Source organism: Pholcus phalangioides, unplaced genomic scaffold (assembly GCF_987345545.1).
Source record: "Pholcus phalangioides strain wild (caught in Gottingen) unplaced genomic scaffold, Ppha-v1.0 ptg000007l_1, whole genome shotgun sequence".
Taxonomy (NCBI): Eukaryota; Metazoa; Arthropoda; class Arachnida; order Araneae; family Pholcidae; genus Pholcus; species Pholcus phalangioides.
In genome coordinates, this window is record NW_028301600.1 from 16,338,378 (window position 1) to 16,410,466 (window position 72,089).

The 72,089-nt window shown below is 35.5% G+C and overlaps 1 protein-coding gene across 1 annotated transcript; it reads right to left on the bottom strand.

Moving 5' to 3' along the window:
- Positions 1–11,575: 11,575 nt before the first annotated feature.
- Positions 11,576–55,944, bottom strand: Sil1 (Sil1 nucleotide exchange factor). The gene is made up of 8 exons (XM_089232730.1): positions 55,786–55,944; positions 45,251–45,533; positions 41,189–41,403; positions 35,768–35,893; positions 23,185–23,306; positions 17,001–17,262; positions 14,898–14,956; positions 11,576–12,623 (listed from the first exon to the last, which is right to left on the bottom strand). The coding sequence occupies exons 2-8, from the start codon at positions 45,492–45,494 to the stop codon at positions 12,287–12,289; spliced, it is 1,365 nt and encodes a 454-aa protein (XP_089088856.1). The 5' UTR covers positions 45,495–45,533; positions 55,786–55,944; the 3' UTR covers positions 11,576–12,286.
- Positions 55,945–72,089: the final 16,145 nt, after the last annotated feature.

Genomic DNA, 72,089 nt, shown 5'->3' on the forward strand with positions numbered 1-72,089 from the left:
CAAGCTTCATAAAGAGGTCACTTGATTGCAGAGACACTGATAGAAACTCCATAAACTGGCTTGGAATGCTTGGTATTACCTCCACTGCACTCTTTGCGGATTCTTTTGTGGCGGTACGCTAACTTCTGTCACTGCTAACCTACGTCATTGCTTCAGGGGATGTTCTGCTTGTAGTGACATACAAGTTGCTGCCAACCTTTGTCACAACCAATCCACGGTTGTTGCATGGTTCCTGTCATTTGTGTATCCTCGGATTGTGAAATGTGCGCTGTGTATAAAAAGACTTAGCTATGTTATGTCGTCGCTGCTTCACTTCGTTCACTCATTATAACCATTAATTCTCAAATGTAAATTTATATTCTGTCTGCTCGCAGCCTTAGTGCTGTGTAACATATCTTAAATTCTAACGTAATCATGTTTAACTGTTAATTGTTGCAATAAACCTGTTACTTGTTACAGCTGTCTCATCCGTCTTTCCGTGGATGCCTTAATCTGTTGAGAGATAAACACGCTTAATCCTATCCGATATCGTCTGTAAGGATCGTATTTTTGGGAGCACCTATCTACTTGAGATATCTGTCCATCCCCCCGTTCCCCGACAATGAGAAACTTTACTGAATGTTGTTTTATCAAGCGATCGATTCATCAACTTTTTCTTGGGCAAACAGAACCAGACTTTATATGTTTACCTCACCACGCACAAGACCGCTTCCAAACGACACATATTGTCGATTTTGGAACACTTAGAAGTTAAGAAATATAAATGTAGCTTTGTTCATCTTAGATAAGTTTCATGATCTATTCTTTTGCTTCCAGAGAAATTTGTCTTTTATGAGGCATTTTCCTTACCTCCAAAGTTACAAGAAAAACAATCTTAAAAAATGAAAAATGGCTCCAGAAACAAGAAAAATTCACACTGTCCAGCTTTTTTTGAGCTTCGAATGAATTTCTTTTGGGGAGCAGCATTATAAACCCTTTCTTTTCTTATAAAATTAACTCAGTCATAAGAGTTACGTCGATAAACATCCCATACAGTGCTGTCTTAACGCATGGGTCTACCCACACATCTCAAGAGAAGGGGGAGCTCAGAAAAATGAATAGTTGTTGCATTTTTTGAGAATTCACCAGGTAGAGCCTCAGAAAAATCACTTGGCCCGGGGGCCCACGATGCTCTTAAGATTGCCCTGGTTATACAATGTAATTCCAATTTGCATTTCATTTAGAGGGAAAAAACCAATCGTCCGATTTTTTTAAACGCAACTCTACTTCATTTATAAATTATAGTAATTTATGGGTTAAATTATGAAGAAAACATTAAACACTCTAAAACGTAAGAAATAATTTGCGTATTTTTTTAAGACAGCATGATTAAGGCTTCAAGGAAGGGGTGAAGTTGGAGCTCAAGTGATTTTCGCATTTCAAGACAGTTAATGAGTATGTGGAACTGTATTCAATAATCTCAGGAATGTGTAAAAAGTAATTTTTTTCAGTATGACCAGGAAATAACCAAGAAAACAACAGCCAGGATAGATAGAAAAATCAAAATGCAAGCAAAAAAACATTTTAGTTCGTCACACTTCAATGTGAGTGTATCACTTGCGAAAAATTACCTAAACATGATCTGTCCATTTTAATAAAATCAAATCTAAACCAAATCTTTCCATTAATAAAACAATGTGATGGCATTACCACCAAATAGGATAAATTTTCTCAGACATGGGAAAAATAAAAACTTTCCATGTTTTCGGTCGTTTATATGTTTGCTTAAATGTATACCAACACATTCATGTGATATTTGAGAGAGCAAGGTGGTCTTTGTAGTTAAGGGAGGCTGCAATGTCTCCACTCACAGCGCAGCATACTATTAGTACATGCTCAAACAGGAATGTTGTGTAGTTGCTTGCTATGCAAGAGAATCCAGGTTAGATTCTCATAGAAGAGACTCAACTTTTCTTATTGTTTGTATCAGCATTACAACCAGAAATTTTTTTCCCAATTAGTCTAATCCCATTTTAATGAATACCGTTATAACAAAAATCTCGTTTTAACGAAAACTTTACTAATCCTCCAGATAAGTTTACATAGGAACTCTTTAATATAACGAAATTTTGTTATAACAAAAGGAATTCTCTGGTCTCTAGTTCATTATAATGGGATTAGACTGTATATTTTGTGTTCTTATCTTTACATTTGTTTTACCTCTCACTATCATTTTACCATATTCATCTTATGAAAGAACTGACAAAAAAAATAATTCTTCCTCTCGCACGCCTGAGGTAGCAACTCTGAATTGGGATAATCTCTATGTTCACTGCTTTCAGAAAACTAGCCGTTACCCACGACTTTGCTCGCATGGATTTAGTAATTTGAAAATTACTTGCCAATGATTCGTTCCAATAAGATTTAAATCCCTCATGATCCCCTTGGGAGTCTCCATTATAAAATACAATACTGACCAAATTTCATATTTATAGCTTCCAGTGGTTTGGGCTCAGCGATGATTGCCCCACGTAACTTTTGAATCCCCTTAAAGTATGAATTTTAAAAAATCCCTCCTTAGTGTTTTCATATTAAAAAATAAAACTACTGACCAAATTTCATATAGCTTCAGTCGTATCGGCTTGGCGATGATAAATCAGTCAGGACATCTTATTATAGATTGGTAAACTGCCAAAGGGTTGAAAAAACATTGAATTCGATTGTGACAGCTCAATAAAACGAAACCTAAGACAGACTCTGCATGAGATGAAAACTGGTCTTGAACGGAATCAAAAGATAGTCCCATTTGGTGATTTGTGCTTTGATTTGCACTTTTTATAAAATGGAATGTTATTTCAGTTCCTTGACGTTCCATTTTGTAAAGGTTCGACTGTATGAAACTAAAGCCAATATTATACTCCTCTGTTTACTCATACGTACTCTGAAAAAAGCATTGCTCCCCCAACTTGAGCCCGCCTATAGGACCCTATACTAAACCCATAGCCTCTATTGCTTCCCTCATCAAGGAGCAATATTACCCTCTTTGGGAAAAACAGCTCCAAAAACACACATCTTGACTGAATTTCATAGTTTTTTGTTTTCTTTCAAAAGACAAGTGCTCTATATAGCAGTGTAAATAAAATTGAGTATGATTTAAGTTGCATGGTAAATACTAATATGCATATTTTTAGTAAAGTGTTTTTGACATGTAAATTAAAAAAATACATACATTCACAACACAATTCATAGATCTTTATTAAAAACATTTTCACATCAAACACGGTCAACAAATGCCCTGTGAGATATATAACAAATGGGTCTTCGTTAGCTCTCTGTAAGGTCTTCCACACAGTAAAACCCTATTGTTTTATACAAACATATGGTATAGTGAAATCAAAAACTGTCATGCTCTTGTGTCACATTTTTTTAAGAAATTTTCTTTAAAAAAAAGAAAAAACACTTCATCCTTTTTCGAGTATCTTAATTTCATTTTATCACAATCACACAATAACAAGATATTTAGGTTTGTATTTTTTTTTTGCATACAATATGAAATTTTTACATAAATTAACATCAAATTCTACTATACATAATTATACTATAAATACTAGTCCAAAAATATGAGAAACTAACAACATGTTAATCTTCCTCTTCACCCTATTTAAATTTTGCTGTTTGCATCAAGTAAATTTAATTTTAAATTAAAGATAAAATTATCTTTCCTATAAAATTATTGGTCATCATATATCAACCATCAACCCATATTTAAATAATATGTTCGTAGAAAAAAAATCTATTCTTTTTCCAACTAAAATGTGTGACTAGATTATCTCTGAGCATTTGACATCCGAAAAACATTTGAAATAGATTGAACATTTTCCTCAAAACAAGTAATGAAGTACTCTACCAGAAATTTCATTGAATGCATTGAAAAAAATAGTTACTAGGAACATCACAGCTGATATGTATGTTTAAATTTAGATTCATCAAACTGAATATAAGCATGAAAAAATACAGATACAGATTCTAAAAAAAATATTTTAGGGGATAAATAAAAATATCTTTTTTTTAATACATTATAACCAAAAGTGATTTAAAATAGTGATTTGTAATCCATCGAGCTACATTTTTTGTTGAAATATAGCCACATATATAATTATGTTTATACTGTAAGATACTAATAAAGAATCATCAAATTGAATATATTGGCTGAGTAATAGCAACACAAAATTTGATTGTGACATTAAACTACTGAAATGCCTTCTGTATTATTTGACAGCATTCAAAAAATATTGAATGCAATTTTTCATACAGTTTGAAATTGTTGATTTATAAAGACAGGTGGATAGATTTTCTGATTAAAATTAACAACAGCATGGAATGTTTTTGAATTCGTGGAAGCTGCAATTTACTGATTCAAAATCACAAAATATATTCAAAACCTCCCTATAAATTTTCAAATATTTTATGAAATAAGGATTTCATTCAGAGACAATAAAAAACAAACACAGTGATTCTAATATTCTATGACAAACAATAACACTATATAAGCATAAAATAGGAATAATGTTTTGGCACAATAAGATAACTATGAACAATCTAGTTTTTCACACACACACACACAACAACAACATATGATATATATATTTCTACACACATTTAGTACATAATATATAATTCATGTACTTTAAATATCTGATAATATCCAAGAAAGCTAAATTAATTCTACTGAAGTATTGACAGCATTTAATCAAATGATATATTTTCATACGATTAAAAACAAAACAATCTAAAAAAAATGACTGAACATCATTAGCATACCATTTTTTTGGGAAGGGGGATTTCCACTTTAAAAATTATAAACTTAGAATACAAATAGATACCTATTCAAAGAAAAAAACCTTATACGGTCGTCAATAACAAAGTTTCTTCTTTGTGTATTTTCATTATCTTCAGAAAAATCTATATTATTCAACAATAATAAATACATATCTGAATTTAAAAATTTTCCAGTTGAAAGTTTTGGGTATTTTGAAATGAAAACATCTACAAAAGGAGCAGATTTAACTGCTCCTGAAAGATGTGGCAATAGATGGAAGAATGATATTTAGTATAAAATCTGTAACTGCCAATTCCACAAACACCCTTCTAGCTATTTTTAGATAAAATTTACTAATAACTTGTTCATTCCACCAGCTTTCAAAAGAGCTTACAATAAACCATATCAGTATTCTAGTTCCAGAGAAATTTAACCTTTTGTATGTAATAAATCACTGAAATTTACATTTGTTAAAGTAGAAATTTTAGTAGATAAGTTGTTAATAAAAGTTGCCATTTTGGCAACAATTCGATAATTTGATTTTACACTTCACCAATCTCTCAGCACTTGTAGCTCACCATTAAATCCAGATATCTGGATGGAAATGGTGTCACCTTATGGGACTTTTTCTGCTTTTTCTTAGTTTATGTGTGTGCTTAGTTTGCATTTAAGTTTTGCATAGTTTTTGTATAGTTTGCTTTCTATAATGACTACACCTTATTGCAACTGTTTCATTAAAACGAATGATAAGTCCCAAATATTTTTGTATTTATTCCCGTGCTATTTTTCAATCAAATATAACAACCTGCAAAGATCATTCCATTTAATACAATATCTATATACAGCTAATCTCTAAAATTTGAGAATTTGGTTTAATCTGCTTGTAAAGGTGAGAGACACAATGGGATTTGTATTATAAACACCTGTGGCTGTAACTCCATTTCTTGAGGTGAGAATTTCTTACAATTCAGATTGAGGAGAAAAGGTACGAAATGTTTTGACCCTGAAACCAGCAGGTGTACCATATTCTGATTCTTAATAACCAATCATCCATACGCAAGAATCAAGCTCTGAATGCAACCATGGTGTGATTGTTAAAAGTTATTCTTAAGGTCACATAACGATAGACAGGCCGAAAAATTCCCCCTTTTGGGGAATTTTGCCATTGACCAATCAGCACCCAGCTAAAAATTAACATGTTGACAAGATGGAGAGAAAAAGGAATTTTAGAGCGATGCTAGCCTGAAAAAATAGCGGAGATTATTTAAGCAAATGTGAATATGGTTGAGAAGAAATGATAAACACATTTTTTTAGCATGCTGCAGTAAAAAACAAACATATATTATACACTTAATCATCCGATATTATTCGAATCAAAAACTCATGCCACGTTCACTGGGATGGATCCCTGCCACCCTTCATAAAGAGGGACTATGTTGTATATGTTATGGTGAAAGTGATAAAGAGCTGTTATTATATGAATAATCACCTGCCATTTCGTTAAGTTTGATAAATTTTGCTCATATTTACTATGTATCTATCACATTTGTAGCTCATTATGCATAATCGTCTAACCATGGTTAATGTGATAAATGAGTCATCGTTGTGTTTACATTATGTATGTAAGTGAAGCTAACATTACAAGACTAACAATAATTTTTATAATATGCTTCATGTTTTTTAAATTGTCATGGCGAAATGAACATGGTACTATGCATGTATTGCATAGCTGCTTCGTGGTCAAATAAAAATAATAGTGATCAGATAATACATCAATATTAAAAATGGACATCGCTTTTGTAATGTTGGCTTTTTTATGTACATCAAAGCGTGTGAAAAAAACAAATGCAGCAGCAGGTTAATAATGATTTTTAATTTATGTACAATTATATTTCGGCATTTATCTCACATATTTTGTGGGAGAAATTAAATTTTCTCTTAAGTTTTAAACTAATAAAAATATTCAAATCTATAAGTTCCCATAATATGAAAAAAGTTGTATTTACAACCCATCGATCATGATATTTATGGATTGAAAATTTGAGAATTGTGCATAATCACTGGTAAATAAGATAAATGTAGCAAAATTTATCAAACTTTATCGAAATTATCCGATATTTTATCACTATTATCAACATATATGTGCTATATATAGACTCCAACACTGTTTTCAACTCTTCCACACAACCTTCAGATAACTTTTCGATAACTTAAAAAGTCTGACAAATTCCTTATTTGGAATCGCATGTTCTTGCATTAAAATGCATTGTTATTTTTTTTTTCATTTTTTAAAATATGAATTATAAAAAACTTCTATTAAAGAAAGAATTTAAGTTATCTAGCTTGGAAGAAAAAAATTGTTTACTAAGAATCAAGCTAAGAAGTGCATAGACTCGGTTAACTATAGAAGAAAAATGATTCTTAGTTAAGAATGTGGTAGCAAAATTCCCTCTCGATTCTTAACTACAGATCAAATCCATCGTTAAGAAGCGGATTCTTATTAAAAATCAGAAGGTGGTACATCCCAGGGCGTCTTCTAATAGGCATTCATATAATGAATCTGTTTTCTTCGGATAAGGGAAGAATATACAGACAAGTCAACTCATGCTTTCATACTGAAAATCAGCACTTTGTTTCATTCATTCATTCATTCACGATTGTCTGAAATAAGCACACCCCTAGATCTTTAATCCCATGGTCTATGTAAGTGTGTATGTGAAAAATCAATTATAATTTTATTACCCGATACATTTTGGTTGCAACTGCTTATAACACAGAATGAATATAATTTTTTACTCTGTTCAAAAACATGGAACTCTTTTTAAAAAAAAAATTAATTTCTTCCGAACATTTTTTGTATAACAACCTCCTGATATAGCCTCCATTATTGGTAGAAGGATGAGAGTTGACTGTGTGACACATGATATCAAAGACATTATATTTTATTAACACAATGTCTTATTTTTTTAATTCTAAACTTTCCAAACTTATACACATAATATTACCAGAGAATAGCTGATGTGTTTAGAGAATTGTGATAATTTCTCAAACACCCTTACAAAATAAGAATATTTACCAAAACCACAGAGCATGAGGTAATATAAATCATAAATAATTTCTCTGAAAAACTAAATAAAATGTTTCACATTATTTAAATTATAAATGTGAAAATTTATTATTCCTACATTTTTTTAGGTACAAAAAATATATGCTCTTTAAAAAAATCACTGAGCATCGCTTGTGAGTGTTGTTTTTCATGGGGTCAATATCTTATAAAAAGAGTTCAGACTGGTATAATGTTTGAGAATTTGAATAAATCTGCTACAACTGCAAAAAAGTTGAACTTTTTTACGACATTTACATTGTCAATCCGCTCTTCAAAATATCAGGAGGATTTTTTGAATGTTACATTTTCATCATCTATCATTTCTGAAAAGTCACCCTACTCTAAACAATTTTCAATTATTGTTTTGTAGACTTGGTTTGATGACACAGCATTGAGATATGAAGCACCTAGTTAATTTGTTTCCTCACTCTTACATTGCAGATCCTGTATATTTTCTTAAGTTTTGGTCATTGCAATAAGTGGGCATGTACTGCATGCAAATTATATATATTTATCAGCAGAATTTATATATATATAAATTTATAGTGGACAGTAATATTCATAACACAATTATCACTGCCTTTTCTGATTTTCAGTTTCATCTTTGAAAAGATTTAAATGTGATCTTCAAAGATTGTTACCAAATACAATCACAAACTCATTATAGCAAACTATCTCAATTCTTTCATTGACAATGCTGAGATATCTTGCCTCCATAAAACCTTGTATGTCTACAACGGTGAGCCCAAAGATTTTATAAAGCAAACCTCTAAATTGAACATGTTTTCAACCCCTCCCCCTTGTCAGATCGACTGCCAATGGGTAGAACCATCTTTGGTTCAGATTTTGATAATGGGGGAAAGAGACAGTTTGAAAAACTGATCTTTTCTTCCTTTGGTGTAATTCATTTATATTGTAAAGTGTATACCAGGGGTTCTCAAACATTACCCACTCACGGCACCCCTTACCCTAATCAACGCTTATCTGCAGCTCCTCAGAGCAGTTTAACAAAGGATTTCTTACAAAACTTTTGTCGGACAGCGGACTCCACAGCAGTCCCATGATTAACACTAGTCATAACCAGGATCAAAAATAAGCATCACGAGCAAACACAACAAGAGTCGAGAATTAGAATTCATTGCAATTTACTTTTATTTCTAAAAACATTTGAAATTATTTAAGCTTATGTAAATCTTAGCAATTTTGGCAAAACTGAATTTCCCCATAAGACTTGCTCCCTCGGATCTTCAATCCATGGAGAATTAGTCCTTCAAAATGTTTGTTGATCACTCTCAAACTACGTCACCGACTTCCTTTATTTCTGTGGACCTTAGATGATGATCAAACAGCCAGAGTTGAATTCAGAAACCATTGATGACGGAGGACCAGACTCCCCAGGTGGAGTCAGTATGATGGCCGAAGCAAGTCACAGATATGAACGGCAAGTTTAAGTGAAGATGAAATGGGCAGAGATCCTGATGACGGCACGGCACCACATCAAATGACTTGACTGACTGCAGACCATATTTCAGGTAAAATTATTATTAGGAATATAAATATCAAACCAATAACACTTATTTAAATAGGGTGGTCCCTTCCCACCTGCTGTGGGTTCGTACTGTTATACCCCTGACAAGGTTGGCAGTGCAACAGGGTATAGTGGTGCACAGTTTGAGAACTCCTGGTGTGTATAATAGAAAAAGATAAGAGCATTTCTCTTCTGGGTTTATTGTTCTTGGAGTTGGGGAAGAAGAGAAAAACACTTGCAAGTGTCCAAAATCTGAAGAAAACCTTCTTGGAAAAAAAGTGTCATTTTTTACACACAGATCAGTGAAAAGTCATACTGATTAAGGGGTTAATACAAGTTATCAATAATATAAACTAAATTATGAATCCTTGCCCAAGTGAAAAAAAAGAAAGGGAAAAAATACATATTTGTTTAACATTCTCACTACTGATGGTACTTTAAGGCAGTACTAATTTTTTAACCCCTGCAATACCACTTACATACGTTATTGGGCGTTGGTATTTTGAAGTATTAAGGTTGTATAACCACTTTACAATTACCAGATGACAGCACAAGAGTGGGACTAGTTTTTTGAATATGTTAATTAATAACATTCAGATGTTTCGCCCCTGTAAAAGTGTGTACTGCATTACACAAAAGTATGATGCAGTAAAACACTGTTTTTACATGTCCCCTAACAAATATATAAAACAAATTATGTCTTTCTTTGTGGTAAAATAAATATTCATTATTATGTATTAAAAATTTTTGAATTTTATTTATTTTTTATTGTAAGCATATAGTGCTGACAAAACTTTCAAATACCAGCTAATTAATTTATTGTGTACTAAATAATTTCTTTGAACTTTTAAGCTTTAATTAGAAATAAAGTGACAAACCAAAAAATTAAAGTGATAATTATTTAATTTTTTCATAATGTGGTAGTGAAAGGGTTAAAAAGAATTTGGATTACACTAGTTTCTGTTCAAGATGAGTTTTCTAAATTCTAGTTAGATTCTCATTTCTGTCCAGTGAGTGTTTTGCTTGCAACACAAATTTGTGTATATTTTTCCTACTATTTACTAAGCTAGAGAAACCTTAATTCTGAAATTATTGCATATTAAAAGACAGCAAACAAATAAAAAAATTACAACAAATGAAGAAAATTCACATTAAAAGAAAAGTGTGAGGAAGAATGAGTGAACAGTGCTGCTCCCTGCAAAAAAAAATTGCTTTTTAAAATTACTCAATTTATTTTTTGTCAGGCAAAGAAAATTCATCAGTTTAATTAGACAGTGCACTATAGACTCATCAGATACACATTGGTCTTGACAATCTTGGTCTTATTGGTAATAACATAAGGGTGTTACTACTATTATACTTCTTATGTGTTTGCGTGTAATGACTAAAAACATAAGCTTAGCAAATGAGACAAAAATAACATTTTACACACCTACCTACCTCAGCTCTATGGTTATTGCAACAATAGACTGCTTATGTGTTAGTCATTTTTCATAGACAATTTTAGGAAAAGAACCTCCATCTCCTAGATATAATGACAACTGAATAAAATATTAAATATGTTTGACCAGTCATGAGTACTTTTAGCATTGTAGCTTACGGTTCTCACATTTGTAGACATGACGAGATGACTTGTTAAAGGAAACTTCAAGCTACTTTGCCTAGAATGAAAAATATTTCACAGCCCTGAACTTATTTTTGTAAAAAATAGAAAGCCATAATGCTTTGCTGAAAATTCAGATATTTACATCACGTAAAACCCTCAACATATTGTTATACAGGGCGATTTCAAACTTTTCAAGTTTTGTGGGGAGCTAGAGCATGCAAAATAATTTTTTTTGTCTTTGAACACATGCTCCAATAAGAATAGCGAAGGTGGTGGAGGGTTCTTTCCCTCCACACAAGAGTGCTTTACTAACTTTTTTTGTGAAGACAATTGAAGAGCATTGTCTTAGATTCCTATTGGAACTCCTCAGGACCTTTTGAAAGAATCAGTGCCTTTGATTCAGCTGCATGTACGATACCAGATATTTTCCAACACATGAGAGAATCAACCCATTGATGTTATGAAGCATGCATTAGGGTTGACGGTTGTTTTCTCAAGCGATTCTTGTTATTGTTGTCTTGTTAAAGTTTCTTTTTTCATGTTTGGCATCATTCCTATGTTTATACATGAGAAACACTTGTTTATGTTATACGGAAAGGCTCTCTCTCTACTACCTTTGCTGTTTTGATTGGACCACATACTTTATGACTAAAAAATGTTAATGCTTTCACATATGCCCTACTTCCCAACAAAATTTGAACAAAGAGGTTTAAATCACCCTTCATAAGAAAAAATGAAAGAAAACACTGGGAAACATTTACCTTATGCTTGGGCAGGGCCCTCATTTCAACTTTTTCCAGGGGGCGGGGGGGGGCAAAGCACATGTACTCACAATATATGTATATATATATATATATACCATTTTTAGTGTATTTTCAAAAGCCAGGGGGAAGGGGCAATGCCCCCCCTAAATGACGGGCCTGTGCTTGGGTGTATCAATATCAGAAAAACAAAAACATATTTTAGCTTTTGAAAAAAACAAGCAATTCAATATATATATGAGCTGGTATAATAAAAGTGGAAATGCATCCAGCTTATTGCAATAAAAATGTTTACAGAAACATTTTCACAATATAACCAGGGAATGATTAATAGGGTTTTACTGCAAGTTGCAGCACTTTTGTTTTAAAAAAAAACTTCAGCATCACAATATAAATTAATAAGTGAATGAATTTCATCTCACAGAAGCTGACTGACTCAATGTATCACAATGTTGCTCATTCTCCAAATTCACATACATAAATAATTTTATGTAACCGTTACACTAGGACGTATTTCAAGGGCATGAATCAGATCTATCACAGAACTGAAAAGACCAAGAAAATAGAGATCAGATGTATCTAAATCTTTGACTGACTTGTGTACTTTCATGTAGGCAGAAAATTCTTCAAGTAGAGCCACCCGGTATTTTTCTGCCAGAAATCGTAATCTGTCTAGAACTGTAGAAAACTCAGCTTTGCAGGCTTCAGTTAGAACAGACATAGCTTTTATAGCTCGTTCTTGAGCATCATATTCTGGCACATAGATCAATCGAGGAATATAAGTGCAATAACCATTTTCCTTTACTACTGTGTCCATCGAAAAACTAAATAATGCAGTAAAAATATAAAAATTGGTTAATTTACAAAAAAATCTTCACATCTAAATTAATTTTAGAATATCGCAAATCAAAATCTGAACATAAAATATATTCATCAGAAAAATTTGAAGTAGCCAAAACAATTTTTTTTACCAAAAACAAAACAAGACTTGCAACATTGTATAGTTATACATTGGATCCTGCTTATAACGTTTTCCAAAAAACAGATAAAAATGTTGTAAGCAAGAAAATGCTTTAAACGAGAAATCTTAATGAGAATTAGATTTAGGACAATGAAATAAATCATAACAAGTGGGAAAACGCTCTAAGCAGGAATATAAGCGGAAAATATTTTTTCAAGTAAAATATCTAGTAAAAATTTTATACAGAATTATATAAATAACTGATATCTAAGCATGAAACAAATCAATTTCTTCACAGTTTTAGGAGAATCCTATTAAAAATATGCTACTGGACATCAAGAGAGCATTAAAAAATCCCTCCAACCACTGTATAATGGACCTTATAAAGTTCTACAGCGTAATGACAAATATTTTTCATTACAGCGTGATGGTCGAGAAAGCAATATCTCAATACAGGTTGAAACCAGCTTTCTTAACAGAAGAGCCTCCAAGTCCAGCTGTGCCGTTGCCTCCAGTTCAAATTGGTGTACATCAATCCCCAAGGCTTGCTCAGAGACATTTGCTAATTTCCAGCATGCCTCCTCAAGGAGGGGGTGGTGTGGCAACATTGCAGTCATGAAAATGAAACTGAACTAATGACATCATGTTACTGGTTCTATAAAAGGAGATGTGCTGATCCAGTTCTGCTATCGTTCTATCTCTCACGATGTACTAAATTGTTCTTGTTAATCGTTGATTCTCTGTTTATGTTACCGGCTGATTAAAAAATGTTTATTTAGTTGCACATTGATTTTGTGTATCCAGAGCTACATTTAATGTATTCAAATTTTCTGCTTCAAATCAGTGATGGGTAAACTTTTTTAAGAGCATGCCAAAAATAAAAGAAAAAATGTTGGTGGGCCAATATATATATAATTTACTATAAAACATCTCTATACTATTATGTATCTGACAGTTTAATACAAATTAATACCTTGTAATTGTGTATCATCTTCAAACCTGAGACAAAAGTAACCATTAAATTTTTTTTCCAATTGATTTGTGTTTATTATGTGTCAAAATAACCTGAATCTCCCCCCACAAAAGAATTTTTAAGCAAAATCACTTGACACAGAAGTAATATTGTTTCATTAATGTACAAGCTGGGCCTGATTTCCACAGCAAGAAGTAGTGGGTATTTGCTGAGCTCTCAAAATTTTATCTCTTGAATTCAAACATGATTCTTCAAACCATATTTGAACACATTTATGGGGGTCCTAGATGCTCAGATGCTAGCTTTTTCCAGTGTCACCTCAAGTCAAAGTCCCGACTGCAAGTAAAGCAACAAAATTTGGACTTCATAGATGTCATTACAGACAATCATAGTTTTCGGTCTTTTTTTTGCTTCTCGTTCTTTTTTGTTACTAAAGAACACTGTTTATACAAACAAGTTTGAATAATTCAAATAATCATATAACTTACGTAATGCATTCTTTCAATAACCAAATAATATTACTCTCAACCTTGCATCATCTAAGCAATAATTACATGCTCTGCTCTTTCACTTTCCATTAAGTTTTCACATTTTTGTACCAGAGTTAAACTGCTTCCCAAATAATTGAAGGAACAACTACCGGTTTAGGGTATTGTTAAGGTTGACAATAAAACTGGGGAGTCTGTTCTATTCACCAATGGTATGAAGAAGCTGTACTAATTTTTTTTAATATGTCCCACCGAGAGGTTGGTTACAGGCAGGGCCGCAACTAGATGCTTTGTTAGCAGGGACAAGAACACATTTTGGCGCCCCCTTATAATGTTGAAGTAGAAGTAAAAGGGTAAAATTTACACCCCCTTTGTACCAACACCCGGGGCACCAGACCCATCTGCACCTCATAGTTGCAGTGTGGGTTACAGGTGCTAACCCCTTGGTGGGAGACTATTGTGGCAATGTATTTGGCAGTCTTCTAATCAGTTTTTTTTTTTTGTATTTTCGTGTTAGGAAAGATTCTGACAAAGACGAATTGTACATCAAGCTCATGATACCTTTGAACATCCTATGGTACTATAGGCAAGAATCTTATTGACTTGAGCTACCACACCTTTTTCGAGATACATGCACTCATGTTTCAAATAATTAAAAAACCATTATAAAATATACCTATGATAGCTGCCTTCTCGACGCAAATCATCTTCATCATTCTCATCATCAACATGTTGCTGGAAATGTAAGTATTAAATAATGAAAAATATCTGAATCTGAAAAATAGCTGAATTATATTTTAAGTACAACTTCTAAATGTACAAACATGAAGCTTTATTTAGAGTAAAAATGAATGAATGTGTAAAAGAAGAGTATAAATGGACAAAATTCATCAATAAAGCTAAGGCATGAAATACATACACATTTCTGAAAAAACAAAACTTGTGAACAGGAATTTGAAATTTGTTAAAAAATAAAATAAAAAGCTAAATATAAATACTTTAAAAGCCATTATGATTTTATCAGGGTTATTTAACTGTAGTAAAACCATTCTTAATAATTATCCTGCAGATGCTGTCACAGCCCCCCACCCCGCCATTTTACGACCAAATAAAAATCATATTTAACCATTTTATGATCAAGGACGTAATATTGCATCTAAACACCAGTGGAATAAATTCAAACAACTTCTTTGTTTTCTTTCCTCTCTTTTCATCATGGCAAGGCTTTGTTGTAACTCTACGAGGTTGTTTTTTGTTACATTCCATTTATTTCTATACTCTTATTAGTGATTTTTTCCCCACATATAATGTATTCTTCTATATATGAGCGAAATATATATAAGAGCGAATGAGAACGGTGAGGGTGAAAAGAGAAATCTACTGTTCCTTTCATTTGTTTTCTTTTCATCCTTCACCTTCTTTTCTATTTTCTAATGTGAGGTTAGGTTAGAACAAGGTCACCATATTTATTGCAGATTTTTCAAATAGAGATCATCCAAATTTCCTCCCAATAGCTTGTAAGAGAAGGGGTTAAAGTACGCATTTCAAACCCCTGCTTAATGGTCACTCTCCGTTATGATCACACACTTTTATTCATTCATTCGGCTAGAACTCCTATACAGACACAAACATTCTTTGCTCGAACATCCCTACCCCATAATTTTTCATATAAATTTTCTGTAATAAAAGCTGCATTTTATGTAGCTTCTAAAATTAATTTTTAGCTCATAAAACCCATGGTTTATTCATTTTTTTTTCTGACTGAGTGATTATAATGAATTTTTATAAACAATTTGGCATGTTCTTATTTTCATTTTTGGTTAAAAAGTACTTTTTAACTACAGACAGATATGGCCGCTGACCACCCAGAGAGACCATCTTGGGATGGTTTGCGCTCTTTCCAAAAGGGATGGACAGTCTCCGAGAGCTTTTTAACTACCGGATAATGCATAACATTTAAGCAGTATTATTATACAACTCTTGAGGAAAACTTGAACGGAAAGTGAAACATACAACTAGTTTTATGTAATTAGTTTAGCGTTTTATCAGACCTTGAACAAAAATACTGCAGATGATACAAAGCATCAGCCATTTCCTCAAAAAAAATTTTCAGGCCATGTTTTTGTCAGTATGGCTTATTAACACTAATTTTTTTTAATTGTTCTATTGCAAATTAAACTTTTCATTTATGCAAAATAATGCATAATACAAGTTTCATACACAATCTCCAAACTTATGTTAAAACTAAAATAATTCATTTTGAAAAAATAAACAAAGACTTTAAATAGGAATTCTAGTCCTTTTTTGTGACGATCCCCTTTTATAGTCGATTCTTTTCACCCTACCAGTGTCTAAAAAAGAGGGGTTTTACTGTATTTTCATTGCCATTTGTTTCATAAATTTGCGTAAGATAGTGTTTGATTCCAAAAATCTAAGAAATAGAGTTATGTGGTTTTATTTATTTTTTCATTTGCCTTTCAAATCATGCTACATGCCTCAAATAAGCCTAATTTACAGTAGAACGTCAATTAACCAGGAATAGTGGGGTCCAGAGTTAATAAAATTCTCAATATATAGAGACAATCCTTAAAAATGTGAAAAATTAATCTGCTGATCACAGGTAAATTCATTTACAAACAAATAAAAATTGAAATTTGATACATAAATAGTAAACCTAAGACTTATATAAAAATTTCAAATCACCAGTTTGACTACCCATTACTATGCTGTGCAACTATGTAAGAATGACAATGAAAAAAAAATTTTTTTAGGAACTTACACGTTCAGCTACCAAATCATATAATAAATCCACAACTTTTAACTTCAGCCTAAGTGGAGATCCTGGGTGGAACAATTCAGACAACATAAAGAAACCTCCAAGTTTAACAAACTTTAACTGTGCATCTGGGTAGTGACGGATCAAGTTAGACAAGGCATACAATGATCGAGACTTCACTTCGGAACTGTTTGCAGAATGAACAGCAAGAAGTAATTGCAGCATTGCCTCAGTCTTGAAAACAGCTTGCTGTACAGGAGGATTTCTGTAATTATTAATATAAATCATAAATTATATTAATTTAAATGCCATAAAAGTATGATATAAAGTGTACGGCTTATACGGAGGAAGCAATCTATAATGACGTGAATCAAGCAATCTCTCTTGATATACGTGAAATCATGTTTGAAGGCTAAAGAGTGTAACATGCAGAGAAGTGATATTGAAACTATATGGGTTGAGCTTGAAAACAAAAGACATCATAAACTTATTGTTGGGGTTTCTGAATAGGGATCCAAACTACATCGCCAAATTTCATGATGAAATTTCCTACGTGTAACCGTAAGAGGGTTATCATACTTGAGGATTTCAATTAGCCGGGTATTGATTGGGAGAACCTTCCAGCTAGAGATCAGTATGAAAGAGACTTTAAGTTGGTGCTAAAAAAATTTTTGTATCAGAAGCCACTAGGGGTACTGTTATTTTTGATTTAGTTCTTACTGCTTCCAAGGATCTTGTTAAACATGATTCGTTGGGGAACAAGTTTGCTTCCAGTGATCATTGTGCCGTCAGTTTTCACTAACTTTTCTTCGGGTAAGGTTGATAACAAAAGATTCCTTGTTTTCGGAGAACTAACTTTGATGTTTTGAGAGAAAGGTTAGCTGAAGTTTTCAAAGACCGGTTGGAATCAGTTCAGAGCGGGGGCCATGTTTGGTGTTATGGTTGGAATCAGTAGGGGTGGTAAGTCAATGGGAAGAATTTAGTACGAAACTGTCTTCTGTTTTGCATGACGTCATACCATTTGTTCAAAAAAGGAGTGTTTGTATATCACACCCTCTATGGTTCACGGATAGCGTGCGTAACCTTTATCTTGAAAAGAAAAGAGCATTCGGAGAGCATAAAAGTGGACGAGGTGACACATCATTGGTTTACTGATAAAAGAAGAGCGTTGAAGAAAGCGATAAGGGATAGCAAAAAGGAAGTTGAATCTAGGTTGGCAGATAACATTAACTCTGACCAAAAATCATTTTTTAGATACGTTAATAATGGATGTAAAGGGACAGTTGGCCCCCCTCCCGATAGGAGGATCTAAGTTAGAGAGCAATGTAGGCATGTGTAGTGTTTTCAATGACTTTTTCGAGTTAGTTTTTAATGGAGATACTTATATTCAATATACAGGTGTTGAATAATCCTCAACGATATTCAAGTGGAAAATGTGGAGGTCTTAAATGTTCTAAAAAATGTAAGCAAGCAAAATGCAAATGTAATGCAAGCAAAACACCAGGACTGGATTATATCTATCCCGGGGTCCTCAAGGGATGTGGTAATGAATTGTTGGGGCCAGTTGCACAGATTTACAGGAGTAATGTTGCTGAGTTTATCGTCCCAAGGGATTGGAAACTTGTTAATGTTGTTCCGATATTTAAGAAGGGTAGTAAAGAAGCTGTGTCCAATTATCGTCCTGTGAGTTTGACGAGCTCATTCTCGAAAATTTTGGAAATCATTATCAAAAGGCAGTTTGTGAAATGGATAGATGAGAATATGTATTGTCGGATAATCAGCATGGGTTCAGGAAGGGGAAGTCATGTGTGACTAACCTCTTTTGCTTTTATGATCATGTGACTAAGGCTTTGGGTAAGGGCAAAAATGTAGATGTTGTTTACCTTGATTTCCAGAAGGCATTTGATTGGATCAAACATGGTAAACTCTTGAAGCGTTCGCACGAGATTGAGGGCAACTTGCTGAAATGGATAAAATTGTGGTTAAGAGATAGGTTGCAACGAGTTATGGTGAACAGGGAATTCTCTAGTTGGACAGGCGTCACAAGTACAGTTCCTCAAAGAAGTGTCCTTGGCCTCATACTTTTTTCACTTTTTATCAATAAACTTGATCAGGGTATCGATGGATTGCTAGCAAATTCGCAGATGACGTGAAGCTAATGGGGGTAATTGGGAATCAAAGCAATGGGCAGTTACTCCAGCCCAACTTAAACAGGATTGCAGCATGGGCAAATGAATGAAGCATAGCGTTTAGCATTGACAAGTGCATGGTCAGTCATTTTGGTTCAAACACCCCACGGTTCTCTTACGAATTGAATAGTGTCAGTATCTCGGATGCAACTAGGGTCACTGATTTGGAAATTCTCGTTGATGAGCGGCTTAGGTTTTCTGAACATTCTTCAGCGATGGTCAAAAAAGTGAATAGAATGTTTGGTTTTATTTTCAAAAAGGTATCTACGCGTCCTCCTAAAGTCATTCTTCCGCTTTTCCAAGGCTTAGTTCGTCCTGAACTGGAGTATGCAGTAAGGTTTTGGAGACGATGCCTACAGAGGGACATAGACTTGGTTGAAGGATTGCAGCGAAGAGCTAAGCGTGTCCTTATCGGCACACGGGGCTTGAGTTATGAAGAGAGATTTCATCTTTTGAATATATTACATTGGATTAACACAGGTGTCAGGGAGATATGATCAAAGTGTTCAAAATTTTCAATGGGATGGACCATGAATTATTAGTACACCATCAATCGACTGCTTTTACAAGGGGACACCAGTATCGATTGGTAAGGGACAATGCGAGGTCATGGTGCATGGAATGTTTCTCTAATAGGGTTGTTAATAAATGGAATAACTTACCCCTGGAGGTAGTAAATTCTAACACAATTGACACATTTAAAAAGAAATACGATAAGCATGTTGGGGTGAATAGGGAAGCTATCCATACTTTAGAACAAGACAACCATAAGCATTCTTTATGGGCATTGTTATAATATTTTATCATTTATATATATTGTTTGTACTGAATTTTTAATTGGGTTGCTGTATTTATGAAATATATGACATCCATATTTGTTATGGGCATCTTTTTCTCAGCCACCTCGTTGGGCATTTTGCCCATTTGTATTATAACAAACAAAAATTCTTGAAGTGCTCTGGCTTTCTTTTCAAGAGATACATTAATGGACTACTATTATTGTAACTGCATATGCTTTTTAAAAATTTCTCAGAAGAATGGTTACAACATAAGATGAACATATAAGTGAAAAATTTTTAAATCTTCCCCCCTTCTTTCCCCTGTATTCATGGCTGTCCAGAGGCTGGAGCTAAGCTGCTATTTGTAGGAAAATCTGATTTGGCCATTGACCTATCATAGTAATCACAATTGAGTAGTTTGAGCTACTGAGCAGAGAGCTGAGTTGCTTGGCTTTTATGCAGATAATTCTAAAAACTGAGAACCAGGCCAGATTGACTTGAAGTGTTTCTTCTTCTCTGTTGAATTGAAATTCAGCTGGTATTTATAAATCTTGATGGCCTCTATATTCATACAAGTATGATATTGAGAAACAGATGATAGGATACCAATACTGATTTTAGACTAGATTCTTCTCTGTTGGTTTACACACATTACAATATTTATATTTCTACAAATATTCATACAGTAAAACCTATCTTTAATGGAACAACAATAGACCAAGATCTTTTTTTCATTTAACACAGGTTTCTGCTTAACAAAGGTTTTGTTGACATAACGAGTAAAATTATGTAACAATCTCGTATTTAATTGAAATGAAATAAAAATAAAGCAAGTAATTAAAAAATAGATAAAATTAATAAAGTAATGTACATTTACTCCATAATTACTAAATATTTATCCCTTGATATCATACATTTATTAAAAATACATATTCACTTTAACATTACACAGCATATACAGTACATTACATAAATTACTTAAATTGCGGATAGTGAATAAAAAAAATTAAAACAGTGTAAATAGATTAATTTTCATTTTTTCCAGTAGTCAATAAGTGTCTTCTGTATGTACTTCACACCTACTGCCGGACTTTCAGTGAACAGTTTTGTTTTTGAAATTATACTAAACATAGTGTGCCCAAGTCATTACGCTGTAGAGCTAAATGCTGCAGTTTTTTCATGGTTTTGACAGCTACACTGTTATTACAATGACATTTACTTTCTGAAATTTTCAATGAGTGCCAATATCTGCCGTCAGGTTCAGTTTGTACATTGTTCCATCTATATTTATGTAATCCTCAGCACAAACACTTATGATTTTTGTTAGTGGGGAGGACAACATTATGTTGCCACCCCACCACTAAAATTCAATGATTTTATATAATGGTGTTTTTGTTCTTATCCAAAATTTACAGCCCTCTAAATTTTACTATCTTAGAAGTTGCCCTCTTTGCCTCCCTTTAATTATGGTCTTGCTCAGCACCACGATCACGGAAAGCAGCTTGCGTGCAATTTTGTAAATCTTGCATATCATTTGGAAATCCAACCCATGCACTGGTTTCCCCCCCCCCCCATAGAAAAGACTGCTTTCCTGAAAAAAGTTTGTCACAGTTTCAAGGAGCAACTGCTTTACTATGTATATGGCTTATCAAAATCTTAGTATTCCGTATCAAGTACGGAAACAGTTTTTTGCTAAAGTAGAGGTTGATGATGGCAAGCAGAAATTTCATTACAGCACTTCAACATTGTGTATGATCCACTGGTCTTTTGGTCGCAAAACACAGTAGTGATTGTGTGCAATTTTCCACTAAGAGGGTAGAATTTTCCTTTCAGTTTCTACATTGAACAGGTTCCATTTAATCTACATTTTTTAATGTTATTTTGGCATTGAAATTACAGGACCAAGATATTTTTTCCATTGAGGACAGGTTTCCGCTTAATACAGGTTCTGTTAAAGACAGGGGTTTTACTGTATTACAATATTATGTAAATCAACTAAATCATGATATTACAATATTTCATGATTCACTATATTAAAGATTAACCAATATCATTTGCAGATAAAACTACTCTTCCAATACCATTTTGATTAGGCTTGGTGCTACCAACACAGGATAGAAGCATAAAAAATTTAAGCAAGTATACCTCATATTAATAGAATGGAGGTTTTATGACAATTATTTTATAGATGTTTGTACCTTTGTATATACAAAAATTTCATTTTTAGCAGGATCCACTCCCGTAACCCTGTGAAGTGAAAAACTGGTTTTAGAGGTGACTGCACAGTTCATGTGGATAGTGACTATCGATAAATCATGTATCCTCGCTCTTGTCGCAATGCGATGCGATCCACTAGGAGTTGGTACATCAAAGAAACACTGGCTCATTCATGCACAATCTATTTGGACAGCATTTTCTTCTTCCAACATGCATTGCTGTCTTATGCAATTATCACTTCATACGGAACAAGCTGCCTGACCACTAAAACCTTGCTCTGTTCATAGTTATGCTAGTAGATTGGATTTTGCTTTTATTGGCGCAAGGACCAATTTGTTATGCTAGTCTTCTGCTCTATTTTATTAAGTCACTATTAGTTTCTGGGCAGCAGGTGTAGACCTGGCATTAGTGGTTTGTAGAATTCAAAATTGTGCAATTTGTGAGGTATGAAAAGTTGGTGACAGCTGATGTAGAAGACTAGATAAGTCTTCCAAACTTATGTCTCATCCACCCTCTCCACAAAATTTTATCCCCATTCCCTCCCCGTCTGTTCCATCGCCCACTTTGAAAAACACTGGAGTAGATGATACTGTTGAACCGTTTTAACGAATACCGTTATAGCAAAAATCTCGTTTCAATGAACAATTTTCTAATCCCCCAGATAAGTTTACATAGGCACAATGCAAATATCTGGAATTCCTTTTTAACGAAATTTTTTTCGTTATAGTGAAGTGATTTCTCCGGTCTCTTGGAGTTCGTTACAATGGGATTCAACTGTAGTAGTATAATGCAGACAAATCAGGAATGTTTTAGAATATATTACCTGACAAAGCAAAAAATTTATATTTCCTTAGTGAGAAAATTGTTTTAACTGTAGTTTTCCTAGTAATTTTGTGTGCGTGAGAGAGCTCATTAAAAGACCTACTGTATTTTTAAAAATTTAATTTCACATGAAGAATAAGTGTAACCACAGGTATCAGTTAAAATATTAATCACATTTACCCTTGCATTGCTGAACCAAGAACAAGTGCAATGAATGCTTGAACTTCTGGATTTCCAGACAGCAAATCAGGCAACAGTATGTGAACACCACCAATTTTCACAAAATCAGTAGCTACATTATACTGAAAATCAGAATTTGAATTAGAAATCCAATAACAAATAAAATATTACATACATCAGAAATAATCAGCAATGCCCACAGAGAAAATGGTGAATGCACAAAGTATAGCTGTGTTTATTAGCATGTTTAAAAATTTCTATGGCCTAATTATTTAAACCTATAAAATGATGGTCATGTCACACCACTTAGCTCAATAAGTGAATTGTCAAAGCAAATGGTTTTAACTGTTAAAACCATTAATGGATTCTTTTCTAATATTGGCAATAAGTTCTGCTTTTCTTATGTTTCATCATGCATTGCAAAACAAAAGTTTGGCAGTTTTCTCACAAATAACATTTTTAAGTGAAAAATATTAAAGTAACTTATCTATATGTAAACTTATGCGTAAGTTATGTTTTTTTTAAATATACATATAAAACTTTGCAAAGATTGGTAAAAAATTGTAGATTTGCAAACTGAGAAAACAGTAATAATGAGTTTTGCATAATATTTTTTTATAGATATTAACAAAACACAAAAATTAACAAATAAAAACCTTTTGGACTTAAAATCAAATTAACTGAATTAATCACCATAAGAAAAGAAATAGTTACATTGTGCACATTTTTTGTTTCTATTATTAAAGGTTGGTACAGCCAAACCTACAGTAGCACTCGAAAGTCTTGACAATAAATTTGTCTACAAAATTTGTATTCGAATTTTTTCATGAAATCTATCCAACGATAAGAAAAAAACACTGAGTCTCACTACAAAATATCGTGAACAAAAAATTATGTCTAAAAAATTTACTTTTACGTTGCGTTTAAAGTATTTGACAAAGAAAAGCAAAAAAAAAAATAATAAATAATTAAATCAGTCATACGATGGGCACCACAACAAAGTAGAATAAGTTACTTTGCTGGGAGTAGTTTGAATTAAAAACTACTTGCCACAATACTCAATAAACTTGTCCCATGGTCTGTAGTTGCTTTTTTCACAGAATTGACTATATGTGCACTAGCAGTAAACGGCTAAATGAGGTTACTGAATGCAATTTTTGTAACACAACCAATTCCTAGTGATTTTCAGAAGCTATAACAGACCAACACCATAAGCAAAGAAAGAATCCCCATACCATAACACTATCGTCTTCATGTTTAACAGTATAATAACCTACTATACCTTAACAATTCGTGTAGTGACAAAAGGGTCTTTGCTTGGCCAATGACCATTGGCTAATAGGTGAAGCCCTTTCATCAACAGTTGAAAAAAAATAAAAGTAAAATTTTTTAAAGTTAAAGAAAAACAAAATTATGTTATTAGTTGTGTCTATTGTCAAAATAACAAGTATGAGAACACACAATCTATAAATCTATAGGTCTGACAATGATATACTTCGTATTCTCATCTGCGGTTATAACTGCAACAGATGAAGTAGTATATACTTCTATTAATATAAATAAATAAATATATATATAGAAGTCATGTGGGGTAGTGTCATAGCTTTGAGTTGCAAAAGCCCAGGTTTGCATCCTGGGAATAGTACAGTTATGGAAAACTTGACAAAAAATTTTGCCACAATGAGTAGCCACATCCACAACGTTTAATTACATGCAGAGAACATCTGTTCTCTGCATGTTAATGTTAATGCAGTTAAATGTTGGAATGGAATTATCTATATACAATATATATACACATGGAAATGTTGAAATGGAATATCAGTTTCTCACTTCCAATTTGAAAGGCAAGATTTCATTTAATAGAACTTTTACATCACTTTGAATAAGTGCATTTCTCTTTTCATATATATATTACAGCAATATGTCTCACCCTGTCTGAAACAATTCGACGGACCACTTGTGTCCCGTATTACGGGAGATTTCTGTATTTTTAGTGGTTTTGAATTTCTTCTTATACAATTGTCCCTTTTTTCAATGATGTTTATTTAAATTTATGTTTACTAAAATCTTATATATAAATGTGAAAGTATGTATGCATGTTGGTTCTTTATACAAATCTACAATTTTCGACCGATCGTTGCCAAATTTTGCATATATAACAAAAAGGGCTGGGATTGAACCATAGGCTACTTTAAACGTTCGTCAGAGCTGAGCAAATATCCGAAATTGGCAAAAAACTGTTGGACAATAATGGTGCCTGGGCCCCAACAATTACTTTTGGAATGTGTACTTCGGTTACCATGGTTCTCTAGCAATGCGTTTCAGATATGTACATTAGAGTGGGTCGAAAAAAATGAATTTTTTATTTTCAAATTGCTATAGTGTGGAAAAGTTGCCTCCTTTAATAAGAAGGAAAACGACGTAAACATTTTAAAATTGGTTGATATCTTCCATTCATGCATCGTACTTGAAGTTTATAGAAATTGACAAAATTGAAATTTTTTTTCAAATTTTTTAATATTAGTTAAAAATCCATGATCAACACACTATAGTTTGTCATGCTGAATTTATGGTTCAATAACAAAATCAAATTAAAACATAGTTAATATTTCAATGTTCACCGGTCGCACAATGTGTTCAAAAAATGAGAAGTGACAATTTTTGCAAGTTTCATTGTGCAGCCTTTTGCCAGTGTTTTGTCAAAACCAAATAACCCAAAACTCACCACAAGGAGTGCTGAGTGCATGGAGGTGGCTGCACGTCGAGTTCCACCCCCACCCTATCCCATGGCCCCCACATGGGGGGGGGCTGACAGGGCTCCAGCCCTGGGGCCGGGAGTCGGGGGGGCCCGTGGAAAGGTCTTTCCGATTTTTTTTCTTTCAGATATGTTCCGTAGGAAAATAGGCAGGACTCTTTAATATCAGTCATATCAATTTGTAGTCGTATGGACTGATATCTTGAACTACGTATCTTCTATTCTCATTGAAATTTTTTTTAACTATACACATGTACAAGTAAACGAGAAAAAAAACAAACGGAAGCGGAGAAAAGAACATTGTACAAGCCCCCCACTCTCGGATGGCACAAGGTTTCTAGAATATATATAGTCGTTCTCCTAGGAAGGAAAAAAAGGCATTGTGATGGTCAAGGACACCAGCATGTTGTGTGTCCCCTCAGGGCGACCACGCGACCCTTGCTGTTTCAGTTTGTAGAAGGCCATAATGTCTGGATAGAATTAAAATTGGCGTAAACACACGTCGTATTCCACAGTGAAATTGCCTTTGGGTGTCAGTAAAGCACATGAAACCCCCCCCCCCAACATCCTGGAACAGGGGCCCCATAGGCTGAACTCTTCAGCGGACCCCCCTCTATAGTGAACTAATAGTGTCAAAAAAAGACAAAAAATGACAAGAATGGTCCAGGCCCCAGGCCTGAAGCTCCATCAGCCCCACTCTCGTTATGATACTGAGAAAGCTTTGCTGCAAGCTTTTGTACAAAATACAGTGGATCCTGCATATAACGTTTTCCTCCTTAGTGCGACTTATTTCGCGACTCTTTGGTGCCAACTCTGATTAATACTCATCGAGATTTCTCATTTAAAGCGTTTTCCCGCAAAAAGTATTGTACAAAATCGCTGTAATGACGTGTGTACTGAATCACATGATTTCGCTCATGGCCCCTCTAGTAATCCCCTCCCTCTCCCAGTCTGAACAAATCAAGGGGTTTTTTCCTTGCTTCTGGAAAAAAAGGCTACATTTTTCTCATCAGCCTTTTTTATTTGCTGTACTGTCTTGAGGACACATCTCCCCAAGGTTTCTAGAATACCTAGAATCATCTCCCCTCAAAACTTCTATTTACAGACGACATTTTGTTGGATCGATTGAACAGAAAAATATTTACGGTTCGCGTCTGCAAAAATACAGTTGTTCGAAATCTTTTAGTAAAATAGTTGAACGAGTTTGCGTACATAAAGGATTAATTTTTTTCCCACGTGGATGAATCCTACGGTTCTAGCCCAAAAGAACGGTAAGCAAAGCTAAAAATGTAAATTTTTGTTAAATTTTTATTTTGAGCATTAAGAGTTAACTATAATAAATCTATGTCCGAAGAGTTTGGCCCTGCCTCGAGGCCAGTTGCATGTTTGTTTTTGTTTCATAAAGTTTAAAAATGCTTACTTTTAATAGGGCATATCTACAAATTACAGAGTAACCTTGTTCATACGTCACTCAGTTATACGACTTTCATGTTTATATGACGTTTAACTTTGATAGCAATTGGTAACAATATATTTTAAACAGCAATACAACAAATACATTTTAATCTTAAAATATTTCATTCATTTATTTAACGTGAAACCTCAATTATTCGACGTTTTCACTTCGACTGAAACTCGGAAATTTTTGAAAAAAGAAAAACGTAATTTATATCCACATCAAATGCGCACAAAATTTTTGTATGCAGTGAAAAAGCGTTGCTGCAACAGTTCTTGCATATTGTCACCGCAAAAGACATACATTTTATTGTGATTGCTGATGTATACGAAAATTGCCAACGAGATGGCTGATGACCATTTAGAGTGGACACTTGGTTGATTTGTTTATTGCCTCTTTCTGAGAATACGCAGATGTGGAGAGTCCTGAAGAAATGGATTTCAATTGTTTTGACGGCCATACGTCCTTTCAGAATTTTTTCTCCCTATGTTTTCAACGTTATCCTGAGAGGGTGAGAAAGTCTACTGTTAGCATTGGGTGGGGTACAGGTCTGCCAAAAATAAACAGATACGGTACACATGCACAGTAAGTTCTTTCGATCATTTCCTGTAGAATTTTCTTTCGATGTGGTGCTTCGTTTGCTGACAGGGCCGTCTTAAGAACATCATGGGCCCCCGGGCCAATTGATTTTTCTGAGGCCCAACCCGGAGAATTCTCGAAAATTTCAGTTAGTTCCCAGGCCGTGCTCGGGTGGGGCCATGCGTTCAGACGGCACTGCTCGCTGACTGCGTTAAATCCGCCGTTCGTAATGTCGCTCTCTCTAAAAAAAGCTGGAAATTTTGGAAGAATTTTAAATTGATAACGAAAGTTCATCTTGCAAACCAGTTGAATATCTTCGTTGCAACTTTTTGAAACGATTATAAAACAGAGAAATAAAACCAAAGAACAAGCTCCTGATTGAAAATCATCTACTGCCAAAAAAAAAAGTCCAAGATGGGGAAATTTTTGCAAGTCGAGAAGATTTTGTTGCAATTTTGTACCCAATGTCGTGCCCCAAAGGTAATGTGTGTTGTGCTAAATTTGATTTCTTTAAATGATTTGAAATGTGATTTAATTTCCTCGCAACTATGAAATGATATTTTTTAAGATCAGAATTGGAATGCAATTAAACACATAAAATTTTATAACATTTTATATGTATGGGGGAGGGAGATAATTTTTTAAAAAGGCTCAGGTATTCACTTCGACTTACACATAAAACGTTTTATAAAAAGTTTTGACTCAGCCTCTTCAACATCGTATAAACGACTGTAACAGAATTGTCAAGTTGCTCAGTTGAATAGATGAAGTGAACATAAATATTTGCATTATTTCAGTTTAATTTTTCAGGCCGGTGCTTCAACCAAGACCAATGAAAATAGTTTTCAGTATTATTACTTTCATTCACTCTTTAATTCACTAAATTCATTTATTATTTTTGGACGCCTGTAGTGAATCGCCTGGCATAACAGAATCGCTTCGTTTTATCAAAAAAACCATTGCATGGAATAACTTTACATTAGATCAGGGTGTCAAAACTTTTCTCACCCGAGGCGCCCTTTTCCCCTATTCAATGCTTATCCGCGAGCTCCACCAGCTCCCCAGAGTTGTTTAATAAAGAATATTTCCAAAAACCTCACACCCTGACAAAGGTTGGAGGCACACAGTTTGAGAACCTGTGCGTTATAAGAATAATCATTGATGTTCTAAATGAAAGGAAAGTTAAACGTTTGGATAGAAATTTTGTTTTGTGTAAAACACATTTCAAACTGTGGTTCATCATGTAGAGACTCAATAGTATACTTGTTTACTTGGTGAACAACAAAACTATAGAGATGTGGTGGATATCTTATCTGAGAGAAACTAAGGATAAATTTGATACTGTGCATGTATATTATATATATAAAATTGATTTTCTGTCTGTGTGTATGCTCTCTATACAAATCCACAATTTTAGATCGATCGCCGCCAAAATTTGGATATATACCAAACAGGGCCCGGATTGAACGATCGATAGGCTACTTTAAAAGTTCGCCAGAGGAGGACAGGGGCCCGAAATAGATGAAAAACCGTCGGGCAACAATGCTTTCTGGGCCTCAACGATCACTTTCGGAATGTTTACTTTGGTTCCCGTGGTTCCCTAGTAATGCGTTTTACACATGCATATGCCTTTACAATGCGGTTTGTCTCTTGTAATCCTGCCAGTATTATATATTTATTCCTTTGTAATGGTTTGTCACTTTTCCAATCCTCCCAATAAATAAAGAAAACACAGGCAGCGCCGGGTATTATAGCTAGTATTATGCATGATAAAACTGCAGTGAAATCTCGATATAACGATATTCTGCGGACGAAGAAAAATACCATAATAGATGTATTATCGTTAATCGAGAGATGATTCGTTTAGATTGAACACTAGCCATCAGGGCCGCAACTAAATGCTTGATCAGCTGAGGTAAGAACATATTTTGACATTTCCCCCCCCCCCGTAAGTTTGAAGAAGAGGCTATAAAAGGTGAATTTTGCGCACCCTTCTGGTCCTAGGCAAGAGACCTGCTTGTCCCCTCCCCCAGCTGCGGCCCTGCCGACCATGGATCACGATCACCATTGGCGTATGCAAAAGGGGTTTTAGGGTTCTAACCCCCCCCCCCTCCCAGAGCCGAGATTATAGGGTTATTTTGCAGGAAAAAAGAATGTAACCCCCCCCACCCTCGTAAAAATTCTGTGTACGCCTATGGCAATCACAAGTTTCTATGGGAAAACCATATCGCCTAACCAATTTTTTCTCTTAACTGGCTCACAGGGGAGCTCTATTGTATTGCGTAAAATTATATACAAATCATATCTCGAAATGTAATATTTATTACACACACAATTATATTTTATTTAGTTTAAATATACTGTGAAACCTCGATATAACAATATTCTACGGACCAAAAAAGATATTGTGGTAGAGGGATTAAAGAGGTAACATTATCCTCACGTGTGATCAAATTTATACTATTGTTGTCATTTTTTCTATATCAGTATTGTTAATATCATTGGAAAATGCGCTTTTATGTATTTATTCGTTACAGTATTGATTATTCGTTGTAATTGATTATTTTATTTATAAAATTCACTTAGATGTATATTGACCCTGTAAAGAAGCTTACCGCATAGCGCTTTTGTGTCGTACACAGAGTGCAGCAATACAAATAACTTTAGCTTTCGGTGATCATTTAGTGCGAAATATTGATGTTATCAGACGCCTTCAGAAGAACAACAACAAGTGGCGAAGTTAAAATTAAATTCAAAACGATTTTGAACAAAATATAAAAATATTGTTGTAGCGATTTCAAAAATCTCCTAAAAATATTGTGTTATAGAGGGGTTTATCATAGTAGATGATGTCGTTGTGTACCGAGAGTTTAACATTAAGCCAGGCAATTCAAAACAAGATTTGAAAAAAATATTATTGTAGATGTATTTATTATCGATTATCATTGTAGCGATATTTTGCTGCATATACAAATGTTGTATCATATGCAGGATTTTTTCATGATGGGGGGGGGGGGGTATTCAACAATTTTTTCTTCCCAAAAGGGGTTTTTTTTTACTGAAAAAATACACCATAATCTTTTCTCAAGGGAGGTGCACAACATTTTTCAGGGGGGGGGGGGGCAAAAAATCCTGGCCTGGGGGCCCGGCACTAGCATGTGGGGGCCATGCCCTATCCAATCAACAATCCAAAGTAGGGGTGTGTGTAATTTACATTAAATTTTAAAACCAGTTACCAAAATTGACTAGGATTCAGTGGTTTACTGTTACACTTCTACTGATTCTTTTCTAAGTGCACACATTTATATTCTGACTTTAGTGAGAAATTAGACATAACTGATCTTGATAACAGCGTAGATCTGATGTAGCCATCTCTAGCTGCATGTCCACATACTCTAGTTGACACCTCAGAGACAAGTTGGACACATCTCTCGACTGCCTGACAGGGACACTTTTTGATGTCTCTGATAAGGTTAGTGTCAGAATTGATAAGTGATACAATATCATCACACACTTCTCTTAATATTGGGGGGAAGGATACAGCTGGCAAGTATTTCAGTAAATAACTTCAGTATAAGTAGCTTCAAAATTTATCTTAGGTGGCACAAAGTATCTGAGTTTTTTCCCTTTAGAAGCGGATTGTCTTGCTTTTCTATATCTAAGCTCTCAAATGTGTTGTCTGTCATCAACGATCATATTTTCAGGGTGTGCAAAGAATGCATTGCATTCAATTACTGTATTAACAAATTGAAATAGTTTGTTGGATAACTACCACAATGTTTTAATTGCTAGAAAAACATGTTTAGAGCCGTCAGTAAAATAACTTATTTTTTATGCTGAACCACACAGGCATGTATGATTTCAAGATGAAAGTAACTATTTGTTCAAGTTCTCAGAAGGATTGGGCAAACTTATGTACAACCTAAACACTATTTGCCACAGTTAGCCATCCAGAACATGATAGAGGACCTCGATGATAAATCCTCTGGACAATGTCCTGACTTTATTGCTTTGGATATGTCTAACAAATACTGCTGGCCTTTGCTCAGCATCTTTCTGTTTACTGCTGAAATCTTTTTTTCAAACCGAGCACAACTCATGTCTATCGCCATGGGCAATTTACTACCTAATGAGTTGTGCCGGAAGTGTAAATGTGTGTACCTAACAGTCTGAATGCGTATCTAGTGTCGTGTATGATTTTTCAGTGCCGCCATCTATGTTTCAGAAGCAAAGTGAGTGAAGTGTAGTGACTGAATATTTGTACTGTTTGTAGGCCTGTTGCTCTCTGTGGCGAGACTTACTTCTGGAAACAAACATCTACAGATTCGTATTCCACCACAGGTAGCTTTTTACACTCAATAAGCTTCTGTCCAAAGGGCTCAAAAAAAGATTTTGGCCCTGTGGTTGCACCATTTATATGATGAAAAATATGATTGAAAGGGAGTTCGTTGAAGTGCAGTAGACACACACACTCCACTGTAGTGGTCTTTCCACATGCAGTTCTAGCAGACAGATAACACCATTCTTCCAGCCAGTGTTAGTAACAATACCATCACACCTGATCACTTGTAGCTTTTCAAGCGATATTTAAAATTCAGGCAGATGAAAAATAATGCTTCGAGTTATGTAGGTTGAAGTACTCAAGGAAGGAGAAACATGTCTAATGTAAGTTGACCCAGGTTCCTGAATCAGAGAATAATGGTCTTTTCTGTTCCCCTGCGAAAAAGCATGGCGTTTACTTTTTTGACAAATAAAGTTTTAACTTTGCTGCCATCAATGAAGGGCCAGAAATTTCTTCATTAGGTGGGGATGTAAACTTCAAATCAGTCCTGATACGACTCGTTTTTCTTCTGATTTTACATTTGTCAACCACATTGGAAACATCTGTGTGTGTGTCGGTTATCATTGCAATGTCTTGCAGCACACTTGAAGCTATGGCAGCAGTTGGGCTATCAGACACTCCAAATCTATCAGAGTTTAACGTGGTTGCGCTCTAACTCTCATCTGCCAATGGGGTTTTTTTGATGATGTATATATATATATATATAGTTGGTTTAAATTCACCATCCCTGTCATCCGAAACGTCAGAAGGATAGTGCTCTTCAGGTTCTATATACTCTTCAGCTTCGATGCGTTAGAAAATTTGGGTTCACGCTGGGCTCGCTGAAGCTCACGAGTCTTTCGCTTGACACTTTCATATAACTTGTTTGTCACTTTCAAGTCCAAATTTTCCCCAAATCATATTTCCTTTGAAGAAAAATAAATCTCAACTCAAGGGAAGGAATCTTTTTTGCTTTTTTGCATGAGCAGTTGATTGAAATTTCACATTCACACGCATCTGGTTTTTTTGCACATGCAGTCTACAGCAATAGTACATTTACAAGCAGCTCTCAGTTTAAACTTGCCAATCTTTGGCTTAAATGAAGTTTTCTCTTTATCAAGATTGTACAACTTTCTGATCTTATAATAGGAATCGTGGTAAGCATTAAGTAGTTGAACTGTTTTGTATTCAGACACCTTAGGAATAGATGCTTTGTCGTACACACATTTAATTTTCCAATTTTCTGCTACTGTTGTGGCTATTTCAGAAAAACTTACGTTATTATTTGTCTCAATAGATAACTTGAATCTCTCTTCAAAACAGCATCAGAGAACACTCATGTGTTGATAGTTTTGCTCTGAAGAAAATCTCTTGGGATACACGTAAGGCAACCAAATGCCTGTCTAGTAGTTATCTTCTTCGACAAATCCATCATTACATGAGGTTGTGAGTGTTTTCAATAAACACTACACAGTAAACACTAAAAAAAGCTGACTTACCAAGAATAAAGAACAGCAACAAATTTATTAAGTGCACACAGTGACTAATACGGAAATAGTAAATGCATGCACCGTAAACAATATAGCACCAAAGCCAGTGGCTGACTGAACTGTTATCACGACAGAAAATTGCAGGAACGAGGTAGTGCCACCTAGGAACTGCCAAGCGAACTGCACAATAAAACTTGAAAAAATTAGGTCAATTCCCATTTTTTGAACACATTGTGTGACCGGTGAATGATTAACCAGTGAAATATTAACAATGTTCACCGGTCACGCAATGTGTTAAAAAATGGTGAACACATTGCGTGATGGTGACACAATAGTGAAGACAATGGTGTGAACATTGAAATATTAACAATACTTTAATTTATTTTGTTATTGAACCATAAATTATGCATAACAAACTATAACATGTCGATCATGGATTTTTAAGCAATATTAAAAAATTTAAGAAAAATGTTAAATTTTGTCAATTTCTATAAACTTCAAGTACGATTGCATGAATGGAAGATATCAACCAATTTAAAAAATTTTTACATGGTTTTTCTTATTAAAGGAGCTAACTTTTCCGCACTATAGCGATTTTAAAATAAAAAATTCATTTTTCTCGACCACCCTAATGTATATATATCTTTACAATGGTTTGTCACTTTTTTGATGCTGCCAGTATGATAGTTTATATATGCCTTTATAATGGTTTGTAATTTTTTCAATCCTCCCAGTATTTTAAGAAAACCCAGGCAGCGCTGGGTATTATAGCTAGTAGCTAATAAACAGTGTTTTTATAACTTATAATTTTGGGTATAAATACAAATATTCATCTCACATTGTCAAGTTAAACTGTTTTTCAATTTTTCAGCAATTTTAACTACAATTGGGGATTGTGCTGACTTATGGCAACGTTTGTGAAGACAGTTGGTGATGTCCTGTATTTTAAAATAATTGGGTCACCTGAATTTTTTTTCTGTCAAATTTTTGCTTACTGTAATTTGCAGCAACCTCTTATTTCTCCACCATTCACCCCTTTTTGCAGTTATTAGCAAATTTGTCGTAAGTTGCATTTTTGCTACAAATTAGTGATATCCCATATTTAGGTTTGCAATTTCCCGCATTTTCCTTGATGAGGTGAAATGAACCTAAGTATGAACTAAATTTTTATTTGTTAATCCATATGGATACTACTGTAATATTGATTACAACAACTGATTAATTTTCCATCCAGTTAGAATTGAATTATCAAGTCTGCCTGTGGACCACCGACCCCATCATTGCGGACCATAGGTTGAGAAATGCTGTTACAGTAAATGTGATAAATCAGTAATTGTGCATAATAACCAGATTTTTATCAGTTACCGTGCATGATATTAATAATGGGTTTATCATATTTAGCTAGCATATACATTATACTGAAAATACATGGCAATTAAGGATTAGTTTCATAGCCAAAAATATATGAACAAAAAATTTTATCAACATGGAAGGAAAGTTCTTCCAGCTTTCAAATATGTTATGTAACTACAAGATTCATTGAAGACTGGTTATTTGTGGAGATGAAGATTACAAGGAAGAAAATTCATCACTGCCCCCACGGGGACACGAACCCCGGTCTCTCGCTTGCTGCACGAGTGCTCTACCATCTAAGCTATAGAAGTAGATAGAATACTTCAACCTTGGAGCGTATATATATGTTGAAAGGCACCGTACATGGACGGCGTCAACAATCAACTAATAGCTCGTGAATGACATAGGCCAACCAGATGGCCACATGCATATAGAAATGTCCTCTCCACTTGTCAATACAAGATTCATTGGTTATTTGTGAAGATAACAAATAGACGAATTTTCTTCCTTGTAATCTTCATCTCCACAAATAACCAGTCTTTCAATGAATCTTGTATTAACAAGTGGAGAGGACATTTATATGCATGTTATGTAACTGTTCTCGCAATTATATAGTATGAAAAATATACCTGATGTACTAAATTTTCAAGCTCTTTTAAAATGGCCATCTTGATTTTCAGTTCACTAGTGGTGTAATTCATAAGCATCATTTTAAGGGATTCCTTAGAGAAAACAATAAACTCCTCTTTACGAGCCTGCAAAAAAAGTCAAATACAGGATTCATGCATTACATAATTTTTCACAGATTGCATCATTTATTATAAGCAGCCTATAGTTTGCAATACTGTGGTATGCAGTTGACTTGTAACACCGAATCAGTACACACACTTGATTATCCAACACATACCCCCTACTACATTGTTCATAATATTAATAACAGTATATTTCAAAAACATGGTATGGTCCTCATTACAATATTTTATCTGCCACTCATCTATGCAACAGTTTTAATATCATTGGTTTCCAAAAATGCGGAGATTACTGGCTCGTTACTTTTTTCAAGAAACTGTTGAATAACGTGTTGATTGCATATCCATTCTTAATGAAATGTGTTTTAATATTAAGTGCCACAATACAAGATCAAATTGCTTATTTGCTGTCGTCATTCAATACACATATTGGTAAATACTGTGCTGTAAACAGATTTTCCTGAATTATATAATGAGAGTTCTCGACATCTGGATATTTTTCATTTGTCTGTTACTGACTTCAGAAGCTTTTTGTTGTGATAGCCTTGTGTATATTTTTAGCGTTTTTTGTTTTGTGTAATTTTTGTTACTTTATTTGCATTTTATATATTTTATTATTTATTTGTATATATAATTTGTAATTCTTTTCTAATTTTTATTTTTACTACAAGCTGTAATTGTGTTTCAACCTGCTTTGTGTTTTAAATAAATGAATAACAAAGCCCCAAGGCAAAAACCTCTAGATACTATGTAAGCTATCTAGAACAGTGGTTCTCAACCTTTCTGAAACAGCCACCTAGTGAATAAAGTTTCTGAGTCTACGGCCCGGTCTGGAATAGTTTACTCCTTCATGAGGCAAAAAGTAAATAATTTTTAATTGCATGCAAATTATTTTATTAATTAAAACCCCTTCAATTAACTAATTGAAATCTTTTTAATTAATTAGTTAAAACCATTTTGATGAATTGAATTCATTATAATCATACCTACCGATGTAACTTTTTTGTTTTGGTACTGAAGCTGTTTGAGGCCCCCCAATACATTATTAATGAATATAAAATGCAACGCACCACTTTCCTGCATAACAGCTTGAGTCCCGTATCTATGGGACAACTGGCCACTTCTAGCTCCCAGTGTTGCCCTATTTATTTGTGCTGACTTAGACTCGACACTTATTAACACTTTATTAACAATTTAGTATAATTTATAATTTATTTCTTTATTCAATATTGTTTGGCTGAGGCCTATACAAGAGGATGCGGAAGTTATGTATGACAAAAATGACAATTGATGATACACAAAAATTCGGAAATCGTAATACAATTTACAATATTTAATGGTAGGTTGTTCCAGTCGATAATAGTTCTTGGGAAGAAGCTAAATTTGTCACAATCTGAAGAAGCGGATTGGCTGTAATTTTTGGAATTGGTTGAGTCTAACAGAGAAAAAATAAAATATATTTTACGATTGAATTTTGTATTTAATCTTAGCTGGAAACAAAATGATACGAAGAAAAAATTTGTCTATATTGTAACTCACCATAGACGTTAGCTAAAGAACAGAAAATTGTTAAATTTTAGATGAAACACTAGACACATTCATGATTGATGCTTATGTAAATTGTGTAACTTTATCAATTTCAAAACCTTGAGCACAAGATTTTTCTACTCTAAAATTTTAAATTCTCTAAATTTTTATCAAGATTTGTGAACCCATCATTTAAATAAATTAAAAATATGACACTGGAAAAAAATTGAAATGGAAACTCGCAATGTAATTTGCTGCATTCTTGCAAAGAAAACAGCATTCGTTATGACCAGTTTTTTGTACCTTGATTACCAATTCAAAACAATATTTTTCTCTATACAGTACTTCACTGATTAGTTGCTGACATTTGTCACACATGCATCAAATACTTTGCTTATACGTACTATAGTACATCATTATAATTGGTCTGCTAGAGATTTTTACCGCTGGTCATAAATAACGGCTCCAATGGTGGAAAGTCATTTTCTATCCTGGAAATTCCCAATTACTCACCAATTATTTTACTTTGAAGTTATGTGGCTTGGTCAATGGCAAGTACCACAGATGTTTTTAGGCTCTAAGGAATTCTACAGATGCTGAGTTTCCTCATGACAGTATTGCCTTCAGGACATTTTCTGTGGTGTTGATAATGACAAACAGTGAACACGCAAACAACAGGTTGGCAATAGAGAGCCTTGAATCCATAGGAGATGTTTGGAAAAAAGGGAGAGAGAGTATGGAAGAAAAAATTTCCCCCCTGCTGTATTGTTTTGTGATTCATGGCAACAGATACTCAACACTGTGAAAAAATAAAAATACAATTAAAAATACCAGTTTCGGGGGGGGGGGGGGAGACAAGAGACTCCTTGGGGCCTTGCAACAAAACAAGCGGTTTTCAATGCAATAGGAGAAGAGGGATCCTTCACATTCCTATTATTTATGGTTACAGCGGGAAGAATTTGTTCTAGAACTATAGAAAGGTTTTTCTTCTTTTGGTACAAGATTTTTAAGACTAAAAAATTTGAATATGTTCCATAATATTCATATACGTCCCATAATTATGAAATAAACAAATTAATTATTTGTGGAATGCATGAGAAATGAAAGGGTAATGAATATATTCTCGAGGCCTGGTATGATTGATGCCACATCCTGATGGTTGAAAAAACACTGATCTAGAAGGTATTGTCAGAAATGTGTGTTGTTTTCTTGTACCAGGAGGAGAGATGAGTTCTCGCCAAATTTTATGAACTATGAGTACTGAGGTATAATTATATAGTAGACTCTTGATTATCTACACTCAATTATCTGACACAAACTGTATTATACAGATGTGCAAAATTAAAGTATAATTGACATATACGGTATATATCTTAAAAAATACTCAACATGAAAGTAACGAGATACTTTTCCTCTTAAATTAATTTTTCTGAACATTTTCGGTAGTAGTCAAAAAAGCAAATAAAATGCTTGATTTCATTCTTAAAAAGATGTCTTCGTGCTCACCTAAAGTAATTTTTCTGCTTTTCTGGGGCTTAGTTCGTCATGGACTGGAGTAGGCTGTAAGGTTGTGGAAACCATACCTACAGAGGGACATAGGTTTGGTTCGGGGTTTCAGAGAAGATCTACACAGAGAAACTTGATTTCTTGAATATGTTTACATTGGAAGGATGCAAGTGTCAGGAGGGTAAAAGTGTTTAAAATTTTCAATGGGATAGATAAGATGGACAATGAGTTATTAATACACCGTCAATCAACTGCTTTGACAAGGAAGCACCAGTATCATTTAGTAGGGGACAATTCCAGTAATGTCACTTTTTCTCTAATAGGGTTGTCAATAAATGGAATAATAGCTTACCCCTCCGGGGGTCATTAATTCTAACACAATCAAAACATTTAAAAAGTAGTATGATAAACATAGCAGGATAAATCAAGAAGCTATCCATACTTAGACTAAAAAACCATAATCTTTTTTTATAAGCAGGGTATTATATAGTATTATTTCTTAGTTTTTCTTTCGTGATATATGCTTTTATATTGGGTCGCTGTAGTTTAGTTATATTTGACATCCATATTTTTATGGGCATTTTTTTTCAGCCACCTTGTTAAGCAATTTGCCTATTGTGGTCTTTGTATTTGTATAAATTTGTATCACATCTTTATTTTTAATATTTATTTTTATATTTTACTTATGCTCAAGTATACAGAGACACCTTGTCTTATGTAAGTAATACTTTATTTCTAAAATCAAGTTCATGCCATAGCATAATCACACAATCAATGCTAGAGTGACTGCATGCATAATCCTTTCTTGCAATTCTGTTGATTTTTCTGGGGGGGGGGGGGGACATGTCATGAACACATTGCGAGGCTTTGTATTTGTATAAATACAGGGTGATTATAAAAAAACTATCCCGACATATGGGCCCCTAACTATCATAACATTCACAGAAACTGAATGAAATTTTGGCATAAGGTATTTTGAGGTATGCGGTCAAGAATGATATGGAAAACAACAGTGTCACTAACAGTTACGGTTACAGTGAGAAAATTTCGAAAATATCAAATGGCAACACCAAGTTTTTTGTATTGGAATGTGATCTCCATTGTGAAAAACCCTAAATAGCGTTCGAACGGCAACTGTAGCATGAAAATCACCGGCGGTAGATAGGCTAAAAGTGAGGACAACCAATAAGGACAGAGAAGCAGCATAAAATAAAGCATTTTATTGTGTTTCACAAATTTTCCACATGACCTTGTGGAGGACTAATCAGGCTGGGATCTCAGCCGAAGAAACGGTGTGACGAATGAAACGAACATTAATGCTCTGGTGCACGGCAAAGTCCTTTTTACTTTTTCCTTGCCTAGCTCCGGGGATTTTTGTGCTACAGGTGCCATTCGAACGCTATTTAGTGTTTTTTAGTATGCAGATCGCATTCCAATACAAAAAACTTGGTGTTGCCATTTGATATTTTCGAAATTTTCTCACTGTAACCGTAACTGTTAGAGCGACACTGTTGTTTTCCATATTCTTGAGCGCATACCTCAAAATACCTTATGCCAAAATTTCATTCAGTTTCTGTGAATGGTATGATAGTTAGGGGCCCATATGTCGGGATAGTTTTTTTATAATCACCCTGTATATGCCAAATAGGTGAAAAAGGGGTCTCATCACTAGAAATCACTTTCTCCGCCAAACTAACACCCTGTAGCTTTGGTTGGAAATCTGTAAACAAGATGAATGATGGCATCAACATGCTGGCCAGCATTGTAAACTATTCTTTGCCATCTCAAAATGGTATGTTCAATAGTCAAACAAAGCTAATTCCTTGAAATTTTGAAGGTGTGACACAGAATGCTATAACAAAAACTGTAGCCAAAGGATGAAAAAAAAAAAAAACCTAAAAAATATTTTAGTTTGAGCACAATTATTGATTTTGTAATTTTACAAGAGAGCTAAAACATATTCAGTTCACCAGAATAAAGATACATAAAAATCCAAAAACACTTTTTACTATAGCCTTTATATTTTTTTTTATTTCATCTTTTGGTCCAAAACTAATAAGAAAATTCTTTTTATAACCAGTGAAATAATGTGCCATTGTCATTTGAGGGTTGCTTGAAGATGTTTAAGTACAAAGACTACAAAATAAACGTTTCTGAGTATAAATATATATATATCACTAAAAAATAAGCACTAAAACAGAATTTAATGTTCTAGTTAAATTCACAGCCCTTCCCTAAGTGCAGTTTTGTTTTAATGCAATAACAAACCTTTTTCTTCTTCTTTTCAGCATCAACTTTTTTAAATGACTTTAATGCTTTTTTCAGATCCTCAAATGAAAATCTGGGATTTCCATCTGTATCTATCAACTTCTTGGGCTTCCTAAATACTGAACTGCCATTTGTTTGATCCGCTGCAGGCATGAACATTCTCTCCATTGTATTTATATTGATTCGAACATCCACCCCAGATGGTACATCCTCCTCTTTAAAACGTAAGAAACATTCATAATTATATCAGTCAACAAGGCAAACTATACAGAAATAATTAAATAATTGGCAAACTAAAAAAAAACAAATTTACATCAACTGTATTTCCCCCGCATTAGCCGGCATGCCGTAAAACTTGAGACACCCCAGTTTTTTAAATGTTGGAGTCTGGTTCATTTCTGGCATGTTGGGAAAAGTGAGGTTCAATAAAGATCACAGTATGCATTTAGTCAATCAAATTCATTTTTAATAATAAAGATATTTAAGAATTTTTTGGAATCTATGACTCGAATTTGCCAGCATGCCGGAAAATACGGGTATTCCTGCCATGCTGGTCTCCCTCAATGTTTTTCGGCATGCCGGCTAATGCAGGGTGGGGAAATACAGGTAAAAAACCAAAGCCAGAGTTTTACAAAACAGCCACTATATTCTAACTCTTCTAGGACTCCCGAACCCAGGTTACTGGAAAAACCTGGGTCTTAGGCACGGTGCACACCGAAGTAACATAACCTACCATAGGACATTCTTAACTACAACTGTACTATACAATATTTGTGTGCAGACATGCCAACATTGGCTTAAAGCTTGTCAGTAGTGATGAATGTTAAGCTTCGCCATGGGGGGGGGGGGGTATACCCCCTAGGACAACATAACCATAGTACAATAAAAAACAATCACTCAAAAATTTAATTTTTTAAAATTTTAATTCAAAGTATATTAAATACAGCACCTCAGAGGCACTAGAACCTAGAGGGATCAGGCCACATGACCCCCCACTTCCTGAAACAACGTTCTGAGGTCGCAGAGTCCCTTAATAATTCACAAATATTCAATGCAATCTCAACCTGCATATGCTCTTGTGGGCTGTATATACAAACGTCTAGCAACAATAGACCCCCCACCCCCGTTTTCTCCGTATCAGAGCTCCCATGGCACCTATGACAGAACCTTCTTTCTGACGCAAGTTCCCCAAGCTCAACCATGCACTATGCAAATGAAGGCGAATCCGGACAAGCCGCGATGAACCATTCAAAAACCTGTTTTTAGCCCACATTGTGGGGCGGATTTGACAGAAAACCGGATTTTGCATACTTGGGCATCTAGTAGAGCCAACACCTTCTATAGCAGAAAGCCTACGCGCAAAGATTTGATGTCACTGAAGTCGTCCATTTCACTTGCAGCCATTGGATAAAGCAAGCCGACATATGTAAAATCTTGACCTTTTTTGCAGTATATGCAATGACTGTAGGTAAAATGGATGACTTCAGTGACGTCACGAGCTTCGTACTGAGGCTTTCTGCTATAGGTGTTGGTAGAGAGGAGGGTTTAGATACAGCTTTACAGATTGCCTTTCGTGCACAGACAACACAGATCGGCCCCGAGCTTGTCTTCTCTCGAACTCTCACATGAGTATACAAATTCATCGTTATGGTAAAAATCGATGCAATTTTATGAAAATAAGTAAAACCCCACAAGAAACTCAAAGACCAGATTTCTGTAGTATTGAGAGTGTCTCCCGTAGCTCTGTAGTTCATTGCGGCCGTCTGTAGAAGCTACAGACAATCCGTAGCAGTTGACAACTCTGTGCCCCCTCTAGAGATTTATGATAAGTGACTAGGATTTTTCTTGGTTCAGTTTCTGTGGAGATATTTACTGTTGGTAACTACACTGAAAAACGATTCATTTTTACGTTTCTTTAATTTAGATTTGTTTCTTTCATGAGTTGAGCAGGAAGTTGCCATATTGGTTACCTTGTATGTCCCTCAAGAAAGAGGGAAATATCATGTGATGAGCGGATCTCAGTGACAAGTCAAATTAATATTAGGTTGTATTTTTGTACACATTTGTGTTTTTTTTATGGCTAAAAAATGAAAAACGCCTCTTGGGAAAGAATTTTTTCTCAACTCTCCATCCCCGAGAAAATCCTGTGTACTGGATAGTTGCTGCATGGGCTGACCATATTTCTTTGATAAAAATACGTAAATCGTGATTAAGATAGAGAAATACGGGAAATTTTCAATTGTCATCAAAAGTAAGCAAAAATTGTTAGTGATTGGTAAAACATTTAGATAATCATCAATGTTGGAAAATGAAACTATTTCGAATTGCTGTGGATTAAAATAATCAAGAAAAATACTGGAAATAATCAGGGCCGCAACTAGGGGGGAGCAGGTGGGTCCCATGCCCCGGGTGCTGGACCTGAGAGGGGTACTATATGAATAATGTTTTTGTTTTTAAAATGGTTGATAGGAATGTCTTACTTTTCAACTATAAGCTTTTTCTTAAGATTTTGATTTCTTTCCATATTTCATTGATAATTTGTTCTTTTTCTTTCAAATCTAAAATTCTCAACTTTTGTTTAACATTTTTGAAAATTCTATGTAGAGTGAAGATTCATACTCACATTTGAACAATGCATTCAATGAAACTAAGGGAAAGAAAACCTAATTTTGTGACGTGCTATTACGGAAAAATTGAAATGACAATTTCAATGTGACCAGACATGCAATAGAACAGTGTTTCTCAACCTTTTTGTTCCCAAGGACTAATGAAATGTCTGAAATAATTCAACAGACCACTAATCTACAGCACGAGTATTGTGACTACGTCCTGTATTTTCCGGGATATTCTTATATTTTCACGTATTTTGGCTGTTCCGACTCTTATATACAACTGTCCTGTTTTTTCATCGAAATTTATTTAAATTAATAAATCATTACCAAAATCTTTAATGTATATAGTTTCCATAACTTTGCAGGTTATATTATGATTGATAACTATGGGTATAATTAATAAATTACCATCTATTTATATATTCATCTATCTACATATTCAACATTTTCGCTGTAAACTACGTATAGTTTCATTGCTATTTCCAACAGCCCTTAATTTCCTACTCGTTGGCAGTTTTTTAGTAATTTTAACACTATTGTGTAATTCTCATGACCAGTAATGGCAATATTTTTTGAGACAACTGGTGATGTCCCATATTTTGCCTTGTATAATATCCCATTATTTTCATATTTTTTCAAAGAAATAAGGTCACCTAGCCCAGTGATGAATGACTTGCAACAGCCCTTTATTTCCTGCAATTTTTCGATTCAGAGATATTCCATACCTTTTATCTATAACATATCATTATGCTAAGTATGAAGGCCTAATTTTTCATTAGAACCAATGAGGATATTACTTACAAAAATTGAGTAATTTTTCATTCAAAATTAGAATTAAATTATCAAGTCTGCCTGCGGACCACCTGTGCCATCGTCGCAGGCCATAGGTTGAGGAAACACTGCAATAGAAGATTTGCAAGTAAAGGTGACCAAGTGAACCCTCTAGCCGCAGGCAAAGAGAATATCACACATTTCATGTATTCCATAAAATTCAGTGTGGTATGCTATTATCGCGTTGCATATAGATAGTGGATAAAATATCCAGCAATTTTATATTAAAAAATTCAAAACCCCCTGGAGGGTTAATTGTCACTGCTTAGTGTTTATTAAGAAAACTGGAAAGGGGGAAAGAAATTACTAGAATTATTTATGGCGCACCTACAATTTCTTACTGAGAGGGTAAATGTTTTTTATTTTAATTCCTCTCACACTCAAAAACTTTAACAAAGTAAGACAAAGTAAAAAACTGAGTTACCGAAAAAAAAATTGTTTTAACATTAAAATAATATTGAAGGCTCAGAGGCAACATAAAAACTAGGACTTGAACAAATATTCGACTTATCACATTTACTATATAGTGGATCCAATGTTCTTAAGTGGCCCATTACTGGTACATTTAATAATTGTTTTTTTTTTTGGTAGATTTAAATTGGAACTAAAATCAACTCACCGAGATACTCTTGCCACTCTTTAGAAGCTTTAAATGTAGAATGTTCATGAAACTGATTCTTGAAAAAATCATCGTATTTTGTATGAGTATATACAGGCTTTTCAAAGAAAACTGGTGACAGATGAACTGTTGAATTGTCTCCTTCAAAATTTAAAGGAAATGTCACAATTGCTGCAGCATTGTATTGTTGCTGAGCTAGAGATCCTGATATGCTAAAAAATGTTGCTACAAATATGATGAACATTTTTTGTCTCTTCACACAAAATTTTAAGGGTACTTCATGCTAAAAAAAGAAAAAAAAAGAGAAGCTTTTTATTCTATGTGTATGTAAATAAATGGATATAGAATGAATATACCTTAATTAACCTATGTAATTTAAGGGCTTCAGCCAGAAGGGGCTAACTACATTTTTCTTCCATTGGGGTGAGAAGCACAGTCTGCCTTTCTTGCCCCAATGTTTCATCTATTGAGAAACACTGGAACTAACCACTAGAAATATCTTCATCTTTCACCAAACGAAGGAAAGGTTTCTTTTCCAACTAGAAATTGGATTTAACTCAAAAGTGCTGAAAATAAAGCTAACCCCTTCTTGATGCAAGCCCTTTAATTGGAAAGCACCTAGGTCAATAAATCAAAATGTCAAGATCAGCAATTCCCAAAGCGAGTGCCATGAGACGAGTCAAGAGTGCCACCAGATATTTTGTTTACAAAATTATATTAAATGCAGTTAAAGGGCTGTTATTCCCAACTAGTGTGTTACAAAAATTTAAGGTGCTGCACAAAAGAAATGAAAATTTCTCAAGGGTATTGCAAACAGGGTTGGTCCAATTTTGCCCAACCCGAAAAAAAAACCCAACCCAGGTGTAAAAACCCAACAAAAACTACACTTTAAAACTACATTTACTCGCAAACACTATACTTTCTAATGATGTTATTGCATTGTCATACTCTATCTCAAAAGAAATGCATAAATAAATCTGTATTCAATGCTATTTAAATTATATTTCTTCCCATTATATTTTACATGTCTTTTTTTTACAAGTAAAGAAAATAAACATTTTCACATTGTTTTCTAACTCACAATTACCAATCCTTTTCAATAACACCTTTTGATTTTTTTGAGTGATCTTTCACTTATATTTCTTTGCTTTTTCACATCCATGTTTATTTCTCAGTTTTGACCATACTAGTCCAAAAGTAGAAAAATACACTCAATTGATGCAGATGTAATTGAATGCAGGTCTTCCAAAAATTTGCAAAAGTCTGCATTTAAAATCTTATTTTTTTCTGCCTTGCAATGCATGATTTTTCGCCACTTTTTGCTTCAACTCACTCCATCATGTTTTGTGAAAACATTGTTCCTGGATAGAACTCTGCGTCTTCTATTTGAAAAATCTGTAGTGCAATGAATTCTATACTCAGTTTTTTGTTCTATTGTTCAGCAGAAGCTTCTTGTTCCTTAGTTAATCTTTTTCCTCTCAAAACAGGATCAGTTATATTTGCAAGGAAATGAAATGGAGTTAGTGCTTTTTCAAAGTGATGTACAACATACTCCTTATACAAAGATAATTATTTACTTTCCAATACATCTCTAGCCATATTTCTACTGTCTGTCCAAGAATACACTATCTCTTTGTAAATTATCTCTAAGGCTTTACCAATAATCGATAACTGCATTTGCAAGTTGATACAATCCTTTTACATAACCCTTTGTTATCTAAAAACATCACAATACTTTTTTTCAATTTATGTTCAATGGATATTTCTATGTATTTTTGGTAATTATGGATGAATGGGCTGATAAGTCAAAAGCAAGGACGTGGATGGTTTTAGACAATTGTGTGTGTGTGTCGTGAAATTTTTTCATTTTGTTCTCGTTATCGCAAAAATCAGCAAAAAAACACTTATTAATATACTATAGTATCCATAACACTTTTTCAGCTATTTCCGCACAGAATTACTGTTTTCTTTTGTGAGCCACATTCTACAGTCTCTATTAAGTGGGTGCTCTAGCTAATGTGGATACTCACTGCGATGATAGAGTCAGTATTTGCATTTGACCAACCCTCCAACATCAGAGTGATAGTTGAATTTTTCAATTTCCCTATCATTAACATATCAACAGCTTTATCTGTCTCATCAATAATGATCAAGCTAATTTCTTCACCTGGTTCATCCTTGTCAGAAAACTTTCCTGACACAGGGGTACAACAAAAAACGGCGACTTGACCGGGGTTGGCCTTTGGTTTTTGATATGTTCCAGCATCCCCAATATTTAAACTTCCGCATACAGAAACATCATCTTCAAGATGCTTTCTTCTCAATGAAGTAGATGTCTCTTCACTGCATGAAGGTTCATTATCATCGTGTTTGATGAACACGAAAACAAGGAATAAGCTTCCGATTTCTTGCATTTATTCACATGAGCACGGATTCTTTCCATTAACTATGGTATTGCAAAACTTACATAAGTCACTTGCCATTTGTTATCAGTTTTATTCACTATAGTCCATTCAATGGACTAATTTCTTCAAGAACCTTCAGTTCTTGGCATTTCGCTGACTAAATTTTACCACCGAAACTTATACTTCTCTCAAAGTAAAATTTTAGAACTTGGACAGTTTATACACATAACTTGTCTAGCTAAACAGCATTTTTTTAAAAAATGGTGAAATGCTGTATCCAGGAAAGAAAACATCCATTATTCAGTCCAGTCAGATTGATCTGCTTCAGAATTTAGTTGCTTACAAATAATTTGTTAGGGTTTTCGTTTTTTAATCATAAATGCTAAAAGTTCTAATAAATGCTATGCTCCTTCTTATCATTTGGGAACAGTTCTTCTCCACTAGAGGTGTTTGAACTCTGGTTACGCGTTAGGCACATGTGAAACCAGCTGATTTATAACCACATCTGATTTATACTAATTATAAATCAAATATACATTGAACAGACTAGACAATTTGGTCATCAATTGCTATGTAGGTGTATTATTCTCTTTGCTTCAGAGGTACACATGTGTACCTAATTTTTAAGTTTTAAATAGTTTTGAATGATTTTTTTTCAAGTTAAGACCTGAGATACATATAAGTACTTAACTCAAATAGTCCTAATAAAGATACAAACAAATTAATAATTTAAAAAATTAAAAAAATTCTTTTTAAAGAGCATTTTGACATACAAGAAACACAAATCAATCAAAAAAAAATTTTTTTTGATAGCCGGTTTTGGCTCAGGTGTAAAGAGGGTATTGTAAAGTGTTTCAGCAACATCATTTTTTTTATGAGATACGATGTTGCTGGTCCTCGCAACTAGGAGAGACTTGAGAAAAGCTACAGAGCTGGACCTATTTTTGGTACCCCTGGCCATGTTTCTTGGTCCACAAAGTGTTTTTCTTACCTTTTAACTTGGATTTGACACCCCTGGCTCAAACTATGCAATGACTTTCAAAAAAATCATTCAATCATTCAAAGGCATTGTTTTTGCTTATCACACAGTTTCTACCCTTTCACTTTCATCTCGATTGGTAAGAAAATTTTGAATTTATGTGCAATTTCCTAATCACTAAACAAAACACTAATGAAATCTACTTTGATTAACAGAGTTCTGGGCTATAATTCTGTAATCAAGGTCATCGCGAAGTTGGCAAATTTTTTTGGTGATAATTATTGATTAAAATGATAATTATTAATCATGTTAGCTATGGTAACCAGAGCCTCAAATAGCGTAGCTGACTCTGATATTTTGGATGAGACAGATGATATGGATTGATCATATTGAAAAATTTCTTATATCATTTATCATGTTTTCATCGTATATTATTGCGTTTTGATATCAATTCTTTTGTATTTTTCTTTAAGACATGTACTATCAAACTACTAGCCAGAGAAGCCATTCTCCAACCACAAGAGGAGTGAGATGGGGAGGGGATAGACACAGCTTTCACTATAGTGATTATCTTCACATTGATTCACGGGAATAAAAAAAAATGATTACACCGTAACCATGATATGATTTGTCCTGTATGAATCAATATAAAGATAGTTATAGTGAAAGCTTTGGCCAACTTCACGGAATTATATATAAGTTATATAAATTGTATATTAAATATATCAGAAACAAATTGTAATTCTTTTGGGTGACGTCAGTTTGTCTAATTGTCACATGGAGATTATCCAATACAGCTACTATATATAGCCATGTATCACACGTTGGTGATGAAAAACATTTGCCAACTTGGCAATGACCCCGATTACAGATTTATAGAGTTCTGAATAGATATAAATGTAGGACAGAAAAAACCACCCCTTTCAAAATTTAAATTTTTTTTTTTAGCTTGCGTTCAATTAATTTAAACCTGCTTCTTTGGGGCTTGTCAAATCTATGTATTCTCAGAAACAAGCAAAAACAAATCATTTAAGTGTCCACTCTAAATGGTCATCAGCCAGCTTAATGGCATTTTTGCACATGCCACCAATTACCCTAAAATTTATGGCTTTTGCAATAACAATTTGCAGGAAGAACTGTTTCAGCAATACGTTTTCATTGTCTACAGCAGTGTTTTCCAAAGTAGGGGGTGATAGAAGCTACGGATTTAACATAGGATCCTATGGGTTCACTTGAGTAGGGGGCGATGAGAAAAAAAAATTCCGATGAAGGGGGAGATGGAACAAAAAGTTCAGGAAAGTATGGTCTACAGCAATTGAGTGCCTTTGATGGATATAAAAAGGTATTTAAAAGATTCAGAGTTTGAGTTGAAGTAAAAACATTGAATATAATTGAGGTTTCTCTTTGAGCAAATGAATTATTTTAATATTGAAAATGTATAAGAACCAATTGTGACACAAGCCAATTGTCGCATAGTCTAAATGTTTAAGTCACACAACTGAGCTACCTTTAAATTAAGTTCCACCGTATTAAATATTGCTTGGCCATTAAATTTAGGGTTACCAGATTTGAAAACTAAGAAAGGAGGACACCTGCACTCGCACACTTGGTAATGTCACTTTTCCCAATTTACACAATAGATGGCGCCACTATAGACTTTAAAAAATCAGCCACTACAATAATTTTTCCCAATTAAAACAGAACCACTAAAAAAATTAAAAACAAAAAGTCTCCCTTTGCTTATAATATTGTTCTCACCGTCTGGTCAGTTTTACTGCTTTGCAGCCTTTGCCTGGAGCGTGGTGAGGTTTTATTTGGCCAAAAGAACCTTGTCTTTTGTTTACATTTATTGGAATTTCTGAATGCTTTCAAAGCCTTGTTCAACTCTACTCTCAGAAGGTTTTCTTTTCCTTTCGGAAGAGTTGCTTTTTGCCAGAAGCGATTTGCCATAAGAATCAGCATTGAGTGTTGTTTGCATTTTACTTTCTTTATTTCTGAATGAAGAGGCAATACCTCCTCCCTCCCCACTTCAGTATACGATATTTGCTGTTGGTGAGTAAACAATGATATTCTCAAAATAGATGTTGCCGTTTTGTTTTCCAGACCGTCTTTTTCCTGGGGCAAGCTGGGCTATGGTCGATGGCATTTTCTGTGCTTAATTTGGGCTCTTGTATTCTGGGAATTCGGTTGGTGATTGGTCAAAGCATGTAAATGTGAGGGGAAAACACACAAAAACAGTCATATCAATAAAGGGATATGTTTCACAGTGAAGAAAAATTTTCCCTAGCCGATTTAAATCACTTGATTTTTTAAAAAAGTCATTGATTTAAATCACAAAATTAAAATTTTGTTTTTTCTTTGCATAACTTCAATGATATTAAGGTAAAAGTAACCTGGTATGGTGTGTATGTTATTCATATGTGGTACCGTTTTTGATTAAAAGAAGTATCAAAGATCTTTGGGGTAAATATAGAATTCTTAATCCCTAGATACAGAGCAGAAAGAAAGCTGCTCTATTTCTAGATTTTGTGCATGGAAAAAATTGCAGAAAAATATAGGGAGTTAAACTTAGCACTTGGCCAAACCACATTAAGTATTTTCAATGAATCACAATGTGGCACTAGGGTTCCCCTGACTAAAAAACAGAGGAATAATTTTCGTATAAAGCCTTGAATTCTATGCTCTATTCTAATTGCTGATTCAAAATAATAATAGATGTTGTACCAACATAAATATCATTAAGCTTTAGACTTTACTTTTCATATTAAAATTTTGAGTTTGCTTGCTTTTTACCAAAACTCACTGAATCTGTGCAAGAATAGAAATGTGTAAAGTATTAAGCAGCATCATGCAAGTCGGAAACACATCCACAAACTGCAAGAAACAATCTTGTCAATAGAATTTGTTTTATTTAGCTGATGCTGAATGGGCCTTTAGTTGTACATTCAGTAAATTGAGATATTGGCACCATATGTGTGATACTGAGTTGCCACCACGCATTCACTTTAATTGAGGGCACTCATGAACAAAAACACTTATCTACGAGAAAAATTTTAATCCATGAAGTTAATTTGGGCTTAATGACTTTTCATGTTACATAAACAGATTTTTGGTGTTCAGATTTTTTGCTAGCTTTGTAGTTCGTTTGTAGTTTATTCATTAATACTGAATTAAATTTAAGTGATTAGGAGAAAAAAAGTTGTGATATGAAAATATGCATTCATAATGATTAACAAGATTTGTTTTAATTAATAAGCAGTCAATTAAAATAAAAAAAATCTGATTTGTTTGACGTAAAAAAATCATTTTTTTATACCACCTGGAAACCCAAAAAGGCAAATTTTCCAAAACATAGGAGGATGGTTGAAATTACATCAAAAAAGAAGGACATCTGGTAACGCTATTAAAGAAAATGCAGGGGACCAAATTTCATGGAAGCATTTTTTTACAGTATACATATTATTGGCAATCACTGGACTTTCTGTAGTCGGATTATTTGTAACAAACGTATATATTACAAATTTTCACATACAGTAGAGCCTTCAAAATCTGAGCCCAAAAGTTTGAGTTCCCGGATAATCCAAGGTGCAGGAAATTTTCAAATTTCTATCTTGAGACCCTCTTTTCTTGGTTTTTCCCCTTCCAAGAACTCAACCTTTTTTTCCAGTAGTACTATGTACGTATTGTACAGTAATTTCAGTTTGAAAGAGACTAGGCAGCACCCAGCCCTATATTATAGATATAATTGGTGCAATACAATATTAAACTCCCTTGAATGGACGTAGAACATTTTAACTTTTGGAGGGGTTGCAGAGAAAAAAAGACATGTTTGATCGTTTTTTTCGTTATGGTGGACAATGGCATTGTTCCCTAGTTGCTTATGTAAAATCAAAAAAGCAGTTGCTCTCAGCATCATTCACTATCAATTCCATCCCCAGACTCTTCTCAGACTCACTCTAATTTTCGCACCCTTTTCACATTCATTTTTTGAAACACATATGGCATATTTATATCTTATTCAAGAATTAAATATACAACAAGTATGCTGGCACTGCTTTTTTTTGCTTGTTTTTTTTTTTTTTAAATAAAACCAACATTTAAACCCTTTATTGTTTTTCGAATAATTGAAGTTTTTCGATAATCCAAGATGTTTGTGATGTGGCCTTGGTCCCATCCACCTCAGATTATTCAGGCTCAATTGTATAACAAAGTTTTTCCGTTTCTAGTGAATTTCGTATCGCTTATCAACATATAACGAAGTTCACATATATTTCCACCGCTTTTTCTGGTATGAGAGAGTCAGACTGTAGTGATGATAGCTTAGTTGAGAAAATTATTTCAATTCATTATTGCATTTATACTTGATTAATTCTCAATATATGGCATATCTTATGTGGTCAACTTTTTGACTATGCCAAAACAGCTATATGTCACCAACATCATACTCTACAGCACATTTTTAAACGTTATTGCAGAGCTTTACAAATCGCAAAAGAATCTAAGCACCAGAAAAAAAAAAATTGACTAAATTTTTTTTTTTCAAAGAAAAAAGGTTCAAAATAATATTTCCTTCAACTTTTCCAGCACATAATGGCCCCCTTCCATGTTGATAGTTACACAAATATAAAATTCCATTTCTATTTGTGTTGCCCTGACTAATTTAGCAACCATATATAGAAAAAATGTTGTTGCCAATCCGAATTTTTTTTTTGCCTGGGATTTGTCCAGCTTTGCGTTATTGGGTGTTCTTATTATTCCGCCAGGGGCAATCAACAGCAAGGTGGGAAATATAATTATTGATGGAAAGACAATAAGTCATAGCTTACAAGTGAAAATTTTTTCTCTTTACTGGTGGGCCAGAAACACTAGTGTAAGTGTTAAAAAAAACATGCCTTAAAAAATCTTCCCTATTCAAGGAAACATTTTCTGGATATCATGTCGAATAAATTCGGAAAGAAAAGTCACATGGTCTCTGCTGGGACTCGAACCCAGGCCCTCTTGCATTCCGGGCAAGCATGCTACCATCTACACCACTGGAAACACGATCCCGCCTTCTTTCCGAGTTCACATCGCATAATATCCAGAAAATATGTTTCCTTGATATATTGGGCTGAGAAAAAAAAATCTATCTAGCTCTTTTTTACATGATCATTGACAAAGCAATGTATAAATAGTGGACGATGCAGTTAGTAGTTAGGGGTCGCATAATCATGTTGCTCTACTTATATTGAAGGGTAGGTTCAAAAGCAATCACAGGTTTTGAATGAGTCTTTGGTGGTGGAGCGTCATAATCTAACCAAGTGCTACCCAATATGGGCAACACAGGGGGTGGGGATAATAGTTACGGACACAATATAAGACCCTATGGGATCGCTCAGGAAAGAGGGTCGTTGAGAATATTCCTGAGCAAGGGAACGTAAGAAAAAACTTTTGGGAAACTATGATCTAACCCAGTTTTGTTTAAAGTGTGCTTCCCAACTCCTAGGGGCATTGCCAACCTTTGTTAGGGACGTCCCGGCGAGATGGAGATATTCACTTATGTGCCTATTTATGCTTTGAAATGGTTCTTTTATAAGTGAAAATATCTACTAAAGTAGGGGTGGCCAACCTTTTTTCCAAGCCGTGCCACAATCATTATTTCCAGTGCACATGCCACTCTACTAATTTTTTACACACATACCAAGCATCCCATTTTTATGGGACATGAGCATTCTCTTTGTTCCTGCAAAATATTGTTAAGCTGTCCTCTTATTTTTTACAAAAGAGTTCAGTTTATAACTTTTAATTTTCATATTGTTTTTATTTTCAAGTCACCGGAGCCTGAGGACTCAGGGTGCTTGCGCCCTCCTTTCCCAATAAAATTTGTAAGAGGGCTTTAGCCTCTTCCCCTTCCCTAAGAGTTCATGGATGTACAATGAGTGTCCCTCCAGCAGACGATCCTAAATCTCGTACAGAGACAGTACTGGGATATCCAGAAACTATGCCTAAAGTAACTCAACAGAAACACATTAAATAGAAAGTCATCTCCCATTATAATTATTTTAAGAGTGCCTACTATACTAAATATAGGTTTGGCAACCTACAAGACCATCCATGAGAAAAAGATTGTTTAAAAGTTGAAGATAATTTTTTTATTGAAAAATGAAATAGAATTTCTTTAATTTTCAAAAAGTGTTCGCGTGCCACTCCTGATACCATGGCATGCCATTTGCCACAAGCGTACCCCGGGCATAGGAGGAGATAGACTTGAAAGTATGGGGGGGGGGGGACAGGATGATTGTTAGGGGGAATGATGTCAATTCATATATACCCAAATACATTATATTAGTCTGCTTTATCTTCGATGCTGGGGCCTGGGCTGCCCCATGACCCCAGTATCTCCGCTCATGACCCCAGGTTGGCTACCTTTGTACTAAATTATTCTGGGAAGCTGAGGATGAATCATGAATTGGACAAAGGAGCTGCAGATAACAAAAATTTAAGAACCACTGATCTAATCCATTGCTTGACTACGAGTCTGTCAGTTGAAACTCTGGAGACGATTTTGCATCTGTGAAAATTTGATGGCTATTGGAGTCTAGTGATACATTTCACCTACACATCTTTCAACTTTCTGCCATTGTTAAACAGAATTATCTAGTCTGTGATTGCCTCTTATCCCACCTGTAGGGATATTCACTATTATTAGTTTTTAAAAAGCCATGATTAAAAAACGATCACTGATAATCCAAACTTTTGCTAATCCGAACGAGTCCCGCCACAATTTGTTTGGATTATTGAGGTTCTGATGTGGTTGGTTAACCAAGGTTCTACCACAATGTAAATGATGACAGCAAAAGCTTTGTATTTCCTTTACTATACTATATAAGAAAATTCATTTTATTTTTTTTAAGGAGTTCCAAAATAGACATCTCATACTCAACTTTAAAAGTTGCAATAATAGGCATATATTAATAACCTTTATGTCGAGAATTTTTTCAAGGAATTAAATATTTAAAAATCTAAAATTTTATAAAACAGCAATCACACGAATACTGACACACCATCAATATGAAAAAGAAATGAATTATTTTTACGTCTTACCCTAATCTACATTGACATCTGTTTCATTTTGAGATTAAATACAAGAGTTTCTCTTTTCAAATACTTACATACGCAATGGCAATGTTCAATCTTAATTGTTCACTTTATAAATTGAGTTGAACTCGAAAACGCAAGTAGCCGGGCAATATGAAACAGTTGTTTGCGTTGGTGTTTTTCTAGCAGTTGTGCAGCTGAATGCAGCTGAGCGAAATCCCAGAGAGCCGCATCCAGCTTCCCCCACCCCCGGGAATCTTTTCATCCACCTTCCTAATATCAATCTCTGACCATATAAACGGTATTTTTACGGGACATTCCCGTTTTTTAGCTTCCCGTCTTTCTGAAGAAAATGTTCCGTTTTTTAAACGAAACCTACTTGAATCCGTGATCTTTTCATGGGTGGAGATACAGGGAAACATTGCACCCGCCCCCCAGTGTCAAAGGCGGAGTCGACTAGTCTAATGTATGCGTACATATGAATTGACATCATCATCACCATTCCCCCCTCCCTCCAGCAATCATCATCGTGCCCCCAGACTTTCAAGTTCATCTCCACCTATGGATTTTCACTTGTCTAAGATGGAGGTAAAATTATATTGAGATAATTATGAATATATAAATATTCATAACATTGCACTGTAATTATTGTTAATTGAAAATTTTACTAATAGCGACTTCTACTGCGACAATTGGCGATGGCCCTAATTAACGATCTTGAAAAAGGGAAAACGATAGCAAATTGTCCGCTTGTTATAGACTGGGGTTTATTTTTTAGAATGAGTAAGTTTTCTCACTTAAGATTTTGAAGATAGATGGCAGCACTTCCCGAGTTCATAAAATGCACGAACATGGCAGGACACGGTCAACACTTTCTAAGGTGTTGGCACCATCGAGCTTATATTACTGAAGAGAGTAGAGACGTCAGCGGTCTCTGCCTTGGCAGTGCTGAGAACGGTATCCCTCAACATCTTTCGTCGGAAGATCACGTGACTCGGTGAAAACACACACAATCCCCGTTAGTTTCTTATAGCCAGTGCTGTCTTGACGCACGGCCCGGGGGCCTCCAGAGAAGAGGGGGCCTCAGAAAAATGAGAAGCAGTTGAATTTTTTAAGATTTTGCCATGTAAGGCCTCAGAAAATCACTTGGCCTGGGGGCCCATGATGCTCTTAAGACGGCCTTGCTTATGGCATCCACAGGAATTTAAAACAATAAATGACAGAAATAATTTCAGCATCGATGAGATAAATCCAAAATTAATGAAAGAGATAATTCCAGAATTAATGAAAGAAAATATTCTAGAATTAATGTAAGAGATAATTTCAATATTGATAAAAGTGATAATTTCAATATTGATAAAAGTGATAATTTCAAAATTATAATGAAAGAGATATGCATGCTTGCCCGGTATGCAAGAGGGCCTGGGTTTGAGTCCTGACGGAGACGTGATGACTTTTCTTTCCGAGTTCACCTCAACATAATATCCGGAAAATAACTGTTTCCTTGGAAGAGATAATTTCAGCATTAATGAAAGAGATAATAATAAAATTAATGAAAGATAGTTCCAAAATTAATAAAAAATAATTTCAGAATGATGAAAAAGTGATGATTCCAAAATTAATGAAAGCGAGAGTTCCAGAATTAAAGAGATAATTCCGAAATTAATGAAAGAAAAATTCTAGAATTAATTAAAGAGATATAATTCCAAATTAATGAAAGAAAAAATTATAGAATAAATGGAAGAGATAATTCCAAAATAATTGAAAGCGATAATTCCAGAATTAATGAGATATAATTTCATAATAAATGAAAGAAATAATTTCAGCATTAATGAAGTGATAATTCCAAAATAAATAATTGAAAGCGATAATTCCAGAATTAATGAGATATAATTTCAGAATTAATGAAAGAAATAATTCCAGCATTAATGAAAGAAATAATTTCAGCACTAATGAAAGAAATAATTTCAGCATTAATGAAAGAAACAAATCCAGAATTGATGAAAGAAACAAATCCAGAATTGATGAAAGAAACAAATCCAGAATTGATGAAAGAAACAAATCCAGAATTGATGAAAGAAACAAATCCAGAATTGATGAAAGAAACAAATCCAGAATTGATGAAAGAAACAAATCCAGAATTGATGAAAGAAACAAATCCAGAATTGATGAAAGCAATTATTCCAGAATTGATGAAAGCAATTATTCCAGAATTTATGAAAGCAATTATTCCAGAAGTAATGAAATAAATAATAATTAAAAGGAAATAATTCCAGAATTAATGAAGGAAAATTCAAGAATTGATGAAAGAAATTTTTCAACATTAACGAAAAAAATTATTCCAGTATTAATGAAATAAATAATTTAATCTTTTTCCATCTTTAGATGAGTTCTCTATCCTTTTTTTAATCTTTAAAACACAATAGTGAGACCGAACTGTACATTTCTATGGGCAAATAGAGAGATTGGAATCGAGAGATTGGAAACTGGCTAACGTTGTTCCGATATTTAAGAAGGGTAGTAGAGAAGTGGTGTCTAATTATCGTCCAGTGAGTTTGACGAGCTCCCTCTCGAAAATTTTGGAAATTATCATCAAAAGGCAGTTTGTGAAGTGGATAGACGAGAATAATGTATTGTCGGATAATCAGCATGGGTTCAGGAAGGGGAAGTCATGTGTAACTAACCTCCTTTGCTTCTATGATTACGTGACTAAGGCTTTGGGTAAGAGCAAAAATGTCGACGTTGTTTACCTTGATTTCCAGAAGGCATTCGATCGGGTCCAACATGGCAAACTCTTGAAGCGTTTACACGAGATTGGAATAGGGGGCAACTTGCTGAATTGGATAGAATCGTGGTTAAAAGATAGGTCGCAACGAGTTATGGTGAACGGGGAATTCTCTGGTTGGACAGACGTCACAAGTGGAGTTCCTCAGGGAAGTGTCCTTGGCCCCATACTTTTTTCACTTTTTATCGACAAACTCGATCAGGGTATCGATGGAATTACTAGCAAATTCGCAGATGATGTGAAGCTAATGGGGGTAATCGGAAATGAAAGCGATAGGGAGTTGCTCCAGACCAACTTAAACAAGATTGCAGCATGGGCAAATGAATGGAGCATGACGTTTAGCGTAGATAAGTGCATGGTCGCTCATTTTGGTTCGAACAACCCACGGTTCTCTTACGAGTTGAATGGTGTCACTATCCCGGATGCAACTAGAGTCACCGATTTGGGAATTCTCATTGACGAGCGACTTAAGTTTTCTGAACATTGTTCAGCGGTTGTCAAAAAAGCGAATAGAATGCTTGGTCTCATTTTCAAAAAGGTCTCTTCGCGTTCTCCTAAAGTCATTCTTCCGCTTTTTCGAGGCTTAGTTCGTCCTGGAATGGAGTATGCTGTAAGGTTTTGGAGACCATACCTACAGAGGGACATAGACTTGGTTGAAGGGGTGCAGAGAAGAGCTACGCGTGTCCTTATTGGCACACAGGGCTTGAGTTATGAAGAAAGACTTCATTTTTTGAATATGTTTACATTGGATGAACGCAGGTGTCGAGGAGATATGATCGAAGTGTTCAAAATTTTCAATGGGATGGATAGGATGGACCATGAACTTTTAGTACACCGCCAATCGACTGCTTTTACAAGGGGACACCAGTATCGATTGGTGAGGGACAATGCAAGGTTATGGTGTCGCAGGGAATTTTTCTCCAATAGGGTTGTTAATAAATGGAATAGCTTACCCCCGGATGTAGTAAATTGTAACACAACTGACACGTTTAAAAAGAAATACGATAAACATGTTGGGGTAAATCGAGAAGCTATCCATTCTTAGAATAAGACAACCATAAGTATTCTTTATGGGCATTGTATAATATTTTATCATGTGTATATATTGTTTGTAATTTGTGTTAATTGCATTTTTAATTGGGTTGCTGTATTTTTGAAACATATGACAACCATATTTTTATGGGCATCTTTTTATCGGCCACCTCGTTGGGCATTTTGCCAGATGTGGCGTTGTATTTGTATTTGTATTTGTAAATTGCCTTGTTTTCTCGGATTTCCTTGCATTTGATCTCGATGCTGTCGCGGCGGCTGGATGCTTCCTCCAGTAATACAATATAAGCTCGATGGTTGGCACGGTAGGGTTACCAACCGTCCTCATTTTTTGTCATTTCAAGCGTCCTACTAACTTTCCTAAAATTCGCCCTTTTGTCCTCCTTTTCAAGTTTCCGGAATTATTTTTCTTTTTTTGTGTAAAAATTTTTTTTTCTTACTTTGAAACACATATTTCTTCATTGATATGACTGTTTTGTGGTTTTCCCTCACGTATCCACCAATAGCTGTCGAAATTTATAGAATTATTGTTGTGGCCGGTTTTATTGGTCGGAATAGTGGCACCATCATATAGAAGCTCGATGGGCACCATCTATTGTGAAAATTGTGATACGTGACGTCACTAAGGGTGCGTGTGCAGGCGTCCTCCTTTATCAGTTTTCGAATCTGGTAATCCTAATATTACTAGATTAGGGTTACCAAATCCAAAAACAGAAAGGAGGACGCCTGTGCACGCACCCTTAATGACGTCACTTATTTCAGTTTCCACAATAGATGGTGCCACTATCTCGACAAATAAAACCGGCCAAAATAATGATTTTTCCCATATCTAAAACAGAACCGCTAAAAAAAGCAGAAACAGAAAGAATTCCGGGAATTTCGACGACTATTGGTGAATGCGTGGTGTAGGAAAAAAACACTCATACCAATGAAGTAATATATGTTTCAAAGTGGAGAAAAAAAAAATTTTCCCCAGAATAAAAGTAAAATAATTCCTTAAACCTGAAAAGGAGAACAAAAGGACGATTTTTCGAAACGCTTGAAATGACATCAAAAAGGAGGACGGTTGGTAACGTCCCTTTTCGTGTTTGATGTCATTTAAAGCAGTGGTTCTTAACCGGGAGCCATACGATCCCTGGGGCCCTTGGATATTCTAGGGGGGCCACGGACAGAAATCTCTCGAAAGAGGAGCCATGGCTGCTGATAAGGGGACCATGAAGAAATTTGTATAAGAAGAGTAACCAAAAAAAAATTAATTTCAAACAAACTGCATAGAGTATTTTTTTGTAATTTTTCCGTATTTAAGTAAAATTCACATGAGGGAGCGAACATTAAGTGACTCGGCGCTATTCAGTTGAGTGGTTAGGGAGCTAGCTTCTTACTGTGCAGGTCTGGGTTAGAATCCCGGTTCGGTTATAGATGTGTATTAACACTAACAAATTCACTGAACTGATCATGCTGATCCCTTGAGAATACAAGAGAATCGCATTATTAAAAAATAAGTGTTGCATGTATCCCGAGTGGTTTTACTACACTCGTTATGGGACTGACAGTGGACTATGACACAAACTTCAGAAGAGGCTTCAGCAAAATTGCTCAGTAACTGTAAGGGCAGGAAATTGTGTGCGTGTTCAAAGAATTTTTATACAAGGAGGCTGCTATTGAAAAGGCAGACAAAGATTTGTTCACCGTTCATCGACATTCTTTTAAGTTGATTATAGTGATGGTTGTAAATGTAATCTTAGAAGCAGAGGGGTGAAAAGGGGGAAAACATCGTTTTCAAGCAATTACAGACAGATAGCCATCTAGTGTAGCTGAAAGCTATCCTCAGCCGGACACTGAGTGGTCTGTTGGGGTTAGAAAATTGAATAAAGAATGATTGCTGTGGAGAATTTTTTTATGACTTTTGAGAGGGGTGCCAATCTGACCCACCTACCAAAGAATCTGAGTAGTTAAAAGATAAAATTTAGCACACTTGAAGTACTAAAAAACTTTGAGTTTCACAAAAACAAGCGTATAATATTTTTTTTGTGCGTTTAACCAATTTACCATAAGTTTGTGTTATCAATCATTATAAGGTTTCGAGGGGACTGTACATATACACAATGACATTTTATTTATTGAATTTGTAATTTGTTTTTGCAACTCCAACTAATTCTCATTAAGACTGCCCATTTAAAGTGTTTTCCATTTATAACGTTTTTATGATGGTTTTTCCAAAAACATTACCAGAATACAATTATTTCTTTTCATTTTCATAAATTGAAAATTAATCAATGTAAACTTATTTGCACTTCAAACAATATTCGAATAATTATCTTCTAACCAGAAAACGGGGGGGGGGAGGGCTGGATTAAACGTTCAGCAAAATAAGCGGGTGCTTAGGGCATCAAGAGGCATCACATAAAATGATCAAAGAGTACTTTTTTCAAATTTAATTTTTTCCCCCCGCATCAGCCATCCGGAAGGAAATCCTAAAATTTTAAGAGCACTTGATAGTACACAGTTGAAAATCTTTATCGAAAGTTTGACCAGGCCTACAACTTAGAGAGAGCAGGGGGTCTACTTTACCACACACCAACTCCGGTCATATATCGCCATACAGCAATTTCCAACCAGTGGAGCTGGGTGGGAAATGAAGGCTCCATCCATCGGTGGTCGCCCTAGGCAAAGAACTTACTTCTGACGTTCTATGCCTGGATTCGAACCCGCAGACCTTGACGGTAACTTTCATAGTGAAAGACGAGCATCTTGCCACTGCGGCAACCGGGCTCTGGGCCCGGGAAGGGTGCTGAGTCTTACATTTTTTTCGTTAAAAATTGTGAGGAGGGAGCGCCGTAATGGGTACAGATCCTGCAAGTAACAGGGTAAATTTTAGTTTCCAGTTGCTGCTCTGAGGGTGACACAAAAGCAGAGAAACTAAGTTAATTGCGAACAAGGTATCAATGCTCAGAAATTTTGCTCTATTTCCATAAAGTAAGCCGAGAGCTGTTTCAACAGCATCATAGGCTCCTGGGTAAAAAAAAAATGCTGAGCAACCCCTCCCCTTTCTACCTAGCTATGAATACCTGCGCCTACCAATTTGCATACTTACTCTCTCCAAAACTTTAACCAGATCAAATTGTCATGAAGCCTCTTCGGCAATTGAGGCTCCCGAACCGTGGGATCATAAAGGCATGCATGGAGTGAAATGATTTTTCTTAATCCCTCTTCCCCGCCCTCCTCTTAAAAATACCTGCTTAACAATTTCTATACTTATTCTTGAAAATTATAAACAGATATAATTTTCATGTGCGTTAAGGTTAAAGCAAACGGGATGGGGCACTAAAATCAATTGTATGCTTAGGGCCTTTGTGTGGGTTAATCCGGCCCTGGAAATTAATCATGGTCGCAAAGAGGGCCACAGGAATGAGAAATGGTTGAAAGGGGGCCACGGGGGAAAAAAAGGTTGAGAACCACTGATTTTTAAAGCATCTTCCTACGTTTAAAAAAATTGGTCCATTTGTCCTCCTTTTTTCAGGTTTCCAAAATTATTTTTCTTTTTTTTTTCCTGGGATTCCCCCCTTGTAATCTCTTCATTGACATGAGTGTTATTCGAGTGCATAGATATAATATAACCATTATTGTTCATGATTCAGTTAATCTTATGTCCATGAGTGTTGGTGTGTGTTTTTCTCACACATGTTTACACGCTTTGACCAAACGCCATCTAATTTCCCAGAAAATAATTTCTGAATTCCCAGAATATAGGAACCCAAGAAGTTGACTCCGATTAAGCAGGACAGATGCTATTGTAACCATGGTCCAGCTTACTCCAGGATAATATGAAAAGACAGTAAAAAAAAAACCCCTCTGGAAGAAGAGAACCGCAACATCCATTTTGAGAACACTACATTGTTTGCTCACCAACATCCAGTGTCAGGGCTGCAACTGGGGGTGGGGGGAGCAGGCGGGTATGGTGTTTCGGGCGCTGGACCAGAGGGGGCGCAAATTTCACATTTCAACCTATCCTTCAACATTACAAGTGGGCGCCAAAATGGGTACTTGCCCGGCTGACAGAGCGTCGGCCGGGATCCTGACCGGTGTTCACCTATACTCTTCTAGATGCGTGATTCACACATCAAAATTCAATTTTATTGCTTAAATTTCGTTGAGGAGGGAGAAATACCCTCCCCACAATTAATTCTCTTAAATTTTAAGTAATTTTTTTTTTAGTAGAGTAATTTTTCACTCATAAAAAACCCCTCATTTTATGAAAATACCTTTCATAATTTTGAAGAGGAGTGAAACTACTCCTCGAAATTGTTTTTTCGGATAACATTGCCAACATCTATTGCCGTAAACTAAAGTGAGGAGGGGGAAGAGAGTGTTACCTCTTCCATTCGGAAATAGTAGGATCATGGCCCCCCACATCCTGTAGCGGGGCCTCTAGGCTGGGATCTTTTGCGGGCCCCTCGGTCAGACTTTTAACGGGCCCCTTCTGTAGCTAATTTATAGCGTGAAAAAGCAAAAAAATGATGATAATCGTCCCGGGCCCCAGGGCCAGAGCCCTGTCAGCCCCTCCCATGTGGGGGACATGAGTAGGATGCAAAAAACACAAATGCTGATTCCTATGGTGATTTTTACAATAAAATTCGTCACTGGCAAAAAAAGCAACGCTCCCGAAAAAAAAAAAACGTTCTGAACTTCTGAGGGTAGAGCAATAAAACTGAGCAGACAGTAGGAACAAAAAGCGGAAGGAGACCTAATTTGTTTTCTTTTTTTTTGCTCTTTTCAGCGGTTCTGTTTTAGTTGGGGAAAACTATTGTGTTTTGAATTTTTTTTTGTCGATATAGTAGCACCATCAGTTGTGAAAATTGAAGAAAATGGCGTGGCGTTATCAACGGTGAGCGTGCAGATGTCCCCCTTTCTGTGTATTTAAATCTGGTAACCCTAGGGCAGGATAATCCAAACGGGGTTACTAGTAAGGCCAGGGTCGTAAATAGATGCTTGGTCAGCCGGGACAAGCCAGCACCTTCTAGAAATAGAAAGCGCTGATCCAAGACCGTAGGGAGGGGACCCCCGAAATGTGAGAAAATGACTGAAAAAGCGGGAAAAGATGGCCAAATCCATTGTTCAACCACTTTGGTCCCCCCCGAACGAAATTTCTGGCTACGGGCTTGCGCGAATCGGGACGTCACGCAATTAGTTCATCCTCACTCAGAATGTTCAGAGAAAAAAAATTCCACTGCACGTGCAAGTAGCATCGTTGTGCGGAAAAGAAACGAGCGGGCACAGAGTTAGCGATTTCTCTGCCCCACATCCAATCACCGTAAGGTATTTGTGAGCCAACACGGAAGATTCTACTCAAAAATAAGAAGAAACGAAATAGGATGCTGTGGTTCAAAATGTGGCAAACTTGCTAGGTAGCTTATCGGACTACTCTCATGACGTCACAGATGAACTTCGCAACTCGTGCGGAGACCTATCTCTAGGAGGTGCTGAAAAGCACGCATTTTGGCACCTCCTGTAAGGTTAAATGTAGGATTACCAGATTCTGAAACTGCAAAAGGAGAACACCTGTGCTCGCGTACTTTTGAAATGTCACTTTCTCCATTTCTTACAATAGATAGCGCCATTCCACTATAGTGACAAAAAAGAATCCTTGAGAACTTTGAACCCTAATTTCTATATTTCTGAATAGAAGAGGTCTCCCCTCCCTTAAGGGTGTCTTAACGGCATCAGAGGCCCCGGGCAAAGTGTTTTTTCTGGGGCTCCCTTCCCAGCCAGAAATTCCTAACAGCCAAGTTACAAACCCACTGTCAAAAATTTAACTAGATCGCCCTTTCTGCACTTGAGGCTCGGATGGGTCCATGCATTGAGATGACACTGTCCTCTCTCCCCACTTCAGTATATTGGGGAGTCAATCCTGCCAACGTACGACGTTGCCAATGTCGTACCGGGGTCCGATATACTAATGTGTGCTACTGGGGGGGGGGGGGGGAAGATATCTGCTTTAGCCGTTGGCAAGCAGACAGCAAAAAAAAATTTCCCCAGAAAAAAAAAGGAAAATATTTCCAGAAAGCTGAAAAGAAGGACAAAAGACGGATTTTCTAAAACATAGGAGGACGCTTGAAATGACAAAAAAAGAGGTCTGTAACTTTAGTTGAAAAAAGGAGAGGTCTTTCTTTTTTTTTCTTTCAAACCGAGCACAACTCAGGTTTATCACCATCTATGGGCGATTTACTACCTAGTGAGTTGTGCCGGAAGTGCAGGGGCGTAGCCAGAAATTTCGTTCGGGGGGGGGACCACTTTCATTTCGGGGGGGGACCAAAGTGACAGAACAATAGATTTGGCCATCTTTTTCCCTTTTTTCGGTCATTTTCTCACATTTCGGGGGGGGGGGACCAGACCCCCAAGTCCCCCCCCCCCTGGCTACGCCCTTGCGGAAGTGTGAAGTGTAACTGCGTGTGTGTACCTAACAATCTTTGAGAGCGTATGTAGTGTTGGGTTTGATTTTTCAGTGCTGCCATGTATATTTCAGAAGTGAAGTGAGTGATGTGTTATGATTGAATTACAATTTGTACTGTTTGTAGGTCTGTTGCTCTCCGTGGCGAGACTTTTTAAAGGGGAGATCGGCTCGCCTTGAAGATTGAAACCACAGAAAACCAACTTCAGCCGCCCACCACTGTAGGGACGGTGGGGTTCGAACGAAGAAGAGGTCAAAGTGTTGAAATTTATGCCCCGTCTGGTTCGACGCCCGGGCACCAGACATGCCTGCTCCCCCATGCTTTGGCCCTGAGCATGGCCCTCACAATGGTTGGGCTAACGGGGCTTCAGTCCTTGGGGTCCGGGACGATTCTCATCTTTTTTTTCTGCACGCTATAAATTGCTCCTCTTAGTAACGACTCAATTGTCTCTATCCACAACAGATGGCGCCACTATGTTTAAAACCCCTTATGTGCAGTGCCTGTTTCTCGCATGAGCAAACGAGGCAAGTAAGTGCCCAGAGCTCACAAATTTTCAGGCACCCAAAACTGGCTACTTTCTGTATTTTAGGCACAGCAAACATGCCCCACCCCCCCCCACCTATGCCTCTGCCTAACAGAACACCATATATAAAGGGTACCAAAAATTCATATTTGCCCAGGGCCCAAACGTATGAGGAACAGGACCTGTTAATATGTATATACAGCATTAATTTTGGGGAAGGGAGGCAGGCGCTGATCCAAAACAATTATGTTGGGGAGGGTGAATTAGTGGGAGCAAAGGGCGTTCCAAGGTTTCTAAAATATATACGGTGTAGAGGGGCGTGCGGTGAATTGGTTCTTGGGGGGGGGGGCGATTGCCCCTCTCTGGATCCGCACCAGGTGGGAGGGTACTTTTCAATGGAGAGTATACATATTGAGGAATCGGGCATTGAGTGCTGTTTCATTCATCTTGCTTAATTCTGAGTGGAAGATGCTTAATTCTGAGTGGAAGAAATACGATAATCTCAGGGCCGCGTGGGCGCATGCATCCCCCTAACGCAGAGGTCTTCAACCTTTTTCCAGTCGGGAGCACTACCTGTATCCATTATCAAAGAAGAGCACCCTTACGGGAAGTTCGACATACGAACGCATGAAATCAGGATTGATTTTAATCCTTAAATGCGATTTGTACACAAGGTTTTTAATTTTAACTTTGAACAAGTGCTCGCGAACACGAAATCGGACACGAGCATCGAGCACTCTGGATGTTCCAGGGAGCACCGTGGTGCTCGCGATCAACGGGTTGAAGATGCCTGCCCTAATGTATGGATTAGTCCACCCAGATAAACAGTGGTGCTATAAATTCGAAAAGTATACATACTGGTACGCTGGCCATTGAGTGCAAATAGACTTGGTGCAATTGATTGAAGATGTAAAGTGATGGTATTTCCAGTCAGGTAGAAAAAACCCGGGAATTTTGCTTTGCTCAGTAGCCCATGAAGCATATAGTTGAGCCAGCTCCTGGGCTTGGTTCCTTAAAGAGTGTTTTTTTGTAAGAGTACAAATAAACACGCACAAGTAAACAGGTTTTTGTTTCACAGTGCAATTTTTTTTCCTGCAGAGAAAAAAAGGAAAAAAAAAATTCCAGAATTGAAAATGAGTACATAAGGGAGAAATCATGGAAATGATTAAAATGTCACTGAAAATGAAGATATGTCTCCATTGCACTGCGGTCACTATAGGTCCGGTATTTAAGACGTCTGATAGCCGGTATAACATTTTCTGACTCTTTATTATGATCATATGGCCCCCACAAGGGGTGGGCTGACAAGGCTCCAGCCCTGGGGCCCGGGAGGATTTTAATAATTTTTTTGTTTTTTCACACCATAAATTCATCATAAAGGGGGCCCCCGTGAAAGTCTAATCGGGGGGCCCGTAAAAGATCCCAGCCTAGGGACCCTGCTGTCTAAATACATTAAAAGTCCGTTATAACGAGAGTTCACAATCACGAAAGGAAATTGTCGTAGTAAGGAATTTCCAATTTTTTCTCTGTCAGGTTACGCAATTGTAGAAAAAGACAATTTCGCTATTAAACTGATAAAATCGACTAACTGAACAATTAAAATATTCTCAATTATCGTATATATTATTTCCATGCATGCCCCCCCCCCCCACATCCAGGAGCAGGGCCCTTAGGCTGGGACCTTTGGTGGGCCGTCCAGACAAGACTTTTCACGGCCCTTCTATAATGAATTTATAGCGTGAAAAAAAATGAGAATCGTCCCGGGTCCCAGTGGTGGAGCCCTGTCAGCCCCCACCCCCTTGTGGGGCCATGCTTTCATGGTTGCATGGACCAAGAATTTTTTGCATTAGCTTTTTGCTAACTGTTGGCCCCACCAGTAAAGAGAAAAAATTTCCACTTATGGGCAATGACCTATTGTTTTTTTGTCAATTATTATGACTCCCACCACACCGTTGGAGTGGCCCACCAGTTTAAATAGCCTGGCATGGACTCATCAACATTTTTTCGCTAATCGAAAAGTTTTTTTTACCATGATTTTTTCAGTCATTCGGAAACACTTCTAACTTCTGGTCCTGTGGTTTCTTGGGTGACTGGGAGAGACAGAAGTGAAATAAAATCATCACGCATCCCATGTGCAGGGTCAGGCGTCAGGGCCGCAACTACAGATGTGCTTGTTCAGCCGAGGCAAGCACGCATTTTGGCAACGCCTTGTAATGTTGATGGTGAGGTTAAAGGGTGAAATTGGCACCCTTTCTGGTCCAGCGCCTGGGGCACTAAACCCACCTGCTACCCTCCCTCAAGTTTCGGCCCTGCAGCAGGGCCGTCTTAAGAGCCTCGTGGGCGTCCGGGCAAATCGATTTTTCTGAGGCCCCATCTGACTAGAAATGCCTACCTACAAATTCACTTGTTTAATCTCGAAAATCTTAATCATATCTCATTATCATCAGGATCCTCTGCGCTTGAGTCCCCCGGGCAGTGCCCGGATGGGTTTATGAATTAAGACGGCACTACTCATGTCTATAGTGGAGTAGCCCAAAAATAGGAAAGAAAGGATATATTGTGGGGGGGGGGGGGGAGTTAAAAAATCCGACTTCTTTGTTACATAGAAGTACCTCAGAGTAATTTTTAAGAGGAGCATGGCCCCACAAGGGTGGGGCTGACGGGCTCCAGTCCAGGGATGGCAGCGTAGACTTTAGTTAAGAGACCAAAATTTAACACACAGTAAAAATTCATATGACAACGCTTTTGACAACGGAAACGTAGCGAAAACGAGAAAATACACAGGGCCTCTGACTAAAAACAAGAATGTTAGCTATCAGGGCGGCTCGAAACAAAATCTGTACCCGTGCGGGACTTATTTTTTGCACCTCCTGCCTTTCCCCCCATAGCCCTACATCCTGTGATTCCTAGGCTGGAATCTCTCGCGGGATCCAACCGCCCTTGACTGGAATGCTCGAGTGGCGTGGTGGTAAGATGCTCGTGTACCACCGTGCAGGTTGCTGTCCCGGTACCGGGTTTGAACCCGACGGAGAATATAGATAAGAAATTTTCTCTAACGAGCTTGAGGTGACCACCGATAGACGCGCCTTCATTTCCAACCCATCTCATTAATGGCAGTAAATTACAATACAGTGGTATATGGCCAGAGTTGGTGTCTGGTGAAGTGGGCCCGGAACAATTACTATCACTTTTTTTTTTCATGCTATAAATTCACTATAAAAGGGTCCATGAAGTCTCGTTTGGGGCCCGCTAAAGATTCCATCCTAGGGGCTTTGCTCAAGGATGTGGAGGCCATGACGAGGTCATTATGTTCAATTCTTGAAGAAAAAGAAGTAAAAACTGGCATTTTCCGAGATTTTTTTTTTAACGTTACAGCGAATGCCTCTTAATTTTAAACTCACTATAACTAAATATTTTTTGTGTGCGAATGTTAGCTATTTAACAATCATTTTCAAATCACTCGTTAAAGCGATATTCTCGTCATTAGTCGTACTCGTTATACCGGACTTTTATTGTAGGTTTTGATAGATGTCGCTAAAAATCCGTCCAACAATTCGTCGTTCCCACCTGTCAAGGTCACCGTAACAAGTTTCGGTGGGAAAGGGTGGGGAAATCCCGAATTTATATGCAGTAGATCCCGCTTATAATGTTTTTCATGAAAAAACGTTGTAAGCGGGAAAACGCTTCAAACAAGAAATCTCGATGAGTATTAATGAAAGTTGTGACCACGAAAGTCGTACTAAGCGAGAAAAAAACGTTTCTAGTGTTAACGTTATAAGCGGGTTCCACTGTATTCAAAGCAGTGAGAATTCAGCATTCAAAAAGTCATATATGGTGCTGATTAAACAGAAAAAAACAATGGAAATTCATTTTTAATGCCAGAAATAATTTAAGAATCTATGAAAGAATGCAGTTTCGGATCGTAATTTATCAACAGAAATAGTTTAAGAGGGAATGAAAATTTTTATAGAATTGAAGGAAAAAAAAATTCCAGAATGAATGAAAAAAAAATTCCAGAATGAATGAAAAAAAATTAACAATTAATGAACGTCTTTAATAATTTTTTTAATTAATCTGATTAAAAAGTAACTATAGGCAAGGAACTAACGAAGAGGTTCGTTAAAGATCAGCTAATATTGATAATTTCAGAAATTTTACAAACTTATCATACACTATTTTTCGATTTCTCAACGAGAAATAAGAAAAGTGTATTGAATAATTAAAGCCAATTAATTCGAAATTAAGATTCACAAAAATATAAGAAAAGGTAAATATGTGAAAAAATACATAATTGGTCCTATAATTTTATACAATTGATTATTTTAATAATTTACCAATTGATTATTTTAATAATTTACCAATTGATTATTTTAATAATTTACCAATTGATTATTTTAATAATTTACCAATTGATTATTTTAATAATTTACCAATTGATTATTTTAATAATTTACCAATTGATTTTCTTTTTTTGGGTATAACCCATGTTTTTACTGCGGACATCGACAAAAATAGCCAGGAGAGACATTTGCAATCATAATTTCTTTGGAAGGGTGCCACGAACACAAAACATGGGAATTTCCTGGATTAAAGGGGAAAAACTCTATTCCGCTAATCCGATCGCAGTTAATCCGAACAGCTCAAAAAGATGAATGAAAATAACGGGAGAAAGGACTCACATTTCTTGTGCAGGGTCTTCTCAAGAGCATCTTGGGCACCGGGCTGCGTTATTCCATCCTATACATAGGACTTTAACATGGGATTACGCTCATTGGCCGAGATCACTATTACGTCACTAAAAGGGGAAGGGCGGGTCTAAAGAGACAAGGGGCTCAAAATGTTTTAGTACATAATATGTTGCAGCAAATGTAATAAATCGGTTATAATGCATAACTAATCCATTTATTTGCGAATCGTCTCTCTGTAAGTTTTTTGTAAATAATTTTTTTTGTGGCGATTATGCATAATACCCAAGCGTCGTTGGTAAATTTGATAAATACTAAAAAATTACGTAATTTTTACCGGAGATGCATAATTCCCAAGCACACCTGGTTAATTTGATAAATACTTGAAATTTATCAAATGCGATGAATTTAGAACGATTTATCATGTTTGCCAACGACGATTGGGTATTGCTTAATCGCCGGTAAAAGTGATAAGTTTAGGGAAATTTATAAAACTTGGCGAAATGGCCCGGCGATTATGCATTATAGCCTGTTATTATGCATAAAAACCAGATTTATAACATTTACCGCGTAATATATATATTATGTAGTAAACGTGATAAATCCGGTGAGTATTCATAATCGTCCGTTTTACATTGGCTTACCAAAGAGTTTTGCTGGGCAATTTTTCCATCTCTATTTGAATGCGACAGTTGGAACCCATATTTCAAGAACTTGCACGCTATACCTATAAGCAGGTTTTAGTTGAGCGCCAATCCAGATGGCGATATAGTCATAGACAAAAACCACAGCTTTGCCAACACTAAGGCGCTATTTAAAGTGGCTATAGCCAACACCTTCTATAGCAGAAAGCCTCCACGCGAAGCTCATGACGTCACTGAAGTCA

Bases quoted from the DNA above. Each gene is read 5' to 3' on its own strand.
- Sil1 (XM_089232730.1), bottom strand. From the start codon at position 45,494: ATGTTCATCATATTTGTAGCAACATTTTTTAGCATATCAGGATCTCTA. The intron at 41,404-45,250 runs GTGAGTTGATTT...TACGTTTTAAAG, and splicing joins AGAGTGGCAAGAGTATCTCG to AGGAGGATGTACCATCTGGG. The intron at 17,263-23,184 runs GTAAATGTGATT...TAATAATTACAG, and splicing joins CTTGGTTCAGCAATGCAAGG to AAATCCTCCTGTACAGCAAG.